Here is a 72,089-nt window from a genome sequence, read left to right on the forward strand (position 1 = left end):
GTTTACATACATGATCATCTTTCATTTTATTTTTTAAAGCATCTCTCCTCCCAGGCCTCTCCCCAGGCAAATCTCCACTGAAAACAGACTAGAAGACAACGTTAATAGGACATGCTTTGCTATACTTCAATATTACCTTCTATTATGTTCTCTATGGGCCAAACTTAGTCTCTTCAATTCTCTCTGCCATTAACAGCAAAAGTCATTTTCAAGTGCCTCAGTTTTTCATGCAAATTACATGTCTTCTGTTGTACCTGCAGGTCAGCCCAGGCTTTGTGAGCCTGCAGGGTATCCAAGGTTAGGCTGTCAAATGGAGACCCCTGCTATGCCTGAGTTTGCATTGTTCCAGGAGGGAGTGGCAGGCTTTGCATCCTGGGACAAGACAGAATTTGTGGACCTTGACTCACAAAACACCTTGCTTCCAAATGCTTCCAATTAAAGAGTGACCTGTTGTCACAGAATTTACAGAAGTAAGAAGTTGGAATAATTGGCATTAAAATAAGACTGACATACTTTACATTAAGGCTCAGCCAAAACATTTTTAGTGCCATTTTTGGACTAATTCAATAGGAACTGAAGTGACGTTGGTCTTCATCCGGGATTTTTTTTTCAAGTTCTTTGTAGCTTGAATACCTTTGTGCAGACTATTCAGTTGACTTGGCCTGCCCACCTCCACACCCCATTTTCATATTGCCACACTCCATTTCATCCATTGAGTCTCAGCCTAAATATCACTTCATCAGATAGGTGACAAGGAACCTTGATGAAGAAAAGTTCATTTTGTCCCTGTCATTCCTCTTTAGCACCCTGCTGATTTCCTTCATAGCTATTGTCAGCAATTTGTGTCTTTACATTGTTGTTGTCTTTACATTAGTTGTTCAATGTCTGTCCCTACTCCAAGTTACTAGAGGGCAGGGCCATACTGCTTTAATCGAAGCCTCTTCTGGTACCAAGGAGCCTTGGTAAGAATTAGAAAAGTTGCCCCCACTTCATGTTCCTTTGACTGGGTATATTATGCAGGGTAGAATCTAGTTCTCCAGGTCTTAGACCAGATTTTAACATCTAAGGACTCAAAAGCTTTTAACTGAATGCACTTATAAAATATAATTTTCTCCTTCTCTGAAATATTTACCTCTCTATCAGTCCAGATTTTGCAGTTTTTTCATCCACATCAGTGGTCTTTTTCTTCTTATGGAAATTTTAGAAATGATAGCTGGAAATTTCTTGAATATTAGCTACCTATAGTGTTCTTTTGTTCTATGTTCTTTAACAGATTTTAGTCTCCCCCCGCCCCCAAATTATGTGATTATTTACATGCCTCAAATAAGTTAAGTTGAACTTGAAGTGATCTTGGTGGGAAATGGGAACTTATAACCATATTATTACTAAAAGGATTGAAAAAAATACTAAAAGAATAGCAAAGACCAAAGAAACACTTGAATCTTCATGGAGATTTCTATCCAGCCATTAGCTTAAAAGATAATAGATACTGTGTAAAGAAAAGAGGGATAAGCCCAGATTCATAAACGACCAAGGCCTAATAAATTCTAGTGGTACAATCATTTGATAAAACACATCTATAAACATTGATCTATTTTAAGATAGGAATAAATGTAAGTAAAACAGATACTATAGAAGGCAGCATCATTGAGCTAGTGAAGTTTTTAGATGTATAAAACTGTGTTTTAGGAGAATTATACAATACAGGGTAGCAAAGAGTCAACGTGCTTAAAAACGTATCCAACAGATAATCAAATGAAAGCACAATGGATGCAGTGCCAGAGAATTGTTTGGATTCGATTCTTTTCTTCTGTGGAATTCTCTCTTTTAAGTATTAACCTATTTAACCTTTGGAAGTGAAATATTTGTCTTGTAATGGGAAAGCTGCATTTCATTGTAAAACTAGAGCTTGTCCTTGGCTGCTTTATGCTTCACTAAAGCATTCTCTTTCTAAGTCTCCTGTGTTCAATATTTAACATACAAAAAAACAGCATCAAAAAAGTCTGGAATAGAGGCATATTTATGTTCATGTCCCAGTCATGCTTTTTGGCTCTGGAAAAAAATTTTATGAATGGTCTCAAAGCCAGTGCCCAAATTTTGTTTGTTTGGACTCATTTCGTCTAAGCTTGTCAGTTAGTCCCCTCTCTATCTATCTCGACCTGAATCATTCCAGTTCCCACATCTGATCTCACAAATAATGAAAGAAACTTATAATGTTAATTCTAAAATAATAGCCACCATTGCTGATCTAATAATCATATCAATCAATCATTTTTGTCATAGTTCCACTGAAACTGTGCTTATCGTTGTTATATAAAGGTTAATATACTTTATTAACTTCTATACTTATTTGAAAGTCAGGTCATTCAGTAGAGTTCATTATTTCTCTCAATTACAATCATATGCTTGTGAAAATTATAATTAACACAGTAATTAAATAAAAATTAACTGTATTCTGCTAATGGTAATATTTTCTATATGTGCCCCAGTTTCCTTGTCTATACAATGGAGAGCACATATTTGATTTGTTACCTTATTACCATAATTTGTTAAGGTAATCCCAGTGGCTCTAACTAAACCCGAAATTCTCAATGGTTTGATGACATACAATTTATTCCTTATCCTGTGCAAGTGTTCCTGGTTGGGTATATCTCCTGTAAGAGTGGTTCAAGAACCCAGGTTGCTTCCATATTGTGGATTCACCATAGTCACATATGGTTTCCATGTTTTCAGAAGGGGAAAGAGACTGTGTGGAAGAAAGAACTGATGCATAACAGCTTCACCAGTGAAGACCCTCCTCCTAGATATAAGGGGATAGGAACATGTAGTCCTAGCTGGACAGCTGCTTTCCAGCAGTGACTTTCCATCAGGAAAGGGAAGCAGGGTTTTCTGGAGGTCAGCTAGTCTCTTTGCCAAAGCCTAGTGGTAGTGGTGAGGATTAAATAAGGGAATCCATGTAAAGAGTTCACAGCAGTAGTTATATAGGAATTAAAGATAGTGCAGCCCTTCTCCTCTTCCCTTCCTTCTCCCTCCCCTTCTTCCTCCCCTTCCCCTCCCCTCTTCCCCTCCCTTCCTTCCTCCCCTTTCTCTCCTCCCTTTCCCTCCCCTCCTTCCTCCCCTTCCCCTCCTTCCTTCCCCTTCCTTCCTCCCTTCCCTCATTCCTTCCCTTCCTCTTCTTCTTCCCTTCTTCTTCTTTTCCTCCTCCTTTTCACTCCCTAGTGCTCAAATAATTATCTCTATATTACTGTTGAAACTCAGCAACTTTGCCTTGTATTCATTATTTATCCTTTTCTTAGGATATGTTTTTGACTTGGAAAAATATTGGTATTCTGTGTTTCTTGTATTTCCCTTTGCTTTATCTTTTACATATATTTGGATGCTTAATGTATACTTATGGTCAAATATCATGTGTGTCTAGTTTTTAACATACTTCTGGGAAAATGTTTTGTTATATAATATTTGTCCTTTCTCTTTTTATGGAGAAAACAATTTGAAATTTCATCTGGAGAGAACATGTAAAGTTGTCTGTTTCTCTCAAAAGTCTTGTCCTATAAACTATGAAACTATACAAAAGGTGGCACACTTTCCTTTTTTGGACAACTATTCATTATTCCTCTGATTAACTCTAAGCTCACATAAGCCAGGACAGTGTTCTTATATCTTAAATTGAAATAGAACAAACTTAGCAAAAATAAAACCATGCCTAACAGGCTCAATATACCTACTAATAATTTAATTACCTGCCAGAAGAAATTAAACATCTCTTTCTCTCTCTCTTTTTTTTTTTTTTTGAGACAGAGAGAGAAAGAGTACCTGTGTGCATGTGCATGTGCATGTGGGGCAGAGGCAGAGAGAGAGGGAGACACAGGATCTGAAGCCGGCTCTGTGCTGACAGCAGAGGGCCCAGCTCCGGGCTCGAGCTCATGAACTATGAGATCATGACTGAAGTCCAATGCTTAACTGACTAAGCCACCCAGGCACCCTGAAATTCAACATCTCTTAAAGGAAATGTATGCAATCTAGACTCCTTGCTGCATATCATCCACAATGATGAAACAATTACTAGACATGCAAAGAAACATGAAAGAATGGCTCATAGTCAAAAGAAAAAGCAGTCATTATAAATAAACCTTAAGATGACCTACATGTTTGAATTAGCAGACAAGGACTTTAAAACAGCTATTATAAATATGCTTAAGGACTAAAGGGAAAGTATGCTTATAATGAATGAACAGCAAATAAATATCAGCAGGAAATTGGAAACTATGAAATGTAGCCACAGAAAAATTCTAGAACTGAAAATAGGATATTTGAATTTAAGAAAAATCACTGGATGATCCTAATAGCACATACAAAATGGCAGAAAATGAGTTAATTTCAAAGTAGAATGCTATAAATGATCTAATATGGGGAACAGAGAGAAAAATGACTGAAAAAAAAATAACAGAAAATGAACTGGCAAACATTTTGTAATGATTCAAGGATCAATTTCAATTCATCATTCAACATAAATGTGTATGTTCCTAAGAGCAAAGCATGCAACCATGTGAAACACAAAGTTATAGAACAAAAACAGAAATAGACAAATTCACAAGTATAGTTGAAAATTTAAACATCCTATCCTCAATAACTGATAGTACAGGTAGACAAAAAAATAAAGGATAAAGAAAATCTGAACAACTGTATCAATCATCTAATTCATTGACATTTATATAATACCAAACCTTACAACAATAGAATCACATTCCTTTCTAGTGCAAAACAAACAAACACAACAACAACAACAACAAAAACCCTCCAAAAACAAACAAACAAACAAACCCACAAAACCCATTCAACAAGATAGATTATATATTGGGTCATAAAACAGAAACAATGGGATTAAATAAGATGTCAATAATATTGAGGTATTAAGAAAAGTCCCAAATCCTTGCACATTAAGCAACATACTAGTAAATAGCCTTTAGGTCAAAGAAGAAATCACAAGGGAAATTAGAAAATATTAAAAACTGAAGAATCATGAAAACACAGCGTATCAAAATTTGTGGTATAGAACTAAATCAGTATAAAGGGATATTTATAGTTTTAAACAATTATACTGGAAAATAATAGAGATGTTTTTGTTTTGTTTTGTTTTGTTTTGTTAAAAGATGCTACTCTTTTCTCTCCACTTGTAAAAGTAATACATTACCAAATCAGAGAACTTAGAAAACAGAAAAATTCATCAAGGAAAACAATAGCTTCTCCAACCCACCCTCTAGGGACACCCGCTGTTGGTCTTTGTGGCTGTAGGATCCAGAGGTGAGAGGCAGGCAGTCTGAGGCAGCGCACAAACACGTGAGCATCCCAGGAACGCAGAGGGGGCGGAGATGAGCGACGTGCACAGTGACTGACAGGCCTCCAACAGCATGGTAGGATGAAGTCCAAGTCTGGTCCTTCACCAACTGAAGCCATTTCTCTCTTCCTCAGCACACTTGCGAGGGCAACCAAATGAGAGGGAAGAAAATACAGTAGCCCAGCTCACGCCAGGACCCCAGCCTTGAGTCTCCGGGCAGCCTCTCAGCGTGGGCAACACAGCAGCAATCAAAACTAAGACTCTTGGAACGATTTAAAAACTGGAATGGACTCATGGTTACCCCTTTATTAACCTCATACATTACCTTCAGATACGCTGCCTCTGACAGGAGCAGGTGGAACCTGCCAGCAACCCCGAGGGCGCCCCCCGGCGGGTGTGCACAAGTATGCGCAGTGGGAATCCAAGAACCTCTGTCGGAACCACCTGCTCCACCAATCTGGACCCCACAGTGTATACAAGTGCCTTTTAAGTACGGGCATAAGACAAAAGAATTTGCATCAAAGGAAAAAACGCAATTTCCTCAACATAAGGCTCCAAAACTTTCTGCATGTATAACAGTAGCCTAACATTTACTCTTTAATTTAAAATATTTTCCCCCTTAACCATTTTTAATGCTGCAAAGCCCCACCCCCATTTGGAAACAGTGTGAAGAGCAATGTCCAGGCTCCCTCTGAACCCCCCTCTCAGCCAGGCGCGGGGTCAGAAAATAATGAGTTTTAACCGCAGTGACCTAAGTTGCTAGAATAGGAAGAAAAAGAAAAAGAAAGAAAGAAAGAAAGAAAGAAAGAAAGAAAGAAAGAAAGAAAAGAAAGAAGAAAGGAAGGAAGGAAGAAAGAAAAAGAAAGGAAGAAAGAAAGAAAAAGAAAGGAAGAAAGAAAAGAGAAAAAAAGAAATTGAAGAGCCATATTTGGTTTCTTAAAAGGACTGATAAATATATAGGAAGACAGATCAAGAAAAAGAGAAAAAAGATTCCACAAATTACCAACATTACTAATGAAAAAAGGTATCTCACTGCAGATTTTAAAGGTATTACAAGAAAATATGGGAATATTATAAACTTCCATCAACCAACTTGACTACATAGGTAAAATGGACAGATTCACTGATGAGTTCTATCGAGCATTTAAGGAAGAAATAATGCGAATGTTTTTATTTGGTAAGCTCAGCATAATCTTTGTAACAGAAGCTGATAGATACCATCAGAAGAAAAATCACAGACCAATACTATTCATGCACATAACTGCAAAACTGTTGTCGAAATATAGCAAATAAAATCAAGCAAAGTATAAAGATGATATTACCTCAAGACCAAGTGAGGTTTTATTCCAGCAATGCAAAGTTCAGCATTGGAAAAGCAAAGAATGTAGTTCACCATATTAACTGAATAAACAACAAATTATATAATCACTTTAGTTATTATTGTAAAAATATTTGACAATATTAAACATCTGTTCATAATAAAATATCCAGCAAATGAGAAATAGAACATCCTAAAACTAAAAAAGAGCATCTATGTAAGATCTAGAGCTAACATACTTAATCATGAAAGACTGGATACTTTTCATCTAAGATAAGTGACAATTCAATGATTTCTGCTTTGATGATCATTTCTATTCAGCAATGTACTGGAAGTCATAGCTGGTCCTATAAGGTGAGAGAAGGAAATAATATCATAAGTATTGGAAAAGAAGTAATATTATCCCTGTTTATAGAAGACATAGTAATCTACATAGAAAATCCTAAAGAAGTTACAAAGCAATTACTAAAAATATCAAGTGAATTTCCCACGATTGTAAAATACAAGGTCAATATTGAACATTCAATTCTATTTACTAGATGCAAACAGCAAAAAATATGAATAGGAATTTAAAATTCTTTTCTATTTACCATATTTGATGAGAATTTAATATTTATGAATGTTTAAAGTGCAAGATTTCTATAGTAAAATTTACCAAAATTCCCAATATAAATTAAAAAATAAATAAATGGAGAGTTATACCATGTTCATTAATTGGAATACTTAATACTGTTGTCTATTCTCCCCAAATTAATCTGTAGAATCAACACAATACCAGTAAACTTTTTAATAAAAATTGACAGTATTATTCTAAAATACATATAGAAATTGAAATGTCACAGAAAAGTCAAAACAATCTTGTAAAAAAGCAATAAACTTGGAATACTTATATTACCTGACTTAAAGAATTACTATAAAGTTACATTAATCAAATAGTGTGGCACTTACACAAGGATATTAAAATAGATTTATAGAGTAGAACAGAGAGTCCTGAGAGAGACCCAATTCATTTTTGACAAAGGTGCCAAAGAAATAAAGTGGAGAAGAAAAGTCATTTATGGAAAACTGAAAAATACATAGAAAAAAATTAACTTTAATTCCTATCTTATGATACACAAGAGTTAATTCAAGATGCCTCACAGAACTGTTGAGGGAAAATTTTAAAGATTCTGGAAGAAGACAAAGGGTAATATTTTTTATTTTGACGGTAGGGTTTTCAGTGTTTTTGTCACTGAAAGATAAGTAGCTTTATTAATGGACATTGCTATTTTTTTAAATACTTTATTTTTTTTTAGAGCAGTTTTAGGTTTGCAGCAAAATTTAGGGGAAGGTACCGAGATTTTCCATATACTCCCTGCCCCCACACATGTACAGCCTCCCCTGTTATTAACATTGCCCACCAGACGGGTACATTTATTACAGTTGATGAACCTATATTGACACATCATAATCACCCAAAGTCCATAGTTTACATTACAGTTCATGCTTGGTGTAAATTTTATGGGTTTGGACAAATGTATAATGATGTATCCATCATTGTGGTGTCATACAATTTTCACTGCCATAAAAATCCTCTGTACTCACCTGTTTATCTCTCTTCCAAAAGAATATTTTTAAATATTTATTTATTTTTGTGTGAGAGAGAGAGAGACCGAGAGACAGAATGTGAGTGGGGGAGGGGCAGAGAGAGAGGGAGACACAGAATCTGAAGCAGGCTGCAGGTTCCTAGCTGTCAGCATAAGAGCCCATTGCAGGACTTGAACTCATGAACCACTAGATCATGACCTGAGCCGAAGTTGGATGCCTAACCAACTGAGCCACCCAGGCACCCCCCAAGAAATATTTTTGAGACCCAGCAAAGATTTCTTAGACAAAACACATAAAGCAATCATTATAAACAAAAAATAGAAAATTAGACTTAAAATTAAAGTCTGCTCACCAAAAGTCTCCATTAAAAAGCAAGAGTAAGCAAGCCATAAAATATTCATAAAACATGCATCTGAAAAAAGCCCATATCCAGAACATATAAAGAACTCCTATAATTCACTAATAAAAAGATAAACTACTCTATATAAAATTAGGCAAAGACTTATTCAGATACTTCACAAAAAATATATACAAATAACAATAAGCACATGAGAAACTATTCAGCATGTTTAATCATCAAGGAAATGCAAACTAAAAACTCAATGAGATACCACTAATAACCCATAGAATGGTTAAAATTTAAATAATTGTAACCACCAAAAATTGGCTTATGTAGCAATTAGAATTCACATACATTACTGGAAGTCATGAAAAATGGTACAACCACTTTGGAAGAAATTTTGTCAATTTCTTATAAAGTTAAACATACAGCTACCGTATAACCTAGCATTCCACTTCTGGGCATTAAGCCAAAAGAAATGAACATATACACAGATATGTTCAACTTGTTCAAAATGACTCATAACAACTTTATTCCTAATATCTTCAAACCAGAAATAACCCAAATCAAAGGGAGAATGAATAAAAATATTGTGGCATATTCAGGTAATGGAATAATACTCATCTATAAAAAAAAGGAATAAATGACTGATAAATATAGCAATATGATATATCTCAAAGACATTAGGCTGAGAGAAAGAAGCCAGATACAAAAGAGTATATACTGTGACTCCATTTATACAAGGTTCTTGAACAGGCAAAGCTAACCTATGATGAAAAAAGAAAAAGAAAAAGTAATTGTCCCTGGAGTTGGTGAGACTGGGAAGGGACGTGAAAGAACTTTGTAGGTGATGAAAATGTTCTTTAACTTGATAATGGTATGAATTACACATTTATTTGTCAAGCTCATCTTACTGAGCACTTAAAATTTATGTATTTTTATGAAGGCAAATTTTACCAAAAAAAAATGAACTGTAGAAAATAAATCTTCCTGATATATGCTTAATATTATTAGCTTCCTTTATCAGGATAAAAACAATATGCCTTAGACCATACATTCTATAAACAGAGAAGCTATATTTTTAGATAGATTATGGATGGATGAATTCACGGGTGGATGGATGGTTAGTAGATAGATAGATAGATAGATAGGCAGATAGATAGGTCACTGACCCAATTACAATGTTGCATTAACTTTATATAACTTTCTATTATCGATAGCACTCATTTATACTATCTTGACACACACATCCCCTTTTCTTATCCAGCAGTTATCAAAGACACACATTTATAAGATGGTTCAACAAATTTAAGGGCACTTTTTTTTGTATGTGCATGTGACAATGAATTGGAAATCAATACAGCACAGTAGAAATATCTGTCTTTGAAATCATATACACCTGGTTTCCAATCTTAATTCTGCAATTTATTAGTTAGGTGACCTTGTACAAGTAACTTAACTTCTCCTAGAAGCCATTTCTTTAGCCATAAACGGGGGTGATTTATGCTTTAAAGGGTTTATTCATTCATCTATTCAACAAGGAACATTGACTTCCTATTATTTGCCAGGAACTGGCTGTACGTTTTGAAAAGAACACTAATATCCAGAACATACAAAGAACTCCCAAAACTCAATAATAAAACTACTCTACTTAAAAAAAAAAAAGGCAAAGACTTGGCCAGACATTAGGGTGGAGAGTGGACAAGAAGAGCAGCAGAGAAAATGCAAGAAAACTAGGTAGTAAGCTCTTTCAGTAGTTTGGTTGGAGCTCATTTCAGTTTGAAATAGGAGAATGGCAGTGAAGCCAGAGAGAAGTGGATTGACCCAAGAGATACTTAGAAGGTAAAATTCATAGAACTTGGTGAGAATTGGAAATAACGGTTGTAAGGGCGGAGGCAACGAGTATGTTTCTTGCTTGCCAACCGGCCGGAGGGTGGTGCCTTTCACAGAAAGAGGCAATATAGATAGGGGACCAGATTTGGTACTTTTTGAGATAAATGTAGAGAGGGCATGTCATGATGACTGGCTCAGAGGAGGCACTCAATAAGTGGAAGTTACTGTGGAATGGAACAAAACTAATTAATTCATATGGGATCAGACCTGTAAACTTGATTTCAATTACTATTCTAAAATAAGTTTAAAAAAAGAAGCATGTATTGATGAAGCCCACAAACATATACCCGAAGATATGTGCACAGATTTTGTTCAGATACTGCTGCTGTAGATCTAGGAGTTAATTACCCTAATTATAATATGTCTGTTTTGAGAATACTATGAGACCTGAATTTCCCTCTCCTCTCATCTTTGCACACATGAAGGTTTCAGAATCTCAAAGAAATGTGTAGTAATTTGGCTGAAAAAGAAACATATTTACTAAAAAGTTAGTGAGTTGCTCAACAAAGAAAGAAGCCAATCTTACACTGAAGAAAGAGATATAAAACAACATATATAGTATTTGATATTTCTGTACAAGAAGTTGCTCTTAAAACATTATAACAGGATGCATTTCTAAACTATAACTACCTAGCTTAGAAATGAATTTTGATGCTGTTGTGTAATCAGGTTACATATGAAAGAAACTTGTAAACCTTAATAACAAAACCAGGCTTTGGAAAAAGTGACCAAAGCACACTTATTTTTATTTTATGCTTTGAAACCTGCATTGAGATATTTCATTACTCTTAAACCATGATGAAATCATGGAAGGCATCATAGTAAGAGCTAAAACCCTGGGGAAGCTATTAACAATTTTGCCTTTACACTTCCTACATGATTGGGGAAATGTGGGTTCTACTTCCCCATGAGACTTTTATTGCCAGATTTGGTACAACTGCTGCTATATCAACAGAAAGGATTATGCATTACAGTGGGGCCCTGTGAAGATTTGCCTTAAAAAGTTAAATTCTGTTAGATATGCTAAAGGAGTACCTTAAGTTAGAGAGAAATTAGCTTTCTATAGGGAAGGGGGGACTATAAAACAAACACATAAATGATGGTCCTATAAAATGGATGATAATTTTCATTCATGATTTCATTCATTATTATATATCGTTCATTCATTCATTTTGTTTCATTTTATTATGCCACAATAGAGGCACAGAAAAATAGAGCTTTTATAAATGTAGTGATCAGATTTCCTCAGGAAAAAAAAATATTATTGTTGTGTAAGTAAAACTTTAGTAGGCAGAGATGACAAGAGAAGACGTTTTATTACAAGGAATGGCATGAACATGAGTACAGATTGCCTAGGTGAGAGGTTTGTGCAAGTGGGAGCAAAGAGAATGAGAAGAGAAAACCAACTGTTGAGATATGAAGAAGGTAGAACCTATAGGCTTTGGCACTTTGTACATGTGTGCAGGGAAATGAAGGTGAATAGTGATACTATACCATAACCACTGAAACTATAAAAACAAGTGAGCATAGCGATGACGAATCAGTACCAGCTGAAGTTCAGAAAATTACTTATGTTGGAATTGCATAGTAGCTCAGTTTATTATTGTGGCTTGAGAAGTAGTTTCCGATTATGTTTAGGAGATTGTTTGTTGCCTAACACTGGAGTTAGGGTTGACTCTTACAAGTTTTGAATTACATAAAAGTGCTTGATGTAGAGACAAAAATAGTAGAATGCTGCTTTTCAAGTAAGCTGCAAAGAAATTTTAGATTTTTTTTTGAGTCATGAAAACATAAACAAAACATCAGAACAACTTACTAGCTTAATGAAATGTAGCCAAGTTGGGGCTAATCCAGATTCCAGGACAAATTGTAATGTTTCTAAAGTCAGAGACTCATCTTCTTCTTGCATATGCTCTGACTTAAGTCAGTCTTGTCCATAGGGTAAAGCAAAGACAGAAAATTATATTTTTATAAGCTATTAAACTGTGAGTAGGAGATTGAACTTAATATAGGGCTGTATCCTTACCAGAAGCCATTAAATCAGGGTGGGAAAGATAATTGTATGTTTTTCCAACAGCATAGCAATCGTGAGTAGAAAAGAAGATTTTAGCTTGAACAGTCTCTTAAGTCCCTATGGATTAGGAACTGACCAGTAGGGATGTTGCCTATAACTGTGGCAGCTGGTGACTAATTTGTAGCCTGTAGCCACCTCATTCTAAGTGTGTTTACAGCAAGTCTTTGGCTCAACTGTTTGAGTAAGAGTCATTCTCACTGGACTTATTATCACCAGGCCACTCCATATTCATGGCATGTGACCAAGTGATGCAGATGTTTGGAGACATGTTAGGCTGAAGATATGCTAAATTAGGAATTAAGATTCTAAGAGTATAATAAAGAAGGGCTGTGTGGATATAAGGGGGAGTTTAAGAGATCTTGGTGGTTAATAAATATTTTCCATCCTAGGTGTGCCTTTACTGGAATTGGAGACTTCGAGGTAGAGGCCACATGACTAGGATTGTGTGTTGAAGAGAAATTTTTCACAGTTTTGTTAGGAATACCTGAATGCCCTATATGGACACTCTAAGGGGTCAGAAAAACCATAACCGAGTTATACACACAATTAGCAAGTTGTTCTTCTCGCTCTGGGACTGTCCTACCAGAGAAGAGTAACTTGGGTGAGCCAATCCGTTTCTGTGGATTTCATTTTCTTCCTATATAAAATAAAGAAAATGGAACAATTCCCATTTAGAATCTTAACTGTTAGATTCACATATTCATAGTCTCATGATTTGCAAAAATAGCACAATTCTCTACCTTTTACCTGTACCTATGCCATTTGCATTGTGACTTTGTAGCTCCTCTATCAAGGGGTTGAGTCTATTCTCCCATCCTTTGGATGTGGATTGATCCTGTGACTTACTTTAACCAATAAAATAGGACAGAAGTAAAAATGTGCCAAATGCTGAGTCTAGGCCTCAAAAGGCCTGTGTCTTTTTGTTTATTTTCTTGGAACTCTGCCACCACTATATGAACAAGCCTAGGCTAGTCTGATGGATGATAAGAGACGTGTGTCCCAATCACCCCTGTCACTCCAGCTGGCAGCCAGCAAAACGCCAGCTGTACATGAGACCATCATAGGCCAGCCAGACCCCTACTAACCTGCCAACTGATGACAGGTGCATGAATAAGCCATGTTGAGATCAGCTAAACCTGGCTCAGATCAACAGAAGCACCCCCTGACCTATAGAACTGTGAGCAATAATACGTGCTTATTTTTTTTTTAAGAGAGGTTCACAAATTATGGCCATAGGCCACCTGACAGTTTTTGTAGTTTTATTGGAATGTAGCCAAACCCATTTGTTTATGTATTGTTTATGTATTTGTTATGTATTTGTTTATGTATTGCTTATGTATATGTTATGTATTTGTTTATGTAGTGTTTATGGCTTCTTTCACACTACAATGGCAGTGTGAAATAGTAGGGACAGAGGCTGAACGGTACACAAAGACGAAAATATGTACTAGCTGGCCCTTAGTTTGATGACTCCCTGTTTTAAATCACTCGTTTTGGAGTGATTTGCTATGTGATAATATCTAACTGGTGTGCTGTCACATTAATAAATTGAGCAATCATATTGACTGTTTATTCTTAAATAATAAACTATTTCTAAAAACTCAAAATGTGTTAAACAACAACTGACTTATGATCTCTTATAGTTCTGTGGGTTGACTGGGCTCTGCTAGGCTGTTCTTCTGCTCCACATGGTGTTGGATACGGATGTTATCTAGGAGTAAGACTGGACTGGAATTTCTGAGCTGGCACATTCAGGTAGCTGGCAGCTAATGCTGGCTGCCATCTGGGAGATCAGCAGGGGCTACTGACTGGGGCATTATGCAGATGGCTTGATGGCTGGGTTCTTAGAGAAAGGATCTCAAAGGTGAGAGTTTTGAGAAGCCCAAGCCAAAGCTATTTCTCATGACTTAGCAGTAGAAGCTTACTTCTGCCATGTTCTGCTGGTCAAAAGTGAGTCGCAGGGCCAGTCCGTATTTAAGAAGATGGACTACAGTAAGGAATCACTACTGGGAGTTTAGGTTCATTGGAGCAGAGAAAGATATTATTGAATACTAGCTACCTCAACTACAGTATATAGCCTTTTCCCTCTCTTTTTCCCTCTCCTTCAGTATTTTTCTTTTTGTCCTCATTTACGGTATAGTACCATATAGAAATTGTTAAACTCACCAGCATACTTGATATACATGGATACATAGGTACATATATGTGTGCATACATTGGATTCTAGTCTTAGTTTGGTTTGGTTGGGTAGCCGACTGACATTTATACATGGATCTTTTGCCTTTGGAAAGGGTCACTTCACATCTGCTTCAATTAAAATGTGTGATGACTCTTTAACCTTAGAATTTTAGTTTTTAATCGTATTATGCAATTTTATCCATCTTTGGCAAGCTGATAATTTAGATTGGAAGGTGACCAAAAATGAAACATGTGAAATAATATAACAACTTTCCATGGTACTTCACTCTCCCTTTGGCAGCCATTGCATCCCATACACCTGTGGGCTCAGCATGACCCACTCAACACAAAGTTTAAAAGAAGTCAGAGTTGAGGTTATCTAGGTGTTACAATACTGCTCACTTTGAGCATTCTCTCAGTGATCATCTGAAAATTCCAATACTATGTGCTTTGAACTCTTGGTTCATTTTGTCTCAACTGATAGATCAACTGCTTTGAACCACAAAACCCCTGTCATCTGTTTTATACTCCTGATTTTCAGAACACTGGCTTGCTCTCTAGCAGTTTTGAGATCTTTAACTTTCAAAGTGGCTATCTCTAGACCACATCACCTTCTTTCTCTCTCTTTCAAATTCCATGGCAACCATGCCTATTCAGACACCAATCCCTCACATGCACCCCCAACCCCCACAGACCTGTATAGTAAATACAAAGCAGGAAGACACAAAAGTTATTTCTCTTCATTTTATGCTAGAAGTTAAATTGAGTGGGTTTAAACTGAGGTACAAACTCCTTTCTTTTGCTCACTTCTTTCTTGTAGATTTAGAGGAAAAGTTATATTAACTCCTTCCCAAATATTCTCTTTTCTCTGTTTATGACATTCATACATTAAAATAAAAATACTGCACTTAATTCTGATTTCTCTATAAATATTTCCAAAACTTGCTTTCTTACATGATTATGTCAAGTGTTTCCACCTACTCACCATCCTCTTACACTGTGATCTCTCACAACCTATCCTTTTGTGTTGCTGGCTTCCCCTAGATTAGTCTGATCTCTTGAAGCAAATCTAGTGACCCAGGCTACCTTTGGACCCATTCAAGTGCTCTTGCTCCTTTACTCCCAGCCATTCAGCTGTTTCTTATTCTCTGTGGTCAGTCCTATCTCTGCTCTTCTTATCTACTCCTCTCACCCCTGCCATTGCACACAGTTATCAGATGGTGTCAAGTAAGAGATTACATCTATCTCATCTGGGGCATGTCTTATAGGAGTATGGCAGGCCATGTGGGAGAGGAAACCCCTCACCTATGTTCTGCTGCATAAACACAGAAGGCAAAGACTAGAATCGTGATCAGGAGAAATAGAATCTCTCTATGTCATGGAACAAGGCTAAGGGAGAAAAGTTTAAGGCTAATGTTTGATCCAACTGGATTAAATAGAATAAGAGAATGGGATTAAAAAATCAGAAGAAATGACAACACAGAGTGAGAGACAAGGTGAACCAAATGTATCCAGGAGCAATTCGTTAATGGAGTATGGACCATAGTGCCATCTTTTTTATATGGTCATGTTGGATTCCTTTAAATTTCTGGAGCAAACTCATGTACTTTTGCTTATGTGTTCCTCCTATGTTTTCAGTATTCTTGTTTATACTATTTTGTCATTTCTTCATTTGTTCTTTATTTATGGATGTCTTGTGAAAGTCCGTCAAGGTTCTAAATTCTCTACTCTACACTTACTACTTTAGTCCCTTAACTATTTTTTGGTAAAACTTATTTTTATGGAGTTGTAACTTAAGAATAGTGAAATACACAAATATGAAATATATAGCTTATTTTTTTCTTTTTTTGCATATATACCTATATCATGCTATAGAAAACTATCACATGAAACTATTGCATGCTCCCTTCTGAGGAACTACCTACCCCAAAGATTATTTTTAATTTTTCCAATTTTAAAAAAATCAATAGCTTTTAAATGTGTCATTGGTAGGCAACAAATGAAATATTTCAAAGTGTACAACTTGATGTTTTGACATATATACATCTGTGAAAACATCAATCAAGATTGTAAGCATATCCATCTGTCCCAAAAGTTTCCTCATGCCTCTTTGCATGCCATCCCTCTCATGCTTCCTTATTCTCCAACCCCATAGCTACTATTGATTGCACTTTCCTGAATTTTACATAATTGAATTATACAGCATTTAATATTTTTTGCCTTGCTTTTTCATTGAACATAACTATTTTGTGATGTGTATTTGATTAAGCATGTTTTAATATTTTTGTTCTATTGCTGAGTAAGCATCCACCACATAGATAAACCACACATTTATTTTTAAAATCCATTTTTTTTGAGGTTTGGGCTAATATAAATGAAGTTGCAGTGAATATATTAAAGGCTTTTTATTTCTCTTGTGTAAATATTAAGCATCACAGCTTCATCATATAATACGTTTTTGTTTAACTTAAAAAATTTCGTAATTTCCAAAGTGGTTGTACCATTCCTTTCCCACTAGCAGTAATTTTAAAATTCCAGCTTCTCCATATCCTTAGCACTTAGCATGGTCAGTCGTTTTAATTTTAGTCATACTAATAGGTGTGAAGTTACATCTCATTCTGGTTTCATTTGCTTTGTTTTTCCTTATGAACAATAATATTGAGCATCTTTTCATGTGCTTATTTGTTGTCCATAGATTTTCTTTAGTCCAGTATGTCTTATTTCCTTCGCTTATCTGTTTTTGTGTATTGTGTGTTTTTTAAATTGAATTTTTTTGTTTTCTTATTGTTTGAGAGTTCTTTATATATTCTGGATACAAGTACTTCATCAGATATATGATCTACAAATATTTTCTTCTAATATGTGGCTTGCCTTTTATTCTCAACAATGTTGAAAAGCAAAAAATTTTATGGATGCTTTTGGTATCATAGCTAAGAAATATTTGCATAATGCAAGATAATAGAGTTTCTTCTTTATTTTCTTTTAGTAGTTTTATAGTTTTTAGCTTTACCTTTAAGTCTATAATTTATTTTGAGTTAATTTCAAAACGATATGAGGTATGGATCCAAGTTGTTGTTGTTTTCATTTATTCTAGTACTATTTGTTGAAAGACTACTTGTACTTATTTTGAAGTTTATATAAATGAAACCATGGAATAGTTTTATTTTATCTTATTTCTTTTGCTTAAAATTATGTATTTTGAAATTTATTGATTTTGTTGTGTGTCCATTAATTTATTCTATTCCATTGCTTTTTGTATTCCACTGTATGAGCATACCATCATTTATTAATCCATTCTATAGATGATGGGCATTTCCATCCTAGTTTTAATGATCATTTTGGTTGTTTCCAGTTCCTTCCTCTTATGAATAATGGTGTTATGAACATTCTTATCTTTTGGTGACATAATAATAATTTTAGTTAGGCACGTACTCAGGAGTGAAATTTCTGTGTCATAGGGTATGGAAATGTTTAGCTTTAGTAGACCCTGACAAAAGGTTTTTTTAAGTGAATATATCAATTTTGTCTCTTACCAACAATGTATGAGAGTTCCACTTACTCACCAATGCTTGATATTGTCAGTATTTCTTAATTTTAGTAACTCTAGAAGGCATGCCGTGTCATCTAATTTTGGTTTAATGTACATTTTCCTCAGGAATAACAATGATGAGCACATTGCATGGCACACAGTCCAATTAGATATCCTCTTTTTTGAAGTGTCTATTTAAGTCTTCAAGTCTTTCTCCATTAAAATTTTCTTTTATTTATAGAAATTTCTTTATATGTTTTGGATATGTGTCTTTTGTATATGCCAGTTCTTAATTAGAACTTAATTTTAACATATCAAACTTTTCAATTTTTTCATGTGAGACTTGTGCTCTAGTGCTTCATTTAAGAAATCTTAAATGTAGATATTCAATTAATGCAATATCACTTATTGAAAAGACCATTTTCTCCCTAAACCAAACTGCAGTGGTACTTTTGCCATATAACAGTTGATTGTGTATGAATCTGTTCTCATACCTTCTATTCTGTTCTATTGTTCTAGTTTTGGACATTGTCCTAATTACATTAGATTTATAAAAGTCTTGAGATCTGATAGGAGAAATTTGTTTTCTTCAAGATTACTATGATTTTCTAGGTCCTTTGTATTTCCATGTAATGATAGAAACAGTTTATCAATTTCTGCAAAAACTCCCTTGGATTTGATTGGAGTCACATTAAATACACAGATAATTGGGGAAGAACTATTACATTAACAACATTGATTCCTCCAATCTATGAACATGGTATACTTCCCCATTTTTTTTGTCTTTGATTTATCTCAACGTTGTTTTATAGCTTTCAATACAAATGTCTAGCATGTTTTTTATTATATTTATTCCCAGGTATTTGATGCATTTTGCTGCAATATTAAGTAATATTCTTTTAAAATTTTTATTATTTTTATTGTCCAATTTTTGCTAGATGCATAGAGACATACATGAATTCTGAACATTGGCCTTTAATATAATATCCTTGCTAAATCGACTTATTAATTTTAAAGTTTTATGTGTAGAATCTATTCGTTTTGTCTACATGTAGAATCACCTGTAATTAATGACAGTTTCCTTTTTTCCTGTCAATCTTTATGTCTTCTTTCTTTTACTTGAGCAGAATAGGAGCTTATACTCTACTATTTTTTATTTGATCCTACTAACAGTTATACTTAAACTGTAATCTCTAGATTGTTTTTCCTCCTGACTTGTCCTTTATGTAGGAATCCCCTGCTCCAACTGGTATCCCAAATTTCTTCTCCAAACTCACATAGTCATCTGGGCTTGGGCATTTCCTTTGGCTTATGTTGAATAATGTTGATTAAATATTCTGTAGTTCTGATTACACAATGTTGTTAGCATTACCAATAGCTAAGTAATTTTCTGTCTCTTACAGTAGACAAAATTTCTGGAGTGCAGGGATTATACTTGTTATCTCTTTATTTCTGGTATCAAGAATGGTGCCTGGCACATCAGAGATATTTGATATTTTATAACTGTTTGCTGAATTAAAGAGTGATGCTCCAACTCTGAACTTTCACAAGCTTTTCATATCTAATTATTAACTCAATGTTTCCATTTAGCTGTACTTCCAGGGGTACACTCATGTCCTGAACTCAATGAAATAAACATTCTGTCTTCTTTTGCCCCTCTCCCAATGACTCAACTATCCAATTAATTCTCTGGGACATTCATCTGGTAGTCAATTTTTTACTATTTCATTTTTTAAAGCCTCATTTGGCTTCACATATTAAGTTAGTTCTCATATCCTATTAATTCCTTCTTGCTGGGATTTTTGGATTTGAGCCTTCTTTTCCATTTCCATCGTCATTACTCTAGTCCAGAGTTTTATAACTTCATTCCTTGACTGTGCTCTTTGTTGTAATATTTGTTTCTTTTTTTTTTGTATTATTTGTTTCTAAACCCTTTATTCTGCAGCATACTCACCACACAGCTTAAAAAAAAAATCTTCCTTAGGCATTACTTTAGTCATGCATTTCCCCCAAGAAGCAAAGTAGATTCCCTTTATCTATGCTAATGGTATGGCAGCCCTGGTTTATTTCATACCATATGCATACATACCCCATTTATCTCCAACGTAGTCATCCATTCCACTTCACAAAATTTAATCTCCTTGTTACCCCACTTCTTTGTCATTGCTCCTATACTTCCATGGAAAGGCTGCTTCTTCTCTTTTATGATGCTATGCCTGTAACTTTCTTTAAGACCTGGCTGCAGATTTACCTCTTTCTAAAAGATCTCAATGAATTGTATCATTCCAAATGAAATATTCCTTTCATTTTACAAATTCCTAATATTTTTAGTCTATAAGTATTACTCTAACAACTAACTATCAGGGAAGCACAATTTGATAGTTCAGAAATAACACTTTAATACTAAAGGCTTTATGCTAACACGTGCTTTTATCATGATTACAAACGTTTTCCTGATAAGGAGTTATGATTTGGATTATCTTGTGAGGAATGCAAGAATAGGTGACATTTAGATGTATGAAAGATAAGCAAAGTTGTGGATAAGCAAAGTAGAATATTCTTTTTTTTTTAAATTTTAAACAAAGACTCAAGTAGTGTTTTCAGGCATTAGCTGGAATATAGTCATAAATAATAGCATATGAACTCAGTCAAGAAATTGTATGGTATATGATTTATCAGGATTACTGGATTTGTGAAGACTAAAGGGGATCCAGATGTTATCAAATCTACTGTCTTTACTTCAAACTGAGGGAAATAGAATCCTAGGAAAATTGTGACTTATCCAAGTTTTCACATCTAATTAATAGCATAATTGTGATTGTAACATAGGTTTCCTAATGTGAGGTCCATTGGGTTTTGTTTTGTTTTTTTTATTATATAAGGTTACCCGTGTTGTTTTTAAACTACCACCTAGGGGGTCAGCTGCATTGTGAGCTCCCAGAAGTCTGGACTATGCCTTTGTTTTCTTCTACTTTTCTCCAGAGCTGTCCTCCTTGGGGTAGTTTCATCATTTATGAGACACCCTTTCCCCTGTGTTGTACTTTCTACCTGGAAGACCCTCAGTAACTTTTTTAGAGTCAGAATAGGCAGGAGACTTTCTCCCCTAGATCACTTTTTGGGGGATTTATTTTAAGAATATAGGATTCAAGACTTTGCTGATCAAGGGTTCCTAAAATTTGTCTTAGCTAGAAGATGGAGTTCCTAAGCAGGGTTACCTACTACTTTTCTCTATTTTCTAAATCAATGTTTATTTCCTAATCCATTTTCGGATCTGGTCAGGACTGAAAAAAAGTATCAAGAGGAGAAACTCTATCTCATCATAAGCTGCCTGTTACCTTCGAAACACTCAAGTTTCAGCATCCTTGTTTATCCCTAGGCTACTGATCTAGGGCAAGTTACAGCTCCATGTGTTCTCACAGTAATGTCTCTTCAATGGCGGTTCTCATTGGGAATCAAGCCAGATGTTGAGCCTAAGATAGTTCCTTTATCAGGGCATTGACTGAAGAGCCAGAATATTAAATTCTTCACCTCCAATATGAGCCAACAAGTCTCAGATACAGATTTCAATCAAGAAACAACCATTGTCCTCCAAATGTAGGCAGGCTATTGCTCAGCTCATCAGGTTAGAATCTCTCTGTTAACTTACTACTGATAGGGCACATTATTCCTTTTTTTAATTGTTTCAACCTCTATGTTAGAGTTCTCCAACCTAGAGGAATTTGAAGTAAAGCCATCTGTTTACAAGGGAGGAAACTTTTGCTTATTTCTGTATAGGGGTACAAGTAAACAGCCTGCTTAAGAACAGACAGTTAAAACTATAATCCACTGAGTGGTGTAGGGCAGGCATTGAACTTAAATGTGAGGTCTTAAGATATCCATTTGAATTGAGAAGGAAAGCATGTTTTCATGCAGAGGTATTCATGAAATGCTATGCATAAGCTCAGAAAATGCATTCATCATGGGAGTTTGAACACTGCTAACTTGTTTTAAGCAACTTCTATTATATCACTGAAGTCCTCCTATTACATAACAGCCACACTGAGTCATCTGTTTGCTTAGTTACTTCATTCAATTATGGGCACTATAACTTTCAAACTTTATAGTCTTTCCTCATTTCTCTCTTACTTGAAGAAAATCAACAAAACATGAATTGTTCCTATAGTTGTCCTTTGTAAGGAAGGTCCCATCTGAGCAACATTATTCCAGCCGCTATAGTTCAGTTTTTTCTCCTTAACAAGAGCATAGAAGTGGTCTTTTTCCCCTTGAATGTGCATATTCCTGAGGGAGCTTAAAAACTTCCATAAATCAATAAAGTAATTGCTACATAATGACCTATTGTTAGTGTTCGTGCCCAGAATGATGTCACAAGGGGGTAATGGAGCTACTGAATCAAAAAATGGCAGCTGTTTCCAATTTATTTGAGAGTCAGTTGGACAGAAAATTAAATAAACACATAGACAAGAAGGACAAGGGCAAGTCCTTGTATTATTCTTATGATAGTTTTAATTCAATTGCAGAAGTCAGCAGGCAGCTGATATTGTGGCCCAGAGTTTCATTAATTGCCTGTCTCGCATGTCAGTGAGACAGCACATGCTCACTTCATCATTTTCAGCTTCTGTTATTTGCATTTTAAAATACACACACCAGTGAAGCATGGATCAAACTTTTCTTGTGTGGGTTTTTTTTTTTTCTTGTTACAACAGCCCTCCAACTCTCAGAAATGTATGATTGGGAGAAGTGGCTTTATCCTCTACCTTCAATGATGGTGTCTCTTTCCCTCCTTCAGGGCAGGCAGCCTAGAATTTTTTAAAATTACTCTCTCCTCCTTGGGGGAAGGCCTGAAGACTTGTATTTGTTGTGAATCCTGAAGAAAAAAGCGGTCACCCGGTTTGCAGGCTCTTCTCCACTGTGACTGGGAGCTTTGATGTGCCCTTTTGATGTTCCTGCCTTGAGGCAGCTGGAGAGGATTATCAAAAGTAGCCTTAACAGGCCAGGTTGGAGTTGGGGGTGCAGCACCATGGCAAGCCGGACTTCACATCCCTAATGTAAACACTTTCACTGAGGTGGGGTTGCCACAGTGGGATGAGATTTCAAGGTACTGCCAACCCAGCCTGCATCGCTGGAGCTTTAATTTTCAGAACGTCCTTTTGGCAGGATGCTGTCGTCAGGTAATTGAGTAATTTGCTGTTTGGCCTGGTAACCACTAGTTTATTTATTTATTTTTAATGATGGGATCTAATCGCAACTAGAGGATGACTTCAATTCACCATTTAAATGGATTGCATTTTTCCCCGAAGAACTGTACAGCCCAATTTTAAAAGATTCCCTTATGGCAAAAGGACTTTTAGAAGGTAAACAATCCCCTTTTATATTAGAGACGAGAGAACACAAGTCTGGTGTGCCAGTCAAATATTCTTAGTATAAGCTGGGTTTGTTTAGATTGTAAGTGAATGAAGAAAGGAATTTTCTAGAAGGATATCCTAGGGCTCCCAGAGGCTTGGAAGCCAGCTTTGCAACTAGGCTTTGTATGTGACTGAAGTAAGGGTGCTTTAGAAGACCAAGAAATAGGAAGCAGGAAGGGCAGTGTGAGATGGGAATGGAGGGCTCAAAGAGGCAATAAGCTAATGAACACGTAAATACAATATTTTAGAGAGTGATAAGTACCACGAAAAGCAATGCAGCAAAGTAAGGGAGATAAGAAGTATCAGTATCGAGAATCTTTTTTGATATGATGGGTCAAAAATGCCTCCCTGATAAAACGTCAAAAGCAGACACCTGCTAGAACTGAGGGAGTATGCTAAGCAGGTAGATACCAGGGTGAAGAAAGAGTACTTCAGGTAGAGGGGATAGGAAGGTACAAAGGTCTTGCTTCAGGATGCACTTTCTGTGGTTAGTGAGGAGGCAGTATGGCTGTGGAAGAATAAGAGAGAAGGGTAGTTTGAAACGAGGCCAGAAAGTTGGGTGGGGTGGAAAGGGGCAAACCATATAGGGACTTGTAGGCCATTTAAGAGCTTTGGATTTTACTTTAATTGCACTTAATGGTTCCAAGGGATAACTAGAGACTATGACGAGCATGATGACATGCTGATGTTGGGAGGCTGGCAAGACTCCGTTATGAGTTAGGCAAACCAGCTCACAGTGATTGCGATGCATGCCTCAACAAAATGCACACATGATCACATATCATGAGCCCTTTGGGAGTACTCATGGATACTCACAATCATGAATGGGAAATCTCTACATCCAAGGATCTTCTGCATTTAAAATTTTTACTTTGGGGGGATGCTGATGGAAAGCTAGGCTATAAAAGGACTATGTTTGCTTTCACATATGTTGTTACTGTATGACCTCGATGTCACATTCCTAAAGGCAAAGTTCGCATCTTGGAAACTTACCTTCATGGTAGTTCTTTTGAGAGGAATTAGTAACTTTCACCAGCACTGAATATTCAAGCTATTGAGAGTGTATAGATTCTGTGCCTTTTAAGCGTCTTTTTGAATGGTCTTCAGGAGAAACATTTGAGTTCCACAGATAGGAAACCAGTTCAAAACATGTTGAATTTCAGTTCAAAGTTTTTATCTCATTTCTTTGAAAATGCCTTCAAAGAGAACCCAAGGCACCTCTAAAACAAAATAATGAGAAAGTCATATATATTAGTAATTACAGAGAGAAGCAGATCTCCTTACTTCATTCTGAGAGGGTAAAGGAATAAGCACCCCCCTTCCCCCAAATTGGGCAGATATACTTGAAGGGGATGGTAGCTGTGGTGCAGGAACATTCAAACAGAGTTGGTGCCTTGGGAAGCAAAAGACTCTGACTTCCTTTTCTTTTCCTTCTGTCTTCCTCAACGAAGAGCTGAGTGCCTCTAGCAGGGAGATGGGTGGATAGGCATAACCATTATTACTACAGAGACAAAGCCAGGCAGGTAAACAAACACTTTTCCCTTGATCAGTTCAGAAGCTTTCAGGCACCAGATTATTGCTAAGCAGGCATATGCTTTTGAGAGTTGAGAACAAGCTACTGCAGGCTTCAGACATGAAGTTAAGACTCAGGTTTTGTTAAATCTGTAAGATAAGCAGATAGCCTCGTAGGCAAGTCAAATGCAGGGCTCTTTTTAATTTAGTCATTTCTTCATATGCTTGTCTTTGCTTTTGTTGTAGTAGAGTTTAGTTGTCATAAGTTGTGCTTGCTTTAATAGAAAATTTAATTACCCTTATTTGGAACAGGGGTTAAAAATGTGCATTTAGAATAAAATATATGTGGGCTGAAATCTCAACTCATCCATGATAAAAGATACGACTTTAGTGATTTAACCTCTGTTAGTTTTTGGTTTATCATCTGTACAATGCAGAATGTAGTGGTGCCTAATTTTAAATGCCCAATAAACCTTGGCCATTATTTTTGCTGTTAAGAATAATTTGGATAGGTGTGGATTTCAACAACCCATGACAGTTCAGTGGTGAATCTGCATGACTGGTGGCAGCTTGTATCACCTCTTAAGAGGTAAGCGGCTTCTCAAATGGTGAAATGGAACATTTTTTTTTTTTTTTGGTCATAGATGATCACCGTGAGAATCTATAATGTGTGATATAGGGGAGGGCTTTCTGGTGGGAAAATTGCCCTTGAGTTCTGAGGAAGCCTCCCGGCCCTGCATCATTCTCGCCAGGGATGTTTCCCCTGGGTCGGTCCTGGCCAGAGGCTTGGGTGTGGAATGGGGATAGTGGCACGTCCAGAACAGTGGATGCATGGAAAGGATTGATAAATTCTTACTGACCATTTATTTGTTAGACTGCCCTGTAATCTTGAGCCTTCTAAGTTACAACCATCTGGTTCCCTTACTAACTGAAACAGATCCCCAAATGCCTCTCATTTTGTGATTTCTCACTCTATAAAAAAACGGAATTTTGAAACATTATTTATAAGAAAATGTGTAATGTGTTTCTATTTTATTTGTTCACATTTTACTTATTTAATAGAAAGGAAACACATATGTGAAAGGACCTAACCCCTTTTCTTTCATACCAGGTCCCTTACAGGGTTCTGTTTTAATTATACTACTGCAGTTGTAATACGCATATACACGAAATACAGTGTATTTGGCAGCCTGTCTTTTGGATATAGTTTTAGCATCTGCCACCATTAGTGATCTCAATTACATATCCACGGACTCATGTGGATGACTTTATTACAGTGTATTTTTTAAAGAAAAAGGAAAGACTAGACTAATGAAATAGTAATAAAGAAAAAATAATGGAGGATGTAAAATTCCATATAATCACCAACTTTTCACTCGATATCTCTGCTAAAATAAACTTCCTCTCTAACTCATTTTCTTCCCAGATGCATAAAATACTTATACGTGGAAGGTTTGTTTTTCCCCTATCCCGCCAATGTAGCATCAAAACATAACACAAATTGGTTTGGTGATGTTAAAAAAAAAAAAAAAAGTAACGTTTGTATCTAAGTAACCCTGTTGTCTTTCCATCTGAGATCCTCTTTTAAAGCTGCTTAGTTTTGTATGAGATTTGCTCGTAAGTCAGGTTTTATGAATCAAGAAAACTCTGTATGGTCTTGCTAAAGCAGCATGTGCTGCTAATTTCTTTTTACACTGCCACTCTCTGAGACACATGCACACACTTGTGGGTATAAGCACATACCCTATTAGCTTTTTATACTTAATAGGGCCCTTGGCATTTTTGAGTCTTAGACTAATTTGTTTTATTCTGCCTCCCTTCTGTTGTAGTCAAGAAAAAGTGAGTTGCCTTAAAGTTAAGTGCCCTGTGATCATCCTGCATGAAGGGCACTGCACAAATCCTATCATCTGATTGATTAGATTCTCTCCTCCCTGATCTGTTCTCTTGGCCACTGGAATTTAAAGAGGAATGGGACTTGGGGCACCTGGGTGGCTCAGTTGGTTAAGCTTAAGTGTCTGACTCTTGATTTGGGCTCAGGTCATGAGCTCACCGTTTGTCAGTTCAAGCTCCTATTGAGCTTGGGATTCTCTCTCTCCCCCATCTCTCCGACCACCCCCCTTAAAAATAAATAAATAAACATAAGAAAAAAGAGGAATGGCACTTGGTTTGCCTTTCACAGGATATTTTGTGTCTTTACCCTCCCCAGTTCATTAAGCTCATAGCTCTTATATTCCTCAGCAAATATTTAAAACCAAGGGGGAAGTAATTTATTCATCAAGGGAGTTTTGTCAAAGTGGTCTGTTTTATATTTTGCATAGCATTATCACATAAACAAACGTTAAGGTTCTACCTAAATTAATTCCTTCGTCAAGATTCTTACATCAATGCTAAAGAGAGATGATGTACTACGTCAACTTCCTTGCAACTTAAGATATGATTAGATTGTATTTTCCTCAACAGAATGTGGATCGGGGTCACATTCCAATGACAAGAGTCAATAGTATTTAGTAATCTCCCCACCCATCAGGTGTGATTTGGAAATTCTACCTCAGTTCTCTATGTTATCTTTTAGTGGCTTGAAAAAGGCAATTTAGCTCCTAACATAAGAAGAAGTTATGATTTAATAATTAAAATAAATTAATAATAGTTAAAATAGTACAGGACGTGCCTACATTTTTGTCAATGTAGAGCTTATCAAATTGTTCTTGGTAAAAAATTCAATATACAAATGGATTGGAACATGTGAATATCATTGTGTGTATATTAAGGCTTTATTTTTAAAGCACTTATGATTCATCATTTTATGTATTTATAACATATTGTAATAAAATAATTCATATATGAGTAGGTTTGTAATAGTATATAACATATTTATTATTATTGGGACTCATTATTATATTGCTAAAATATAGTTTTTTTCTGCCTGTACATAATTTTATTATTTTTATGAAAATAATATGCTTTAGCAGCTTAATAATACTATACTTTCAAACCCATAACTAAACACTGAAAACTTCATTTGCACACCAAGGTCATTTTTACAATTTGAAAGTAATGTATGTACATAGTTTGGCTATGAGAATCCCAGATCAAAGTATATTAATTCATTTTTGAAAGCACTTCAGTTTCTGTCTTTACAATATTCTATTTTAAAAACCAACACTGGCTTTCATTGCTCTTTGCCTGAGTTTCATATTCCACATTTTTGACTGTGAGGTTTTCCTCTTTCCCTCCTTTGATTCTAGCCAGCGATAATTTTGTCTGGCCCAGTTCTTGAAGTAAAAGAAGAGATTATACATCAATTATAACAACCAACTCATTTCTTCCTATCTTCCCAAAACACAAATTAGTCATCACATATAAACATGGCACTCTATTAGATATTATAAAAGATAAATTTAAGTAAGAGGTATTATTAATTTCAAGGGATTTAATATGTATCTATTACTGTTTGTTCCCAGGAATTTTTTAGAAATTATAGCTCTGAAATAATCTTTACTTGGCATCGTAACAAGGTAGGGCCATTCTTGGTCATCTCCCTTCTCCTCTAAACTGATTCAGACACTTTCTAAAGAGTAAAACCACACAGGAATGAAGATGCATCTATCTTGAGTCTTTACTTGAAGATTGATCTTCATTGTACAGACTAGATTTGTCATGATTGCTGGGCTACAGAGAGGGAACCAGAGGTAAAGCCAGTGAAATTTTATGAATATGACTTATGAGCGTTTGACTAACTACTGAGATCAGGCCTCACAGAATGCCAGTTCCTAAGTGGAGTCACCAGGCATCTTGAATCCAGACTCAACTTTGCAGGTCCTGAAATGCATAATTATTTGAATACCTGGAGATTATGAGACTCTGAGGGACTGAGCCACATAAATTAACTTTCACAAAGTTGATATTAAATGAAAATAAGAATGTCTAGATTTGTTTAACCTTCTAGGAGGACATTATATTACAGTAATCTTTTTTTTAAAATATGAATTTAAATCTCAACATGCATTCACAAGCAGACTTTGAAACTCTTAATGGCTCTGATTTTGGTGTTCTATTCTTTGGGATATATATAAACTTAATATCTCCCCTGTAGGATTGTGTAAGGATAGTATAGCATATATATATTTTACTATATTTATATACCATATATTTAATATAATATATGACACAGTCTCTATATGGAGAGAGCATATTTCTATATCATATATTTAATATATAATATGATATATATACAATTTCAGATAGTTAAGTAATTAATTAAAAATATTTACTAAGCTTGCATACTATATGTTAGATTTTATTACAGAAGATAAAAATACAACAGTGTACAAGACACAAAGGGGTCTTACTTGTTCAGAGTATATGGTTAAGATAAGGAGATGGAGGGGCGCCTGGGTGGCACAGTCGGTTAAGCGTCCGACTTCAGCCAGGTCACTATCTCGCGGTCTGTGAGTTCCAGCGTCAGGCTCTGGGCTGATGGCTTGGAGCCTGGAGCCTGTTTCCGGCTCTGTGTCTCCCTCTCTCTCTGCCCCTCCCCCGTTCATGCTCTGTCTCTTTCTGTCCCAAAAATAAATAAACGTTGAAAAAAAATTTAAAAAAAGATAAGGAGATGGAGAATAGGAAATTAAATAAATGAATAAGATGATTTCAGACTGTGATATGTATTGTACAGACAACAAAACACGATGATTTGATATGAGAGACCCAGGTGTAGGTTAAGACTACTTCACACTGCATGGTCAGGAAAGCCATCTAAGAAGAAGTGGCATTGGAGAGGAGATCTAAATAATATAGAGAAGTTTGGCATATAAGCTTCTTGGTACAAACTGTTACTGGGAGAGAGGACAGCAAGTGCAAAATCCAGAAATCAAGTCTGAGCTAGGTGTGTCTGAAAGCAGAAAAGGCAAAAGTGACTGGAGTCCAATGAGTGAGGGGGAGAATAATGCAAGATAAAATCTTGGAATTTTTCTGGGGTAAGTGTCCAAAGTACTGGGTTTTCATTCTTACTGCAATGGGAAAGCAGTGAAGAATTAAACAGGGAAGAGATCTATCTGTTAAAGATCTCAGGAAAGAATTAGAGGGATGCAGAAGGGAAGTAGGCATCAATGATGAGGCCAATTCAGTAGTCCAGGTGACTTGGACTAAGGTATTGTTTGAGTAGAGAGAGTGGACAGATTAAGGATATGCTTTGGAGGCAGATTAACACACCGTACCTGGGTGAGACAGGGAGGGAGATTGAGAATATGCTTTAGTTTATGACTTGGTCACCTGGACAAATGAGAATTCCCATTTGTTGAGATAGAGCAGATTGGTCATACTCAATTTGAGATACATATTACCTGTCTAAGTGGAAATGACAAACAGTTGGATATATAAGTCTATCACTCAGGACTAAAAATGTAATAATCGGTGTCACCTGAATATAGGTAGTATTCAAAACCATAGTCTGAATAAGATCACCTCAAAAGAATATGTAGATATAGAATAAAAAAAGGACAAAGTAGTAAGCCTTAGGAAATCATAATATTTAGAGATCAAGCGGTATAGAGGTCAGCAAAGGGAAAAGAAAAGAAACAGCCAGTGAGATAGAAAGAAGCCTGGAGAGGGATGTGTCACAGTATTAGAAAAGAGAATGCCTCAAGAGGGAGGAAGTTGAATACTGCTGACAGTCCAAGTCAGGTTGGGGCATAACATTTATTTGGCAAGACTGAGCTCACTGGTGACTGGAACAAGAGGACTGTCATTGGAGTAGTGGGGATAGAAGTCTACTTGCAACTGTTTTTCTCATGTCTAAAATATTTCTGCCTAAAGAACCAGAGTGGATCAAGTAAATGTCAAGAGAATCTCCTTCCCCTAAAAACAGAAGAAACATTCTTAATATCAAAGTATCCATTTTATTTGTCTTCCAAAGCAGTGTTCATTCACACCAAGGGTGTTATAAATTGTTATACAGATTGTGGCTTTCTTGACTTTAGAATTTAATTATGTCTTTGTGACATGGTCATCTTGATGAGTTATGGATGGTACTCTGGAACCTTAACAATTGGAAATGGGGAATCCCCTGTTCTCATCAACAATATATTCAAGATGAGTTACTTCTGCAGACGGCCAAGCTTATCCTTTTTTATGTTGATTCTTATTTGCCTCAATTTCAGATGGTGACATTTGCTGAATTTATTCCCGAATTCTGATGAGCCTTCTATTTGTAGCATGTAGCCTGATTACAATGAAAATAAAGAATTCTTGATTTTTTGGGGGGCCCTATTTTGGACAGAAAAGACATTGAGTATTTTTTGAAACTTGCTTGGTATCACCTCTACTCCTGTCACCTTTCTCTCACGCTGTCTTTATATATGAAACAACAACCATAAGTTACCTCCCTCTCTGCAGCCCACATGTTCCTCAAAGCTGTTCCAGTGAGCTGTGTGTTCTTTCTCTGCCAAGTTTTCTGTCCCTTCCCGTGCTCCTGACATAATTCCTTTCTTCAGGATATTTTTAAAAAGGCATTAGAGGAAACAATAAATACTAGGTATTATGAAGCAAGTCTTTAGCTATTGATGAAGACAACTTCTGGTTAAATTTTCCAGAAATAGTGACTGTCTTTTCTTTAACAAAGGGATTTTAAAGAACATTCACTTTTTTAATTGACTAATTTGTGCTTCTAACTACTGCATGCCTTAAGTTTAAAGTATAAGCAGTTATCAGAAATTCAGATGTAAATATTCTTTATATACTTAGTTTTCAACTTCTACCAATTTCTCCTAAGAGGGAGTGAGGAACAAGAAAGGTGATAGGTTTAGATGCTAAAGAAAAGAATCTTTAGAAACATCGTATTATAATAATTGAGTTATTTTAGTCTTCATTCAATAATATTTTTAGATGATGCATACACAGTTTTACTCAATGTGCATATTTTAAAAATTTACTTTGCAATACTGTATGGGAGACAATAAAAATATTTAAAGCAAGCAATCCACATTTCTGTTTAAAACATAAATTTTGGAAAGCATTCTATACGCTGTACTCAGTAATGGTAGATTCAATTAAAATCGTTTTGCAGAAATCCAGTGGCAAGATAAAATTGAGCTATGAGTATGCAAACTTGTTCATCTGAATAAGTGTTTTCAATATTTATTTTAAATGAGAGAGGTAGGAGGTATATGACCTAAGTTATGCCACTTTGAAGCTCTTTGAGGCAGGGTCAGTTTATGTCTACATCATTATATACATTCCCTGACATAACAGCATATGTTATAAGCTCTTAATTTATAAGTACAGCAGTGCTGTGTGAGTAGTAGACTGAGTCAGCATGAGATATATCAGAGCATCCTCCAAAGCCTTGCTATGAGCTGTTTCCTTCTGTCCTATGTTTACATTCCTTCTGTGTCAGAATTGTAGTGCCTTACTCACTGTGGAGGTCTCATTAATACATCCTGAATTAAATGATAGAGTGTATGTTTAAAGAAGGCTTGTATAATATTCAGTAAGTCATAGGGTATCTTTTATGCTTAGATAAATTGGGCAACCATTTAATTTTTCTTGTGTTTTTATATGATTAAGTCACACAGAGAGGTGGTGATTTCTTTCCCACTACTCTAAGAGACTAGACATTAGAAACTCTACAGCTCAGAAGCTGAGGGTATGAACTTTGCTGGGTCTAGTCCTACTTTTGTTCCTGTTTCTTCATTGATTAAATGAGGGTAAGAATTCTTTCCACATAGGCATTACAAAATAAATAAAGGCCCCTGTACAGCTGGGGTGAACAGGGCCTATAGGGTTGTTTCTGGTCATACAAGTGACTGTAGGCTCTCCTTCATGCCTAGAAGATTTTTCTCAACTTTAATCTTAGTTCCTCTAATAGATTGATGAAACCCAGCCCAAAGTGTCATGAAACTTTTAGTTTAGCTGGGTTTCAGAGCAGACTCCTGATTCATGGTGGAAACCATAACCTCATTACTGTTCTCACCAAGTTCATCTCTCTTTAAAATTTATTGTCACTGAGAAATAATAGAATCTTGTAGTTAAAATGTCAGCTGCAAGACTCAGGTTCACATCTTGCTCATTTTTCTGGGTGTTTGGCCTCTGACAAATCTCCAGACCTCTTTGAGCCTCTTTGAAATTGAGGGAAAAATTATATCCACTACAAAGACTTACTCTCAGGATTAAATGAGATAATGCACATAGAGCACTTAGTGTGATTTCGAGCACATGAGCAATAGTCAGTGAATATTAGCCATTGGCATTATTGTGGATTTACTTGATAGTATGAAATAAACTCTTAGCAATTTTGGCCACCATATTTAAGTAGAAAAATAATAAGTCAGGTTCTTTCTTTGATACTACCTGCTTCTCAGTCTTTTAACAAGATTTACCACGGAGAATATCTGAGCCATGGTATCGAGGGCAGGAAGGTGGTGAGCTTTTTATAAAAAAAGAAAATAAGAGAGGGACGCCTACGGCAGCAACCATGAAGCTACAGTTTGTCCTGACCCTACAGTCCATGATGAAAGCATGGCAATATAGTTTGGGAAGATGCTGTGGGAAGTGGGATATAAGAGCTTGTAAGAAGTATATGATCTAATTTAAGGTAAAATGGAGATGAAATGCAGAGCCACAGAGAAGATTCAAAATGAAAGAGCATGAAGGGTGTGTGAGAGCCCAGAACCAGGGGCAGAACAACATCAAAATGAGGCAGTATGATCAAAACATATTATTAAGTAAGCTTGACTGTATAGAGGTCACTCAGGAAAAAGCATTAAAAAATAATCCTATTCCCCTTACAGGTCCCATGCTCTGGACTTGTTTTTGTTTTTCCACCTTTTGTCAAAATCTTGGGAAGCCTCAGTAGCCTTTCTATCCTCTTTGAGTTATAAAAACCCATTTCAGTAATTAAAATTTTCCATCCAGTGCACACCTCCATCTTTTATCCAAGTTAAATGTTCTTCCTCTCACAGTTCTTGCCTATCTCAGGCAAGAAGATCTGTAGTAAGGGGACATGGTAGGTTTCTTTCCTTCCTTTTCTTCTCAGTCTCTCCTTTACCCAGTGCTTATTGTTTAATTCCACTCAAAGTTGGAATGAAAAAGAGGTGAAGAAATGTCACACAAGATAGATAGAGTTGTAATCTGGCTGTGTAACCTGAATGTACATAAAGTGGTCCATTCCCTTTATCTCTCCAGACTTGCTCTGGGGAAGGATATCTCTCTCAGAGTTATTTCTGATGGTAGTTTGTGATTTTTTCCCTCTGCTTACTAGCTTTCCAGGGACCACTCCAGGCTGGATTCACCAGTCCCCCCCGCCAAAGATACTTCTAGGAAGAGTTCCTTTCAAGACAGCACAATTCCAGTCTCTTTCCAGAGTCTATATCTGGTCCCTGGGAGATTATCTTCCTTTCCCTGTCTTAAGTGGTAGAGCAGTCCATTCTCCAGGTCATTCTCCTTCTCTTTGATCTGCCACCAAAGAGGGACTGCTTCATCATAGCGTCTCATCTTCAGAATAAGCTGGCATGAGTGAGTCGAGACTACTTCCCAAGCCTTTCCTACTCTATGTGTCACATTTCAAGTGCCTCTCACCTGGCTTGAGGTGGGGGGGGGGGCACCACCTCTCCTCTTCCATGTTGTGGGAGTATGGGGTGGGATGTAACAGAACATTGAACAATTCTACAAAGAAATTCTCACTCTCAATTATTTTACCTCTTCCAGTGAATTATTTTCATTCTCCTATTTAGTTTGAAAATGGGTGGGGGCTAGCTTTGGCAGAACTAATTTCATAATCCCTTACCATAGGCAAAGGTGGTCTAGCACCTTGCTTTGAAATGTAAGGCTATTTGGCTCCTGTTTGTTTGTTTGTTTGTTCTCAGCAGCACCACACACCTCTTATACACCTCACATCCTCTCAGCCTTACCCATTTCTATACCAGTGCATGGCAGCAACCAGGGCTGCAATAGTTCCAAGGACCTTCATGCATTAACAGGTTACCATTACCTCAGCACACACTGAAGCCAGGTTCTGGCTTATTGACGTAGAGGCATGAGAAACCAAGGGACCCCATTACCACTCATGCATGTGCAACCTAGAAGTGTAGGGGATTTGTTGCCCTACAAAGCAGAACTCAGTGGGAAATGGTAGATAAATTCTTTTTTTTTTTTTAAGTTTACTTATTTATTTTGAGACAGAGAAAGAGAGCAGGGGAGAAACAGAGAGAGAAAGCGAGGGAGAAGTGGGGGGGGTGCGCAGAGAGAGAATTCCAAGCAGGCTCCATGCTCTCAGCACAGAGCCCAGTGCAGGGCTAGAACTCATGAAATGCGAGATTGTGACCTGAGCTAAAATTGAGTCTGACATTTAACCGACTGAGCCACCCAGGCGCCCTGATAGGAGATAAATTCTTTCCCCATTCTTCATTTTTTCCCACTTGAGACAGACTGCCCTGAGCTGCAGTTTATCCAACTTAGAGGACAATTTGGAAAGTGAAGCAATCAGTTGCGTTTAGCAATGGCCAGCTCCATCACGCATCCTTGTAAGGGCTCTTTCTCCTTCCCTGCTTCACTTTTCCTCACTTCAGCACCCTAATAAAGAAATACCACCTAAGTCCTAAGTCTGTGGTTCTGCTTTCTGGGGAACCTGGACTTGGGCGTTGGCCTTCAAAACCTCTGCTGAAATCCTGAGAAGCAGAAGAATTGCATTTAACATCCAGTGCACATGCTTTCTGGGTTAGGTGGAGACATGACTATTTCTTAAAGAAGGATAGACACGTACCAATTGTAGGAGAAGATTTAAGTAAAAGTACAGGGGCTTAGGATGAACAAGTTCTTCTCTGGTATTGACTGAAGTGATGGGAAGTCCTGAGAGATGAGGTTGAAGAAATTAAAGGAAGGTAAATGGTATTTTGATGGTAAGTGTCGGTTTGATCTTTGGTCAGGTCTCATTTTCTCTGTAACTGTGATCCAAAAAGGTGCCAGAAACGTAGAGTTAGAAGGGACTTTGGCACTGAAGTTCAGCTCCAGGGAGCCTCAGGATGGGAACGAAAGTTGTTGAGTTCATGCTATTCGTTAGTGACATCACTGCTATGTTCTTACACAGTCCAGGGTCCCTTTCATGGTTTGGTCATTACTGTACACTCTTAAATATTTCAGGAAATATATAATTAAATTATTATTATTTAAATGATTCCCAATATCCAGCCATACCTAGAAAGATTGCAACATTTGCAAAAGGCTTAATTTATGTTTGAAAGTTTTCATATTGTTCTTTCTGCATTCTTTTTTTTTTAAAAGCTCCTGGCTTCTAAGTGACATGGGACAAGTACGAGATAAACATATAAACAAAACAGTGTGTTTAACAAAGTGAATGAAAAATTAAAGCCTAAATGCAGTACTTTAGAGATGACTGGCTCTATCAGGGAACTATATTTTTTTAACATCAACATTTAATTATTTGTATGTCTCAGTAGCAAATCTTAGGTAAACTGTTACCTATTCAGACTATTGAATTATTAGACTGTATTTTGCACTTAAACAATCTGTTTTTTTTTTCTGGTAGATTTAAATATATTCTTACAAACACACACACTCTCACACACACGACTTTCCATTTACTTCTTGGAAATAAGATTGAGGCATATATGTTTTGTAAAGGCTTATGCTATAATTCAGGGTTGAGCCTGTGCTTCCCTTAAAATTAATTTTAGTTCTTTAATTAGATATTTCTGCCCAAACCTACTACTTAAAGTCTTGTTCTCCTTAGATTAGGAAGAATGGAAACACATTTTTACCTCCGTATGGCCTTTAAATATGTGACTTTGATTTTCAAGACTGATGCAGCATTCCCTGAAAGGTGTTCAATTAGAAAATACTGATGTGAAAATAGCTGTTCTTAGGACAGGCAACAATTACAAGGAAGTACTATTGTATATCAGGAACTGTAGAGAATACTTTGCCAATTCAGGCTTCGAGGAAAGCGATTATCACGTTTTACGAACAAAAATGCCTCAATTTACAGTGGGCATAATTTTTTATTTTCTAGAAAACATTCAGAAATTCGGCTGTTTTCAAAGAACCTATTTTCTCACTAAACATTTTTCTAATTTGTGAAAAAGAGTTACTAACTGAGAATTGCCTGACTATATAGTGGTAATCACAGACCACCCAAGTATAGTTTTTACAAGGCCAAATTCACAAAAGAACGCTGTTGCCTGAGGTTATCAGAAGAAAAATAAGTGGCTATTTATTGAGTTATAATGATGACAAATAAAAGTGGCCAGTCGTTCTGGATTTCATTAGAATAACTACACTTATCTATGACTCATGATCTTTTTTTACCGAAATGTTTAACAAAATTCTCAGTGTTATAAATTAAGACCTAGATGGGTGAAAACAAACCAGCTCTGCCTTGACGACAACCCCATGTGCTATAGGCAGACAAAATTGTTCATTTCCACTGAAATGCACATAAGCTCAACTATAAATCTAACACACATTGCATGTCTTTATAGGTGCAAATTGCTAATCGGACATCAAAACAATGAAGTTATCCCATAACAGAGGTGCAAATTAGCAGTCAGATTACAGATGCCAACAAGGGACAAGACAAAGGGAAAGGAGCACATGATAGAAACTTCTATTGTTGCTGTGTGCCAAACAGCCTACATTTCAAAAAAGAGACACTGTAGGAAAAACAGAAGACATTCTAAGGATTGCATTGTCTATGACTGCTCCCTATGGGAAGTATGTTTTTTGGGGTGTGTGTGTGTGTGTGTGTGTGTGTGTGTGTGTGTGTTTTGTCTGCACTGTATGAATTGAAACTATATCTCAACTTTCCATTTTAAATGACTCCAAACAACTACAAAAAATAAAAATGAAAAGGATAGTGTAATGATAATATTGCATAAGCTCTTCTACTAAACCCTTCACAATGAATGAGATTTAAGCATTAGCTTTGATAATTGCTGTGAGAATGGATGCCTGTTTTGGATGTAAGTTTTAAAAGTTGTGATGCCCTCATGCAGTGTTTTTACATTACAAGGATGCATTTAGCAAGAGTGCTTTGGTAGCTGCAGACTGATGTGCTAAAAATTCCACCAGAGGCTTAGAAGACTTGTGGTCCAGTTCATTATGACAGAATTGGTCTTTTTATTAAATTATATATACAAGTAAAACATGAAGATATGGAAAAAAGGAAAAATATATTGGATCCATCTGAAAAAAGAAAAAAGATGACTAACCCTTATACCAACAGGAAGAGTCTGAGCATTACCAGAAAAACAACTATAAAGACACTGTAAATCAAACAGCATAGAGTTTAGAACATCAAAAACTCAGAAATTTTCATCTATTATTAATTATGATAAAAAATTCTATCTCAGAATATTTTACACAGCAACTGTTGCAAAGAAAATCTACATCTTCCTGAGCTGAGGAAAGTTAGAAATAAGAACTAAGGCTCTAAACTTCCAATGAAATTGGATGGCCATTAATAAAATATTTCAATGTCTTTGTACATTTTTCTTTCAATTAAAAAGCCATATTTTAAAGGGAAGACAATTTATTATTTCAATGACATTTAAATATTTAATGCCACTACAATTAGAATAGCCACATATAATGTGGGAATTTCGTGTGAGGTTTTAAAAAATTATTTTTGCAGTTAAATCCTATTTTTCTTACCTATGTTATATGTAAGTGTACCTATGATAGAAATTCTCAACAAACTTTAGAAAAAAATATCATAAGCTTCGTTCTCACTTGAAGATGAAAGACCTTTATTAACTCTCTATTAACCTTTTTATTAACCTTTTAAGTAAGCTTCTTATTAGCCAACATAGGCAAAGGTAGAGTAGGCTTCCTCATGCTACCTTCAATGGTCTTGGAGGAACTAATTAGTAGATGGAGTGCAGCACAGCCAGACTTTTCTTTATCTGTATCCCTTCCACATCAACAGACTTTCTATACACTGAACAGCTGTATTCTAATTAACAGCATGCTTCATCTTTCCTGGATCCATATCTGTAACAGATTTTTCTGGTGATGGAATGATGAGGGAGAGTATATCAGGGCTAATCTCAAAAATCCAGGAAAATCCTTCAATCTTTGCTTTGGCCACAAAGCCCTATGTGGAGTGAAGTTTTCTTATGTGATGTAGATTTGAGATTAGAAGGGGAACATATATACATGTATATGTATGTATATGCGTGTATATATATATATATATATATGTATATGTATATGTATATGTATATGTATATGTATACAACACACACACATAGTGTATGTGTATTCTCTTTTCTCTATAGGAATATAGATCTGTTACAATATAAGTAGTTTTGCCAAGAATTCAATGAATGTGATTCTTTGGGTACAAAATCAGTAGCACCAGGGATTAGTACCCCTACTCAAAGCATAAACAACTTGGAAGTCTATGAAACTAGAACCATCCTGGGCTGAACACACTACGTTGTGAAAATCCCTAAGCTTCCTGAGTTCACAATTTCCTCACCTATAAAGTGTGATACTAATAATATTAATAACTACTTAGCTTGACTTTTCAGTTTCAACAAAACTTACATGTAAAACTGGGATAAGATTTACTTCATAGGGTTGCTGAATGAATTAATGAATAGTGTCTAATATAATGTAGAAAAGTATTAGACATTCAATAGACATTCAATAAATTATAACTTTATTAAAGTTCCTACAAATGGTTAAAAACTACTCTAGTTGTTAACACCACACTTATAATATATATTTCCTATACTTGGCAAAATTGCTATACTTTTAAATATTGCCGTCGACAAATTTTATCTTGGAAGAATAATGATACCCAAGAGACTATTGTCTTCCTAATAAATTAATGGATTTAAATTTAAAACCAAACTTTACTAAGCAAAAAATGATTGTGGAATATAGGTGGTACTGTCTAACCATTTAATAATAACATAAGGAATAATTTAGCAATGTATTATCAGTCCTGATAAAAATCCATATCAGCATGTCGAAATTTCATTATAATGATTTATCCATATTGTGGAAGTTATAACAAAAAGCTAGAGAAACTTGTTTTAACTCTACCATATTGGCTATGTAAACTGTTCAACAGTAAGTTTAATGTTATCAGCAAAATGTGAAAAAATATGATATAAAATAATTTGTTAAAATGGAAAGGAGGGAAATAAAGACAATAGTAAAAATGTACACAAAATGAATGATGTTCTGGAAATATTTTTTTAGTTGTATCACCATTTAATATCTAAGCCTCATAAAAATAAAGGGACATGTACACAGGTGTACTGGATTTAGGTCTTGGCTTCACATGATCTCAATGGGCACAGTAAAAAGGAACACAGATAAATAGGGGCTTTTGTGAAAGTCCTGGTGAATGGTGTTTCATCCTTCTGAATTTGATGAGTAACACATACCCACATACCCACAATATACATACGTGTGTATATTCCACAATAAGAATAGCCACATACAATGTGAGGATTTACGTATATATATAATCGGTGGTTGGAAAAAAATTTAAGTTTACCTCAACACAATTTGCAGATAAAAATCTAGCCTGTTTGGGGGAAATTTATTACTCTCAAGTGTCATCTTAGTTAAGGGCTTAGCAGTGAATAGACTCTCCTCAAAGTTGTTCTAACAACAACTTCTGTTCTAAGGCAACAGAAGTTACTCTCATGGACTGGTTTTAGGTGTTAACTAACTAAGATGTAATGAGCAGCCACTTCTGGAAATCCACCGGCCCATAGCTTGAGGAATTTTACTTTTTTAGATGACTTTTTGAATGATGTTGTGCCCTCATATATAATGATAATGCCTTGTCACATAAAACACTTTCGATGTTCAATATGTACTTATGTCCATTATCTTATTTAGCCCTTGTAACAATCCAGTGTAGGAAACATAAGTATCATCAATTTCACTTTACAGATGAGGAAATCAATGTATCCACAGATTAAGGGACTCATTAAGAATAAGAGACCCAGGGGGCACCTGGGTGGCTCTGTCAGTAAAGCGTTCAACTCAGCTCAGGTCATGATCTCATGGTTTGTGGGTTGGGGCCCATGTCTGACTCTGTGCCAACAGCTCAGAGCCTGGAGCCTGCTTTGGATTCTGTGTCTCCTTCTCTCTCTGCCCCTCCCCTGCTTGCACTCTGTCTCTGTCTCTCTGTCTCTCAAAAATAAATAAATGTTAAAAAAAATTTTTTTAAAGAATAAGAGACCCAGAATTTGAGGTAGAGCTTAGTCTTCTTTCTAGGCAGCTCCTAATTTGATAGACACTGACCAAACTTGCTTTAATCTCAGCATTTGTAGATCTGTTACATGTAGGTTTTTATTTCTGTAAATTGGTGTGATTCAGTTTATTAAATTACTAAAATACAAGATTTGCAATTTATTTCGTTCAGCTTTTCATTTGTCTGTCTTAGGATATAAAATTTCAATACCAACACTTTGCCTCAATTTATTTTTTATTCAATTTACTCCTTAATCATTTTTTCACCCAATTCTTTCTTTTCTTTCATAGCTACAACATTTATTTCACCCTATTGTTAACATATTATCTCTCTGGTGAGATGGCATCCTCCTTAAGGGCAGGGGTTATATTTAGGCCTGTTTGTGCATATTAAACAGATGTGTGGAACAAGCCAGTAGCTAGTCCTTACTATGGGCCAGTCACTATACTTAGAACTTCTAAATATGTTCTTTTACTTGGTCATCAAAACAACCTGTTGAGGTAGCTACAATGGTTAAATCCATTGATAGCTAAGGCAACTGACACATCAAAAACTATCTTCCTTGACTAAGGTCAGTTTTAGACAAAGCTATAACACAAACCGCAGTCTGACTCTGGGTCCTTTTATGGTTGAGCCAAGGGTAATAATCCGAATAGCTAATGCTTTTGTAATGCTATGATGCTGGGTACTCTTCTAAGCACTTTATATATATCAACTCATTTTTTTTTCCAAAAATGTCCATGTTGAAGAGGTCCACATCTTCAAGTGTTATTGAGGCATCATTTTCTCTGATGAGATTAATATGCTTGCAATTTCTGTAGCATCTTTATCCACAATATTGAGTGAGCAGCACTGTCACTGGGCTCTCAGCAGTATTCCTGGACCATTCCCAGATCAGGGTGACTAGCAGTGACTTAGATATACATGAAAGCACTTGGGAATGCCATACAAACATAATCTCCTATGTCCAACTCAACTTCCCCTTAGTCAGATCCTCAAAATTTCTGAAACCGCTCCAAAGCAACTCAAAGGATTAGAAAAATGTGTGAGGGATGTGATTGGAATAGAAAAAGATAGCAGCTTTAACCAATTGCTGCTAAAAAAAATCATAACTGCAAATTTTACATACGATAAAGTGAACACATTTCTAGGGTCCCTCTTTTAAGGTCCTGAAGGGCCTAATGCAAGTGAGAGGTCTTGAAGCTTAAGATTCATCAGATTCATGAATAATTTTACATCCATACTTTTAGTTAGATAGATTTTTCTGTCTTATATTCCTTCCTTACGTTCTCTTATGTATCTCATACAACAAGTAACAATTTTTAAACATATTTTACCTATTTATCTGTGGTTGGAGCTACACCCTGCATTCTGTTTTTATTTTAGAGCATTTAACATATTAATTAATTGAGGTATAATTAATTAATTGATTAATTTGATGATTATTTAATTGAGGTATAATTAGATAATCAGAGTGGGGGTTCTTCATATTCTCCCTGCTTGCTATGTAGACATAAATCTTGGGGATGTCTTAACTTTGATGGTGATAATGGATATTAAAAGGACATGCAGTGTTGTATGGAAACAAATTTGACAACAAGTCATATATATATATACATTTATATATATACACACACACATATATATATATACATATATGTATACATATATATATATATACATATATGTATACATATATATATGTGTGTGTATATATATAAAAGAAGGACGTGAAATTGTCTAATGTAGTATCTCTTGTGCCTGGTGGCAGAATCATACACTACCAGATGAGGGGTTTTGGGTTTTTTTTTTTATAGTTTGGTGCTATAAAACACCAGATACCAAGAGATGCATCAGCACTGTTTCATGAATTGCAGGTTGTTATTGTAATGAGACTGGAACAGACAACTTGGGAGTAGACAGGCACCATAGTGTGGGGAAGGGCTTTACTGCAAATGTCTCCAAAGCTTACCACTTGGAGCTGTGCTGGAGATCCTTAGCTATGGATGAATATCTGGCAGCCAATATTTTACCTTAAAAATTTATAAGCTATATTGATGCAGAGCCTGACATGGGACTGGATCTCATGAACCGTGAGATATGACCTGAGCCAAAATCAATGGTCCGACACTCAACTGACTAACTCACCCAGGCATCCCATATGCTGATCTTTTTAACTCGAGAGGACCAAAACCAATGAAAGGTATCCTAGATTTGGAAAAATTTACTAATTATTCATTTATAGCACTGCCACATTTCTCTGCATCTCAGACTAAGCTGTGAACTCTTTGAGGGTAGGAAAGGTGCCTTGTTGATCTTTGAATTATCCTCCATCCCCGCTATCACCTCTTCATTCTACACTATCCCAGTGCTTAAAACTTTGACTTATATAGTTTATCCATGTTGGAATTTGTGTCTAATGAGTGGACCAATGAATAAGTAAATGCTTGAATAAATATCTCAGTTCTTCTTGAGGTAATTTTTACTTATGGTTAATCTCATCCATTTTGTGCTTATGATTTTAGCTAGGAGATTATATGGAAAAATTATAGCTCCATAATACTCAAAAATTTGTTATCAGTTTCCATATCTCAAAGTTTTAGAACCCCCCCTTGCCTCCTCTCACTTATAATTCCTATAAATTAGGAAACAAAAAGGAAATATCAATGAAGCAAATGAGTCAAATACCAGCTTCTGTTTCCCAAGTAAGGAGATGGTATACTGACTGTTGGCTGAGGACATGCTGTTCTTCAATGGTTTTGTGAGTTGGGGCTAATCTATTTGTTTTCTCAACTTCCTTCTTTTAGTATCTATGGGTGCACAATGTGAATGATTTGGCGGGAGGTATCATCTATGGCCATGGAACAGAGCCAAGTTGTTAAGGGGACCAGGATAAAAATAAGCCCCAAGTATCCAAACCAATGGAGTTTACCAGGAAAAAATTAATAACCAAAGTGCTGTCGGAGGGCTTAAAATAAATTTGATTTTTATTTGCGTAGTGTCTCTTAACTCATCGCGGTTCCATGGAGACAGGGACTTTTTTGTTACGTTCCATGTTGTGCAGTTACAGGTGATGCAAGCACAAAGCCAGCTTTATCAAGCAAACTTAAAGGCAGGTGCCTGGCTGAATGATAGGTGAAAACTCCATGCTCTCAGCATTATACCAAGAAGGGTACAGGGACTAGATCCCCAGCTGGATGCACCACAGGCAGGGTTCTAGGAGACAGATCCCTGACCCTTGCTCCTCTACTTTTAGAGAATATCTGACAATGAGACTTTTGTGAACATGAAAGCAGACTTCCAAAGGGTGAGGGAAGCAGGTGGAGCTTGGGTGCCAGCTACCAGTGAAAGTGCATATCACTGTTGAGATCCCCAAATCCTTCATTCACGTGATGCAGGAGCACCAAGTCATCCAAGTGGTGTGCAGGACGGTCTTAGGATAGTGTCTGCCTTTCAATAAGCACTGATGTTAGCTGAATAATACATAATTGATAATTACTATTGTTAACGTTGGCTACAAAGTTTTCATGAACCCCAAACTGCTGAGATGCTGAAAGGCCAAACGTAAAACACAAAATAGTTGGTAACCAGGAAGAATAATGCTGGAGCAGTGAATAGAAGAAGTGGGAGCTGCAATGAGATGTAAGACCCAAAGCACAGGGGCAAATGGGGAGAAAACAGAAGACTAAAAAGAGAAAGTCAAAGTTAGGCCTGAAGCAGGAGAGTAGCTTATATATATATATAAAGTGAGCTTCAAAGTACCATTTGGATGAAAAAGAAATTACAGCAGACAACATACATATTAATGAAGCTGAAACAATATTGAAAAACAACCCATTATCATTACCTAGATTAAAAGAAAAGATTAACACCTCAGACATCACTAGGAGGGAATAAGAATCAGGTTTATCAACAAGCTCTCACCTTCCTCCTACTTTCTACATCTTTCTGAGAAAGACTGAGGAAAAAGATGTTCAAGAAAATTAGCTCTGAACAACTGTAGCTGTAGTTATAAATTTTGGTAACTGCAGTGAAATGAGTAAGAGCAATAGCTTAGGGTAAGGGATGAAACGTGTGTAAAATCTCAAGAAAATACTTAAACACTTGTAGAAAAACCAGATAGCAGTACCGTAAATGGGTAAATGGTGAGGAGGAGTGAAGGAATTGGAGAGAAAAAGGGCTGTGATCTTGATTTATTCCTGTTCTATAGGAAAGAGAAAAGGGCTAAATATTAAACCTTCTTTTACTGAAATTGGAATGCTTAATCTACATTCCTTTTTCTGCCTTTTCTACAAAATTTTAAAATATTTTGTAGTAAGTCTAAAGAGCAGAGATTATACTTTGTGCAAATAACTATATTCAGGCAACTCTAATTGCTATTTGCTTATACTGCAGTCAAATTTAAATCTTCTCTTACTACAGATCTCACTGGACAAAAATAAGTTCCAGAGGGAAAGACAGTAGCCCTAAAGGAGGAGACTCAGTAGAACCAGTGCCCAGCCAGATGAACTGTCTCAACTAAGCCCCAACCAGGTCAACTGATTCTTAACTCTTCTGCAGACAAGGGATGGAATGGATCCCATAGCACCAACCCAGTAGAGAGAGGCCAGCCTAGATCTGTTGAGCCCAGCCACCATGAAGAGGAATGAGCTACACTGGTGCTTTTTGGTATGTCCTACTGATTTTGTTGTTGTTTGATACATAGTAATGTTATGACTTAACAGTACTAAATTATTTCCAAAGTGTTTATATCAGTTTAAACTCTTACCATGCATTGCTGATGCATGAATGAATGCCCTTATTACTCTAAATTCTTGACCACATGTCACTGTCAGTCTGTTTAATTTGAGGCACTTTGGTTTGTAATATGTTTTATTTTGGTTTTAAGTAGGCTCCATGCACAATATGGGACTTGAACTCATGGCCCTGAGATCAAGAGTCACATGTTGTACCAAATGAGCCAGTGAGGTGCCCCTATTTTGGTTTTAGTTTCAATCTTCCTGACAACAAAAGAACACCTTTTTATACATCTATGGTCATTTTGACATCCTTTTTTGTGAAGCATTGTTCAAGCCTATTGCCCATTTTTCTACTGGATTGCTTGTCTTCTTATTGATTTGTTGAAATTATTCATATATTCTAGACCTAAACCTATTTTATGTTGTATGTGTTATAAATATCTTCCATTCTGTGGCTTGCTTTTTCACTCTTTATTTGCGTCTTTTTGTGGCCAAAAGTTCTGCTCTTACTATAATCTACTTCAATTATATTTTCATTTATCATTAGTATTTTTTAGAATTATTTTACCACAGGGAGGGAAAAATGGCACTTTTCTGTATTATCTTCAAGAAACGGATTTCCTTTTATATTTAAGGCTCTAATGCACCTGGATTGAATTTTTGTATGTAACTTGAGTAGGAGTTGATGCTCAGTATTTTTGTCCATTTTCCATACTATTATCTTAACCACATTTTCTAATTTCTCCCACTGCTCTGCCCTTTTGTACCCTTTTAATAAGTCAATTGTTCCTACATGCGTAGGTCTGTAATCCATTTCATTGATCTGCCTATTCTTGCACTAATATCCTATTGTCTTAATTTAACTTTATATTGATATGGAGCAGAAGTTTGTTGAGAATAAACTTGAGAATTTGAGAATAAACTTGTCAAATCACACACACACACACAAAACCATCTTGAGAATTTTTTTGTTTATTTATTTTTGAGAGAGAGAAAGAGAGAGTGCAAGTGGGGGAGGGGCAGAAAAAGAGAGAGGGGGTGGGGGAAGGACAAAGAATCCCAAGCAGGCCCCTGATGCGGGGCTCCAACCCAAAATCTGCGAGATCACATCTTAACTGACTGAACCACCCAGGTGCCCATCTTGAGATTTTTTACTGGAATTGCATGAAATCTACAGACCAATTGAATCTTCTGGTCCATAAATACTTATTTAGGTTTTCTTAGATTTGTCTCAATAGTATTTTCAAAGTTCCACATAGGAGTTTTATTTTTTTATTTAAAAATTTTTTTTAAATGTTTACTTATTTTTGAGAGAGAGACAGAGTGTGAGTGGGGGAGGAGCAGAGAGAGAGGGAGACACAATATCCAAAGTGGGCTCCAGGCTCTAAGCTGTCAGCACAGAACCTGATGTGGGGCTCGAACTCACCAACAGTGAGATCATGACCTGAGCCAAAGTCGGATACTTACCGACTGAGCCACTCAGGCGCCCCACATAATAGTTTTCTACACCTTTTCTTAGATGCATTCCTAGATATATTTTGCTTTGTGGACATTATTGTAAATGGATTTTTTTAAAAACATTATTTTCTAACTATGGTTAGTTCAGCCACCTTATTAAGCTAACATTATTTAAAACATTTGTAGGTTTTACTGAATTTTCTTTGATCATTCAATCTGAAAAATAATCAAGCAATTTTTTCCCATTATTTCTATATATCTTTTCATGTCTTCCTATATATCTTTTCATGTCATGCATGGCCTATGGATCACCAAAAATACTGAATAAAAAGGGTGGTAAGTAGACACTCTTATCCTGTTCTAATTTCAGAGGGAAATCTTAGCTCTCAAAATGGCAATCATATGAATCACTCAAGCCCAGAGGAAGCTTCTCAGAAAATATCAAGTGTTAACATTTGCTCTAAGCTTTTTGTAGGTATATTTATCCGGTTAAGAAAGATTTCTTTTATTTTGCAAGTTTTTTCCATGAATGAAATTGTATCTCTTTAATTGTTTAATATGGTAAAATATGTTGATTCAATTTCAAATGTTGCACCAAATTCTCCTTTCTGAAATAAATTCTTTGTCAAGTGTTATTTTTCTTTTCTCCCCTTTACATATTGTTACTGCCTTTGTCAAAGATTAATTGACTGTATAATTGTGGTTTTATTTCTGGACTTTCTATTCTGTTCCATTGATCTATGTGTCTATTTTTGTTACAGTACCATACTGTTTTGATTACTACAGTTTTGTAATGTAACTTGAAGTCTGGAATTGTGATGCCTCCAGTTTTGTTTTTCTTTTTCAAAATTGCATTAGCTGTTTAAGGTCTTTTGTGGTTCCATACAAATTTTAAGACTGTTTGCTTTTGTTCTGTGAAAATGCTGTTGGTATTTTGATAGGGATTGCATTAAATCTGTAGATTGCTTTGGGTAGTATAGACATTTTAATAATATCTGTTCTTCCAATCCATGAGCAAGGAATGTCTTTCTATTTCTTTATGTCATCTTCCAGTCCTTTCATCAATGTTTTATAGTTTGCAAAGTACAAGTCTTTCACCTCTTTGTTTAAGTTTATTCCTAGGTATTTTATAATTTTTGGTGCAAGTGTAAATGGGATTGTTTTCTTAATTTCTCTTTTTATGGCTTCACTATTAATGTATAGGAATGCAGTGGATTTCTGTACATTGATTTTGTATCCTGAAACTTTACTGAATTCATGTATCAATTTTTTAGTAGTGTTTTCGTGGTCTTTAGGATTTTCTAACAGAGTATCATGTCATCTGCAAGTGAAAGTTTTACTTCTTCCTTACCAATTTGGATGCCTTTTATTTCTTTTTGTTGTTTGATGGCTGTGGCTAGGATTTCCAGTACTATGTTGAATAAAGGTGGTGAGAGTGGACATCCTTTTCTTGTTCCTGAACTTAGGGGGGAAAAAAACACCTCTCAGTTTTTCTCCATTAAGTATGGTGTTAACTGTGGGTTTTTCAAATAAGGGCTTTATTGTGTTGAGGCATGTCCCCTCTAAAACTACTTTGTTGAGCATTTTTAGATTGAATTGATGTTGTACTTTGTCAAATCCTTTTTCTGCATCTATTGAAATGATTTTATGGTTTTAATCCTTTCTCTTATTGATGTGATGTATCATGTTGATTGATTTGTGAATATTGAATCACCCTTGTATCCCTGGAATGAGTCCCATTTGGCCATGGTGAATGTTTTTAATGTACTGTTGGATTCAGTTTGCTAATATTCTCTTGAGGATTTTTGCATCTATGTTCATCAGAGATATTGGCCTGTAGTACATTTTTGTGTGGTGTCTTTATCTGGTTTTGGTATCAGGCTAATGCTGGCCTCAGAATGAATTTGGAAGTTTTCTTTCCTCTCTTATTATTTTTTTTTTAAGTTTGAGAAGAGTAGGTCTTAACTCTTCTTTAAATATTTGGGAGAATTCAGTTGTGAAGCTCTCTGGTCCTGGACCAGAGAGATCCTGGTTGGTAGTTTCTCGATTACTGGTTCAACTTCATTGCTGGTAATTGGTCTGTGCAAATTTTTTGTTTCTTCTTGTTTCAGTTTTGGTGGGTTATATGTTTCTAGGAACTTATCCATTTCTTCTAGGTTGTCCAGTTTGTTGGTATATAATTTTTCATAATAGTCTCTTGCAATCATTTATATTTTTGTGGTGTTGGCTGTTATTTCTCCTCTTTCATGTTATTTTTGTTTTTATACACTGCTATATTTATTTGCTAGTTATTTTGTTTAGTGTTGCTTCATTTATGTTCATGAATGAGCTTGGACTACAATTTTTCCTTTTTTATATTGTCCTCATTAGATTTTGATATGAACTTTATATTGGTCTCATAAAACAAATTGAGAATAGTTCCACTTTTCGTATCCACTGAAAGATTTTGTGTCTTTGACATTATTTCTACTTTAGACATTTGATAGAATTCACAGGTGATCCTATTATGTCTGGAATTTTTCTTGTGATCAATTTTACATTACAGATTCAGTTTCACTAATAGTTATGAGAATGTTCATGTTTTCTGCTTCCAACTGTATATTTATATTTTGGATATGTTTCTTTCCAACTGCGTTTTAAAATATTCAGTCTGAAAAATTTGCTAAATTTTAATTGAAATATTTAGTTCATTTCCATTGAATTTGAATACCAAGTTTTTTGCTTCATTTGTGTCAACTTTTATTTCTTTTTCCTCACTCTCCTTGCTTTCCTGTTTTTAGAATGATTATAAAATTTATTTCATATCTCCTTCTCTTGGAAGTTATGTGCTCTTTTACCTTTTTTTCATGGTTACCCTGTTGCAAAGTGCATCTCTATTTTTTTCAAAATCTATTGTTGTTTGATACTTTTAACCTCTTCATAGACAACACAGTAATTTAAAATACCTTACTTCAATTTCTTTTTTTCTGACTCATGTGACATTTTTGTCACTTATTTTAATTCTTATGTATTTAAACTGCATAGAAAAGAGTTGTGTTTTTTTTTATAAGGAAAGTGTTGCTATTTTATAGTAAATATTTACTTTATTTAGCCTTCACCCATTGTGTTTCTCTTTAGTTCCAGCTTTACCTTCAGACTTCTTTCTGAGATCATTGTCTTTTTTGTCCAAAGACAACCTCTAGGGCAGTTCCACTGATGCCAAGTTCTCTTAGATTTATTTTTTGAGAACATGTTTATTTTGCCTTTACTCTTAAAGGATATTTTTGTTCAGCATATAATGTTAGGATGGGAGGAATATTTTTTTCTGGATTTTAAAGATATGATTACATTCCTTTCTACCTTTGTTACTATTATAAGAAGGTAGTAGTCAATTTAGTTTTTGAAAAAAAAATCATTTTTAATACTTTTTTTAAAACTTTTTTTTAAATTTACTTTTGAGAGAGAGAAAGATAGAGTGTGAGTGGGGGGAGAGGCAGAGAGCTGGAGACACAGATCCAAAGAAGGCTCCAGGCTCTGAATTGTCAGCACAGAGCCCGATGCGGGGTTCAAACCCACAAACTGTGAGATCGTGACCTGAGCCAAAGTCAGGTGCTTAATCGACTGAGCCACCCAGGCACTGCTCTTTTTACCTACTTTTAAGATTTTCTTCTAACTGTGATGTACCTGGAAGTGATTTTCTTGGAGTATGTCTTGCTTGAGGTTCACCACCATGCTTCTTGAATCTGTGGCTTTAGGTCACTCATCAGTTTTGTATCAGCCACTAAGTGTTCAAATTATCCTTCTGCTGTCTTCCTAACCCTAAACCCTCCTCCTCCACCAGTGTTTCCCTCTGGAGTAGCATCACCATAATTTGTCCAGGTGCAGCTATCCTTGTTTTTTTTTTTTTTTTTTTTTTTTTTTTTTTTTTTTTTTTTCACCCACCATATCCAATCTATCAGAAGTCTTGTTAGTGCTATTTAAAAAATATACTTGGGACCAGATCACCTCTTGTCATTTACACCCCTGCCACCTTAATACAAAATGCAGTTGTTTTCCCCTGGACAACAGCAGTGGCCTCACTAGTCTCTGCTTTCTTGCCCTCCAATATTTCAGTCCTTACACAGCAGCCCGAGTGAGGCTTTTAAAGTCCAAGCCATATTATACCACTCCTGTGTTCTGTCTTCCAATGACATCCTCTCACACTTAGAATGAAATCCAAGGTCCTTATAACAGTGGACCACTAGGCCCTTCATAATCTGCCCTCTGGCTGGCTTGCTTACCGTCCTCCACCCAGTCACATTGCTCGAGACACATAGGACTTCTTGCTTTACCTGGAAAGTATCAAACATGTTCCTGCCTCAGGACTTTGTAGTGTGGTTCCCTCCACTGAAGCACTCTTTCCAAGACTTTGCATATTTTGTTGCTTTCATTCACTCCCATATCTGACCAAATTTCACTTCTTCAGAGATGCCATCACCATCACTTTCTATCCTCTTACCCTCCTCTATATTTCTTCTTTATACTTTCATTATCTGATACCTATGTTTGTCACTGGATTATTTCTTTTCCTAAATATTTCCATTAAAATGTAAGTTCTGTGTAGGCAATGATATTATCTGATTTTGTTTTTCCTATTTGCTTCATCTCTAAGTCTAGAACTATGCCTGGTACATAGAAGGCAAATAAAATACCTGTTAAATAAAACAATTAAGGAATATTGGCATTTTTCCTCAATAAACGCAATAGGAAAAAGGTATTGGAGTGAAAATTTTGTTGCAATGAAGATAGTTCAATAATTTGGATAGGATGGGGAAGGCTGTAATTGTGGAAATATTATTGAGAGATTTTAGTTTAGTTTTAAACACTTTACTTAATTTTTTAAATCCTATACTGACATTGAGGGCTTGAATAAATTGGGAACTTAAACATATTAAAGAGAGAACCTAATTTTATCATGACATAAAGTATTATTAAAATGTTCTGAAATTAAAATTCAATAAGGAATTTCCAATTGCAGAACTTTAATGACTATGTATGCCTTTCCTTCCAAATAATCAACTTATCAACACTTTGTCTTAGTGTGTATATGTACATCACTCATCATTTAAAATAGTTATGCCTGAAATGAAGATATGTGACAGTTGTTTAACAGCCACATTGCAAGTCAATACAATTGATTTAAGATGCTGTTGAAAAAACCAAGAGATCCCAGAGACATGTAAGATATTATTTTTAAGTGGGCATTTTCAAAGCTCTTGTTTTTTGAATTTTGTTCTAATATTTCATCTAGATTTTAATGAAAGAAATATGGGTCAAAATTTGCTTTAAAGTCATTAATCTACATGAGGCAGCCCCTGTTTATGCCTTGTCGCCACAAGAAGTGACAATATGGAAAAAGGCATCTTCTTAAAAATTTTGAAAAGCTATTGGTTATAATTTATTTTGAAATTATTTATTTATAATAAACTTATCTGTAAAATTCATTGTATTTAATGATCATTGTATGACAGGTAGATCCACATTTGTGTACTAAGACAAAAAAGAATTCTCTTTGGGGTTTCTAAGGGGTACTGCTTTCAATACTGAGTGAGAAGTTTTACTTTATAAGACTTTCCATCGGTATATTTTTTTTCAGAATATAAACATGGCTAATATGAAAGTGTTTTTGTTAATTACTGTAAGTCTGTAGACGGCTTCCCTCAATATTGCGTGGAGGAGTTATTTGAGAGACTGTTGCTGTTATTCATTCACTGTTTTATTATCCAACAAACACTGAGTGTCCACTCTTTGAGAAACACTGTATTAGAAATTAAGGGTACCAAGAATATAAAGTAGAGTACTGTCTTCAGTGAGTTTGTTTCTAGTAGAAGGAGAAAAAAAAAGTCAATTTTATCAGCGATATTGGATCATTGATCTGGTAATATGTGCTGATTGGCACTTTTTTGTCTAGATTGGGAGTTCATTCTACTGGTATACCACACAAAGACTGTGAGTTCCTCAACACTGTGATCGTCTCAGGAATCAATATTTATTGTCTACTGTTTACAGATAGTAAAATAAAATATAAATGGAATCTTAAGAGGTTAAGAAATATGTAGACATGTGCAAAGAAACATGAACCTCCACTGAAAAGAAGAATCAAACATGTAAGGAAAATGAAAGAAAATAGAATAGTTTCATACAAAGTGGCATTAGACAGATATAACATTTAGATCTTAACAAAGAAGAAATAGGCAAGCCTGTTGTGTCTCTGCCTAGCTTGGACACTATGCATCCAGTTAGTGTCATTACATGTACATGCTCTAGGACTGGTCAGCAACATTTATCTTCTTTTGCTTTTAATTTTTTTTAATGTTTGAGAGAGAGAGAGAGAGAGAGAGAGAGAGAGAGAGAGAGAAGTGGAGGAGCAGAGAGAGAGGGAGACACAGAATCTGAAGCAGCCTCCAAACTCTGAACTGTCAACAGAGCCTGACATGGGGCTCAAACTCATGAAACACAAGATCATGACCTGAGCTGAAGTTGGATCCCCAACCGACTGAGACACCCAGGTGCCCTGTGACATTTATATTCTTATTGGAGTTTATAAACTGGAGTAGATGGTATCTTGACTGTTCTTCCTGTCATAATTCCAAGGACAAATGAGACCACTTGGAAGAGTGGAGAGAGCCATGTCAACAACTGTATGCTATGTGCTATGTAACTTGCTGGGAATACAAAGGCAAATCAGGCACATGGTCCTTTTATGAACACTAACATCAACTAAGAGAGACAGACACATAAATAAGAAATCATTATAAAGTTTTCTAAATACAAAAATATGTGTTTTCACGGGATATTAAGATACTGCACTAGAACCAAACCTAACCCATACTAGGGAATTTGGCAATACTTCCCAGACTTCCCTGAGATCTATCTAACTAATGAGCTGTGTCCTGAAATGTGACCAGAAGTTACTCAAAGAAAGTAAAAGATGAAAGAATATACTTAGAAAGAAGACATTCAATGGTAAGGGAACAGAGAGAGCAGGAAGGGGTATGACTGTGGGAGTGGAGGAGAATGCCATTGGACATGACATAGTGTAGGAACTGAAAGACCAGGACTTGGGATGTGTTCATAAAAATGCTTAAGTTACCAGACATGGTGATCCAGGAGACAACACCTTCAGTGAGTGAAGAGGAATTATCAGGGAGGCGCTATACATGACAGAAGTAAAGACAAGAAGAGAACATATAGACAAATAACTTTAGAATAAAAGAGAGAGAGTTGGAGCAGCTGGGTGGCTCAGTCGGTTGGGCTTCCGACTTCAGCCCAGGTCATGATCTCGCGGCTTGTGTGTTTGAGCCCTAAATTGGGCTCTGTGCTGACAGCTCAGAGCCTGGAGCCTGCTTCAGATTCTGTGTCTCCTTCTCTCTCTGCTCTTCCCCTGCTCATGCTCATTCTCTGTCTCTCTCAAAAATAAATAAATGTTTAATTAAAAAAAAAAAGAATAAAAGAGAGAGAGAAAAAGCAGCACTATGAACCAGATCATGGAGGTGAAATGCTTTGGAGATGGGTGGCATCAGGAGTTAGAGGGGAACAACATTTCTACTTCCCAATCTTGAGTTTTATAAAGTATGGGAGAATAAACAAACTGAAAGACTAACCAGAGGTGTGTTCTCCTCACAGACTACTTAGGATTCAGATAATTTGGGGAGTTGGAGGGATCCTCAAGGTCAGAATAGATGGAAAACAGATTGAAAACATGAAGGCATCAGTGACTATGTCAATTAATAGGCAGTATGGGTGGGGATAGAGGTGGGATTGATCCATGATAAAAAGAAAGAAAAAGAAATGCCATGAAGGCCAGAAGCTATCAGGAAGCAGCTTCCTGAAAGGTTACTGGAGGACAAACTTTAAGAATAGCAAACTTCATTGCATTCAATTAATATCTGTAGAATAAGTGAGGTAGTGAATCTTCACCTGATTCTATTATGCATTTGAATGACTTTACAACTCCTCGCAAATGACTTAAAGCTTATGGAACAAACATTTGGTTATAATTTGACTTCTTGTGTGAGTTTTTCTATAGGGAGAGCATGTCCTAGTCACACTGATGGGAATAATAGAAATGCATTTTATTGAAATAACCTGGTTTACAAATTTTATACATCAGTTTGATGATAATGAGTCATTGTGAGGCAGCTCCTGATGAAATAAGCCTTCTGAACCTGTAAGACTGAAAGGCAGAGTTTGGGCTTAGGGAAATTTATAAAGCGTTACTTTGCTGCTATCCTTCTCCAGATATCACCACCTCTCTCTTGTTTCTTATTTAATTAAAAAAAATTTAATTAAAAAATTTAAATTTATTTACTTTTTTAGTAATCTCTACACCTAACTCATGACCCTGGGCTCGAACTCATGACCCTGAGATCAAGAATCACACACTCCATGGACTGAGCCAGCCAGGTACTCCTCTCACTTATTTTTTTATTTTTAGTGTTTACAATGTTCACTATAGAGGATGCAGGAAAAAAAGAGTTGGGGATGGTGATGGGTTGAGATTCAGTGATGAAAGATTTGACATTCAGCACAAGAGATGTAACATGCAATTGAAATATGAGTCTAGAAGTTGCTTGGGGCTGGAGACATGGATTTGGAAGTCACCATGGATTTGAAAGTCACCAACACATTGAAGGAAGCAATAAGATCAGGCAGGATACCTCAGAAAGGGTGAGTAAAGTGAGAAGACAAGGGTCAAGCCCCCAGGATAGCCAATATTTAAAAGAAAAGGGTGGGGGGGGGGGAGAAAGAGTGAGCCAAGAGGCAGAAGTGTATCTCAGCAGCATAAAATAGGAAGGAGAATGTTCCAAAAGTGAAGTAGTCCAGAGGATGGAAAAGAAGTTAAGTAACATGAAGTTAAAAGAGTTCATTGGATTTAACCAAATAGGTTGTTGATCTTGGAAAGGATGATTTCAGTAAAGTTGTGGAGGAGAAGTCAAAGTTTAGGGATTGAGTGGTGAATAAAATTTGAATAAATGGAAGGATGAACGTGTGGAAGTGGATGAAGAAAGTATTAACACCGTGTGAATCTAGAAAGTTCCAGTCCAGTAAATTAATTAGTGGAAGTTTCAAGAATAGAAATGACTAAGATGTGCTGTCAAGGTGTGAAAGGTATTGAGTGATTTTTATACTTCAGTTTCAACTCAGACAAAGCAGCCTTTCTCAACTTAGATTTTGTAAGAATTCTGCCTAATGTGCTAAGGATTCCATTGTATGTGTCGAACTTCTCTCCTATGCATTTAGAATGGTCCTAGTTGTATACTAGCCTTGGAAGAATGTAGACAACATTCATTCAAATAACTTCCTGTTTCTAATTCTGATGCATTCATATCACCTGGCAGTGTGATAGAAATGCAAAATCTCAGGGGCCATCCAGACCTATTGGATCAGAATCTGCATTTTTACTATAGCCTCTTTTGATTTCTACCCACATTACAGTTGGAAAGACACTGGTTCTGAACCTTGGCTGCACTTTAGGATCACCTAAGGAGCTGAGAAAGAATACTGATGTTCAGCCCCCGCCCATCAGAGATTGGGATTCAATTGGTCTGAGACGTGGTGTGGGCATGGCTATTTTTCAGTTCACCAGGTGATTCTTGAGTGAGGCCAGGGTTGAGAACAGCTGGACCTGGTAAATAAGAGCCCAAGGAACATGGAGCATTTGAGACAAGTAGATTGACCACTGATCAGTAAAATGAGGGCGATGGTGCTTTCTGATTCCTTGATTCAGTGGGGTGGGAGGAAGATGATAAATTACACAAAACCCATTAACTGCTTTGAGTTCCATACAGGAAAGTAAAACTTATAAATATTACATAATATAATTATATGGTAATGAAGACAAATATGCAAACACCTAATTGAAACATAGAGAATAAGACACAAAATGAAACAGACCTTGAGAAAGCTTCTTAGGAATTGAAGAGCAATAAAAAATAATAAAGTGCTTGTCTGGGAAAATACTTTTAAACTATAACTTCCAGGGGCGCCTGGGTGGCGCAGTAGGTTAAGCGTCTGACTTCAGCTCAGGTCACGATCTCGCGGTCTGTGAGTTCGAGCCCCGCGTCGGGCTCTGGGCTGATGGCTCGGAGCCTGGAGCCTGTTTCCCATTCTGTGCCTCCCTCTCTCTCTGCCCCTCCCCTGTTCATGCTCTGTCTCTCTCTGTCTCAAAAATAAATAAATGTTAAAAAAAAATTAAAAAAAAAATAAACTATAACTTCCAGATGAGTTTTAGCAATATATTTAATAACTATCCTCCCAATATTTCCTCAAGAGCATAGATACTAAAACTTCCACTGTACAAATTTTTAAATCTTATAATGGTTATGGTAATTGGTGGTGGCTGTTATTCCTCATTTTGTTTGGAGTTAGTCTGTAGTCCCCATTCCTTGGAGTTTGCTGGTTCAGTCCTTTCCCTGGTCCAGTCAATGTTCCATTGGAATTGTTGGTGGTGCACACAGGGTCTTCTCTTGGCCAGAACACAGTACCATCTGTTGGTTACTGCTAATATTTTAAGGTGCACAGTTTTCTTTGCCTTGTTTTCTCTAGATAATAGTTATTGCTAATAGGGATCTTGGAGGCCAAAAAGCTAAAAAAAATCAGTGGGCATGGGATGAGTACTTAAGTGTTTGTGTTTGTTACTTAACCCAAAGACTCTTGTGTTATGATAAAGTTGGCTATGGAATGGGTTAGTCTGATACGAGGTCACTTGCCAATTTCAAGGAAATTTTGTGCAAAAAGGTACACAGTAAAAACACACAATCTTCTACCCCATGGTACATTCTTCTTAGGTATTAGTTTGGCTCTGAGACCTCCAGAGGCTTATTTAAATAAATAAATAGATAGGTAGATAGATACAATCCTTAAAAATCCAGAGAATGAAGCCCACCACTTTCTAGTACACCTGCTTGTTTTATGTCTAAAAATTATGGTCCCAGAAGCTTTAATATCAACCAAAGTGGCAAAATCTTACTAAGACAATCTAAAATTACAGTGGCCAGTACGGCAAACAAACATTCCAGTTACATAAGGCCATTGATTTAAGAAGTGCACTTGAAAGTAAGGGTTTCTGAATTAAACAAACAATGTGATACCTATTTTAATTGGTATGCAAAAGCTTACAAAAGACTTTAAGATTCCAAAATAGTTTCATTAAAAGACTCCTTACAGGGGAGCCTGGGTGGCCCAGTCAGTTGAACCTCGACTTCGGCTCAGGTCATGATCTCGCGGTGTGTGAGTTCAATCCCTGTGTGGGGCTCTGTGCTGACAGCTCAGAGCCTGGAGCCTGCTTCAGATTCTGTGTCTCCCTCTCTCTCTGCCCCTCCCTCGCTCATGCTCTGTCTCTCTCTCTCTGTCAAAAATAGGTAAACATTAAAAAAAAATTAAAAACAAAAAGACTCCTTATAAAACATTAATGAAAAATTAGAGACTGGGGGTCCTAGGTGGCTCAGTCAGTTAAACCTCCAACTTCAGCTCAGGTCATGATCTCGCAGTTCGTGGGTTCCAGACCCGTGTCAGGCTTTGTGCTGACAGCTTGGAGCCTGGAGCCTGCTTTGTATTCTGTCTGTCTGTCTCTCTCTCTATCTCTTACTTGCTCACTCTCTCTCTCTCTCTCTCTCTCTCTCTCAAAAATAAACATAAAAAATTAAAGAGACAAGAGGTACCTAAACAAAAAGTTGTACAGACATAACTTACTTCTCTCCTCTATCCTTCTTTACCTGAGTACCTATGTTTTACTAATTCTATGTCTCTGAATAGCCTCTCCATTCTGAAGGTAACTATTTATCCTTTAAAATAAAACCACCAGAGATTGTAGCAATCTTCTTCAGATAGTTTTTACTCCTTGGTCAAAGATAGAAGTAAGGGTATAATTAAAATTTTTTCTAATCTCAGTGAGGATCCTCAAAAATTTTTGAACAGTTTAGACACCTTATTGGGGCCTATGACCCCAGGCTACCAGATATTTATCAGTTTGTTCATACGTTTGTAGGACCTGGGGAAGCCCAAAATAGATTCAGGAAGCAGAATGGCATAATCCCAAGGACAATATTTGAGATCTTTAATCTCCAACACACTCCTTTAATGGGCCAGAAAAAAGTTTGCAATATAGCAAGTTACCTCTTAAAAGCCATTCCTAGAGTCTTTCCTGCCTGCACTACTCGTCTATTATTCAAACATGCAAACAAAAGAAAGATCAATCTGTGGCCGACTTCAAACCTTGTTTGGAAGCTCTCTTCCTATGGTATATTCCAGAAGCCAAACAGTAAACAAGGCCACCGAATCTGCTTTAGCTCCCCTATTTGTAAATAGATTGTCTCCTGAGATTAGTGGGTGAATAAAAAGACAAACACATGGAGAGGAAGTCACCAGTCCTCCTGAACTCATGACCATAGCTAAGCATTTTGAAAGAACTTTAGAACAAGATCTTAAACAAAGGTCCACTAAAATACAATGTCTCTAAGGCTAAAGACCTAAAAGAAAATAACACCTGGATCTCCCAAATAACATCTTCTTAGGGGTCCAACACCAAAATGATGGCCCAAAGATCAATATTTCACTTGTAATCAACTGGGACATTGGGAAAAAATGGTCCTCAAAAATCCTATGCAGAGTCCTCCAGGGATGACCCTTATACTGGCCCTTCCCCATACTAATGGGACTCCCAGGGACCCTCCTTTAAGCTGCTACCAGAAATAACCTTAAATAGCCAAGGAGAAACTAAAATTAAAATTAATGGAAAAAATCTTGTCATTCTGGTAGATACTGGGGCTACCCTTTCTACTTTAAACCCTACCTTCATAGAACAACAAATTCTTCAGTGGTATCTAATAAGGTTTAGAGAGAATTTCTGTCTCACCCAATACAAATGACTCTGGGAACTGTTACTGAAAAACGTTCCTGGGGCACCTGGGTGGCTCAGTTGGTTAAGTGGCCGACTTTGGCTCAGGTCATGATCTCGCAGTTCATGAGTCTGAGCCCGGCTTCAGGTTCAGAGCCTGAAGCTGCTTCGGTTTCTGTGTTTCCCACTCTCTGCCCCTCCCCCTCCTCTCAAAAATAAACAAACATTAAAAAAACAGAAAAAAACATTCCTTTTTGCTATGTGGTATAGCTCCAGTCAATCTATTAGGTAGATAATTCCTTTCTAGAAAAATTTTAAAAAGCTAATGTGTTTCGCTCCAATGGAAACCTCACCTTAAGGTTTTCAGACCATCTCAAACCTGACCTTTTATGTTCTTTAAAATCTGTCCTTGACATAGAAGCAGAAGAAAGTCCAACAAAAATCCCCTACTTTAACTGAGGTGCCCCCAAATCTTGAGCTACTTCTAATACTGACATTGGGAGAATAACAAGTGCAGATCCCATAAAAATTCAAATAGATATAACTAAATCTGTTCCTAAATTGCCTCAATATCCAATAAAGCCTGAGGACATACAAGGCCTCACACCAATAATAAAAGACCTAATTGCCCAGGGGTTAATCATTCCCTGCACCAGCCCCTGTAACACACTGATCTTACAGGTCCAAAAGCCTAATTGATGGGGATGAGGATATGTCCAGGACTTAAGAGCTGTTACCAAGATATTATTCCCCACTTCCCAGTCTTTCCAAATCCAAATATCCTTCTGTTACACATTCCACAAGACTCAAAATGGTCCACTGCTGTAGACCTCGGCTCAGCCTTTTTCAGCAATCTACAGACCCCAACAACCAATATCTATTTGTTTTTACTTGGAACAATCAATAATGTACTAGGGCAGTTGTGCCTCCAGGGTTCACTGAGGCCCCTTCCTGTTTTTTTCCAACTACTCCACCAAGATTTAAACACCTCCAGTTCCCCTGGAAATTGACCCTTTTACAATACCCTCTTGCTATGTTCAGTTTCCAAAGAGATGCCCATAAAAGATTCCATTTATTTACAGCAACAATTAACTGGAAAAGGACGTAGAGTCTCTAAGGAAAAATTACAATTATATCTGGATACTCTTCATTACCTGGGTCATAATTTAAGTGCTGAAGGAATCCAGTTGTCTCCAAAAAGAATTAAGTTAGTCCAAGAATTTCCCAGGCCCGTAACTAAGCTACGGGCTTAGATCCTAGTCCTGGCTGGTTATTATAGTCTGTGGGTTCCTAACTTTTCACTCTTGGCTTCCCCACTCTATGAACTTAACTAAAATCTCAGTCCTTGAACCCCTTTCTTGGGAACTTAAACATGAGAAGGCCTTTGTAAGACTAAAGCAAAAGCTGTAAGAACCACATTCCCTAGGCTGCCTAGCTATTCAAAACCTTTTATCTTATTTGTGCATAAAAGAGATAATGAAGCCCTGGGAATGCTGATGCAAGAACACAGTAATAAACACAGGTCTACTGCCTATTACAGCATCCATCTTGACTCAGTTGCTCCTGCCTGTCCCAGCTGTCTTCAGGCTATAGCTGCAGCTGCAAAGTTAGTAGAAGCCTCCGAGGGTTTAATCTTAGGAAATGGCATTTATTTACAAACTCCACACACTATTCAAAGTCTTCTTACCCCAGATTGACTCAACATTTCTCTGCAAGCATACTAACTTCCTATGATACACTTTTGCTTTCACCACCTAGTCTGCACCTTAAATGTTACAATGTTCTTAATCCTGTACATTACTACCACTGCCTGATGAAGGCAAGCCCCATTACTGTAAAGTAATAACATCCTATGTCATGATACCACATCCTGACTTATGAGACACTCTTTTGACTAATTCTGTTCTAATTTTGTTTGTTGATGGGTCATATTGTAAAAATGAGAAAGGGAATTTTCAAGCTGGCTATGCCATTACCACCCAATATGAACTACTTGAGAGGGGAAATCTCCTGCAAGCTAAATCAGACCAACAAGCAGAGTCCCATGCCTTTACTAAAGCATGCCAGTTATCAAAAGGACAAATTGTTCATGTTTATACTGATAGCTGATATGCTTTTGTGGTTGTCCCTGATTTTAGGATATTATGGAAACAAAGAGGTTTTCTTAAGTCCACTGGGATCCCAGTAACAAATGGGCCAGAAGTAAATGAATTTCTTACTGCTATTCTCCTTCTGAACTTGCTGTTGCCAAAATTGAGACTCACTCTAAACAGACTGAACCTGAGTATCAAGTAAATGTTCTAGCTGACTTCCATGCAAAAGCAGCAAAACAGAATCTATAACGATTATGACACATGTAGATGCAGTTCATCCTGCTTCTATAAAAAATGACCTCTTGTAGTCAGACTTTTGCCATCCTGATGTTCTGACTTTTGCCATGCCTTCTGACATGGCAATGGTGTTGAGTCAGAAAAATTAAGATGGTCAAACAAAGGTTGTAAACTCATGAACAGTTGGAGCTATGAGAAAATCAAGATGGCCATTTTGGCTCTTCCTTGGCTCCCTGGAAAACCACATTTTCAGTTTTTGCATTCCTTCACCCACCATGGTACATTTAAGATGACTCAAATTAAGAGCACCTGGCTGATTTCAGTTGGAAGAGCATGTGACTCTTGATCTTGGGGTTGTGAGTTCAAGCCCCACACTAGATGTAGAGATTACTACAAACAAACAAATAAAAACAAACAAACTTAAAAATAAGATGACTCGGGGCGCCTGGGTGGCTTAGTCGGTTAAGCGGCCGGCTTCGGCTCAGGTCATGATCTCGCGGTCAGTGAGTTCAAGCCCCGCGTCGGGCTCTGTGCTGACAGCTCAGAGCCCAGAGCCTGTTTCAGATTCTGTGTCTCCCTCTCTCTGACCCTCCCCCGTTCATTCTCTGTCTCTCTCTGTCTCAAAAATAAATAAACGTTAAAAAAAATTAAAAAAAAAATAAGATGACTCAAATTACAAACAAGCATCGGTGAGGAGACTTCTACAAAACTGCAAAAATAGTGTATCTTCAATGTCTGACTTGTCAGATCCATAATCCTGGAAAATTTATTGTTGTTCCCAGAGGCCTCAGACCTTCTCTCTCTGGACCCTTGAACACATGCAGCTCAACTTCACTCAATTGCCACCTAGCTTGGGTTATCAATATGTTCTTGTTATTGTATGTATGTTTTCTGTGTGGGTTGAAGCCTTCCCCTGCTGCAAAGCTGATGTACTACAACAGCAAAGAAACTGTTAGAGAACATGTTTTCACTTGGGGTATACATTCCATAATCTCCAGAGGTGAAGGCACCCACTTCACTGGGAAAATCATACAGCCTTAATGAAAGATTTACAAATTTCTTGGAATTATAACTTTACTTATCACCCTCAAGCATCAGGCAAACTTGAAAAAAAAAAACTAATGGGATCCTCAAATTTAACATCTCTACACTTGTTGAAACTATGGACTTTCTTGGCCTAAGGTGTTGTTTCTGGGCTTAATGATTCACAGTTCCCACTGAGGGAAACATAAACCCACTTCACACAAGATAGTCACTGGTAGGCCAGTGTCCCCTGGTATATAACTCTGTGCTAATCCCTTGTTATCCCACACTAATGTGACCAGTTACTATACATCTTTAATGTCTTATGCTGAAGCAGAGTATCAACAGCTTAAAGAAGCTTTTCAGGACCCCAGTTCAAAGGATCCTATTAGTCACAACCTGGAGCCTGATGAGTGGGTACTCTGGAAATGTTAACAGGGGAAAACAACCCTTGAACATTGTTGCAAAGGATCCCACCAGGTGCTTCTGACCACTGACACTGCTGTGAAAGTAAAAGGCATTGACCCTTGGGTACACATCTCAGAGCTGAAGAAAACTCCACCTGACAGCTTATCCTGTGCAGATGGAAACCTCCAGATCAAATTGATGAAGAAAAATCACTGAAATGGAGGTAGACCGCTTCCACCCAAGATGCCAGATCAAGACTTCATACTTTACACATGAAACACTTTATTATTCTCTTTTTTTTCTTTACTCTGGCACTGGCCTGAAATGATAACACTCTCATCTGTATCTTTCAGACCATTACTGAGGAGGGTAACATTTTAGGGTGCTAGATTTCTCATCAATGATTCTGATCTGTCCATAATGCTAGAGAGCCCCTTTCTGCCTGTGATCAATACCTCTTTTATTCCCAATGTCACTATAAGTCACAATTCACCCCTCCTTACAAGTTTCTTACTGAGTTCAACGCTTATGGCCCATACATCCTACACCTTATCTTTCCCTAATTATATCTGTGCATAACTAGTTTGACACAAATACCTATGTAAATCTTAGTACATTTGTACTCCTATGTTTCCATCATTATTTATATTAGGTCTGCCCCCACTCACTATGAGATCTCAACAGCAGCACCCATCTCTGTAAGACATTTAGAACAACTTTTTATTTTAAGCTAGGAGATTTTCTTCTGGTATGTGCCAAACACCTAAGTGACTTGTGTCTTGAACAGGTAAATGCAGCAATCCCTGTGAATGAGTCTATTAATGGCACCACCTTAACAGGAATGGTTTGTGCCCCAACAGGGTTTGTCTTTGTCTGTGGTGGTTATCATTACCTTTGGGCCTATGAATATCTTGATACTAGTGCACAGACAGATAATGTATGTTAGGTTATATCTTTGTGTCCCTAACTTTCTACAAGCAACCTAAGACACTTCACTGGTCAACTGACTTGGATTTACACTGTCGAGTTAGGAAGGAATTATGAAGGGGCATTAATGACTCAGGATTTACCTCCTTTGTCAAGGCCATACATCCCTGGTTAGGAGTAAATGTAAATGAGACTATCATCAGAAATTTCTTCTTAATTCTTGAAGATATTGTAGAACCCGTTGCTAAGACAATAACTGCCTTAGTTAGGCAGTTGCTAACCCGTTGCTAAGACAATAACTGCCTCTTAGACGTTCTGACCAAAGTTATTCTTGATAGTAGAAAGACCCTTGATTATCTTTGAGCTGAACAAGGAGATGTCTGTGTTATGGCCAACACCACTTGCTGCACCTCAACTAACTCTTCTGGGGAAGTTGAAACTCAAGTACATAAGATCACTTGGCTTAAAAAGATGACTCCCTCAGTAGGGTCTTTCTTTGACTTATTTTATTTTGATCGGTTTGGATCTTAGGGACCATGGCTCCAAAGTGCATTCCAAAAAAATGGAAATTATTCTGCTTGTAACTATAATATCATAATAATCTCCTTGGCACATCGTATTCTCTCAAAAGCTTTAAGTACATTTTCATAGCTGCTAACCCCCAAGCAAATCATCTCCCTAAGACTGAAATGTTGGAAGAGGAATGGAAAGGATGACTGACTTAAAATCGTGAACCTGAAGTTTGTCTGTGACTATGGCAGAAATTAAAATGAAAAACATCATGACCTGTGAATACCACACAAAGGATCAATAAAATTTTGCAAAAACTATGGGAACTACAGAGTGGTATCTGAGAGTGGTACTAATGTCTTACATTTTTATCACGTCTCTCAATTAAGCTGAGAGTCTAACCAAAAGATGAAGGGTTGTTAAAAAGGAGCCACCCAGCCCCAAATAGAGTCACTTATGCTAAGCCCCACATCAGCAAACCTTAAACCTTATAAGCAAGACTTAATACCTAACATAACTGCAGTCTTAGCCCTCTTAGGAATGTGACCTTTAAGTAGCCAACCTGGAATTACCTGGTCAGCACTAGGAAGTATTCTGCTGATAGGCCCCTTCTTTTCCCCTTAGGTGCCTGACCTTGCCTGAAACAATGTAGTCCTTACTGATTAGGTCCTTTTCTCTGTCTCCTCTCTGCCTCTCAAAATCGTCCATTTTGTACATATCCTTGGAGCTCCTTCCTCTTTGCTAGATGGAATGCTGCTCGATTCATGAACTGTTAATAAAGCCAATTAAAGCTTCAAATTTATTCAATTAATTTTTTGTTATTTAACATATCTTACTAAACATAACTACTCTGTGCTCTTTGAGTTCTGGTTTCTTTCCCCAGTAGAAGTGAAAATCAGGTATTTTATCACAGTGACAGTGTGGTATTCATTTTTCATATTTCTAGTTCTTGGAAGGGTTCCTTCAAAAGCCACAAAGTTCTTTAATTGTCCAGAGCACCTGCTTCAAAATACCTCAGTGTTAAACTATTTGTTTTTTCCCTTTAGAAGACCATAGTACAAGTTCTGTTAACACTTTGACATCATGCCAAAATATACAACATTCATTTAAGATTGAGTATTAAAGGCCCTATTCACCATTTTTTTAAGAGGAAGGGAAAAAAGGAATAAGGGTCTTTCACACGTTCCTCTGTAATTATAAATGTAAAACTATTCTGGATTCATCTACCTAGCAGATGGAAATATTGTGAGAGTTTACTGTATAGTTCACTCGTATTTTCCAGCAAAAAATATTGATTTTATTCATTTATTTTGGATTTCTTTTGCCCTTTTTTTTTCTCCTGCTACTCAAGGTGCAAAAATAAGAACTTTTTATGTTAGTTAAATCAGTCATGCATATAGGAAGGTGCCTCCATGCCCAGAATAAATGCCACTGGGCATCTAACCACAGCTCTGGCCAACTACACATAGCTGCCCTTGTTCTATCAGGCCTTACCCCTCTTCTCCTCAATGCTCTCACAGTTCCTGGAGCCTGGACACATTTGAAAGGTGTGCTTGCTTTGTGTACTTGCTGACTGGTAATTCCTATGCCTTGCAGCTTCAGAGTCCCCTGCCACTCTTTCCCCTGGCTTTTCCAGTGGAAAGATATTGGTGAGCAGTTTTGGCAAGAAGTTAAAAGGTATTTTCAATGAATTTTACTTTGTTGAATTAAGGTAGATATACATGAGTGTACATGGAGAAATGGCATGAGATATAATCTCTCTCTCTCTCTCTCACACACACACACACACACACACACACACACACACTGTTAGAAGGTGGAGGAGGGAGAGTGAAGTATCCTTCAGCCTGTGAAGGCACTTTGAGACCAAAAAAACGAAGCAAGCCACTTCATATTGTTTACACAGAGTTTTATTCAGGGTAACTGTGAAAGGAGATTGGGCAGACAAATGATCCCAGCACTAAGCAGCTATTCTCCACCTCCATCCTGACCATAATCCACAGCTTTTGTAGAGCAAGGGACATTATGGTGAGGCCAAAGGGTAGTTTTCTAAAGCAGCACCATCTGTGAGCCAGAGGATCACTACTATTTAGCTAAATTGGTACCTTGTGTGTGCCACTTTAGGGGCTATCCCAACATGTTCTGGTCAGGGCATGTATTAACTTCCATAGGGTCTGGAACACATAGCTCTGAGGTAGGTCATTATGTGGGCATGAACAAGATGGAAGGCCAAAGATGGAGTCAGCATCATCAGCACTCTTATACATGCACGATGCTTATTGTTTTTGCTCCTTGCACAACTTCCTTCTGAGGACCTCATACAGTTCACATTTTCTATAGTCTAGAATGGACAAACCAGGCAAGGCTAACTCAAAGACCACCTCTGTAGACTAGCCAGTGACCTAAGTGATGAATGACTCAGAATCCCAAGAGGGAACCTCAAACTGAATAACTGACTGAACCAGATTCTCTTAAAAAATATGAAACTCAGAAAATGTGTTGAACTAGAAACTGAGATGTAAGGAAGGGACATGTAATCTCCACAGTAAGAAAATAATGAAGCCCTGTCTTTGACTAATATGATTGAATGGCCCCTGTGATCCAGTAGCCCTGGAAACCTCTGAACTTCAATCTCCATGAGTTTTTGTTCTACCATACTTTAGTTATTCCTTCATTTGGCCCATATCACTAATTCATGTCATTGCATAACATTGTATGGCATCGTATGATATATAGATTCCCTTATACATCATTAAGAAAGAATATTCCCTACAGCTCTTTCTTGCCCCTCTGTCTTTTTGTCACATGCATCCAGAAAATCCTTAAAAAAAGGATAGCCTCCCTTTCTTTGAGTCTGCACCCTCCTGTAGGAATTCACACAATAGGACAGATTGTTTTCTCTAGAAATTCATGATCATCAAGAAGGAAACCCCTTTGCTTGGCAGCTTTTTGATATTTCTTTAGTAATCTCACACTTACTCCCTGAAATTATTTTTTCAAACATTTGCTATTGTCTTCAAACTAACTTTCCTTATTTCTGGCCACTTCTTGAATGCAGGAATTCCCTCATCATTCTAAAATCAAATAAATATCCTACCCAAATATGCCTGATCAGTGTTTCTCCCTTCTTCTAAGATGAAGAATTCTACTTTTTTTTTTCTGGATCATGCCTTTTTTGCTTTTGAGAAAAATCTGCATTTAGTTTTTCTCACTTCGGTTGATCAGTGTCTCACTCTTTCAACTGGGTTCTTCCCACTGACTTTTTTTGTCTCTTTGTGTACTTAAAAAATCTAAAGTATTCAAGAGAATAACATTACAAATGCTTATTTACCCACTTCCCAGAAATAATAAATGGTTTATGTTTTACAATGTATGCCTTAAACTTACACTTTATGCGACAAAATAGACAGAAATTATAAAACAAATACACTTTGCTGTCTTTCTCAATCCCAATTCCTCTCTTTCTTTTCTTAACCAAAAGCAACCACTCTCACAAAAGCCTTTCTCACCCATCTTTATATGTTTGCAATAAATCTGAGTATTAATAAACAATACGTGGGACTACTTTGAGTTTAAAATATCATCTTAAATAATATCATGTTAAATAAAATATCTGATATTTTATTTAATATTATATAGTGAAATCTATTCATGTTGATACATATACTTTTAGTCCATTCTAGTTTTCTTCTACATATTATTTCATCATATGTACTTATACTTATGTAACCCTGCATTTTTTTTCTCTTACAAATGATGCTGCAATGAGCATCATTTCACTTGTTTCCTACATTGGCTTCTTAAACCGAGTCTGGCCTTATTCCTCACCAGATACCACTTTATTTCTCTGATTTCAGAATCTGTTTGTCAGAGTTACCTAGACATGATGCCATTTTTTTTCTCATCCCTCACTTACTCATCAAATTGCTTCATTTTCTGGTTGCTCCATAATTCCATCAAAACAGCTCTTGCTTAATAAGCAAGCAATGAGGAAGCTGAACACAATAAATGTGATTCACAGCACATAAACTCTATTGTTACTATCTCTTGTTCTAAAACACTAGATCCAACATTCATTTGCACTGAGGTCACAAAGTCAAGTGCAAGGTGACAATGGATCTAACAGTGACAATGAGATGTTTCTAGGGTTCTATTTTTAAAGTTTAAAGCATTATGACATCTCACAGAAGGAGAGAGAATAAGCATTCAGAAGCAGCCTAAACCAAAGAGGTGATTTAGTGAATCCCCCAAGTTCCATGTAATAGCCAATGTGCAGGAAGAATCGTCTAGTTCTCATTCATATATTTAATTATTCCCCGAATAAAAAATATTGAACCATGTACTCAGTAAAGTTGTACGAAGTTCAATTAATGACAGGAAGAAGAAAGCATCATTGTTGCTCTCCTGGAATTCACAGATGAGGACATTAGATATGATAAACTTTGTACTAAGAGGAGGGTGGAGGTCTGACTGCCTAAAAAAGAGTTTGGAAAGCCATTACAAAGGGGGACCGTTAGGTGATACTTAAAGTCTGAGGATAAATTCACTTGAGAAAGAAGAATGTGGAAGGATTATTTCAGACAGAGAGGAACAATACAAGCCTAACAGCACATGGAGTTTGACACAGCAGGCACTCCATAGATATTTGGTAATGGGGTAATAAATGAATGAAAGGAGGAAATGGATCCTTGCTGCCGAGGGGGGCGATAAGAAAGCCAAGGAATTTTTCTCTCATGGTTGCACTGTTCTGATCCATACTGAAAGAAGTAAAAAAGAGGAATAAAGGGTTATTTCTGTGTCTTCCATGTCCCTTTACATAACATGATCTAAAAGCTGTTACAATAATTCATTTACTGTTAAGACTCCTCATAAATGCTTTTCGATGGGTGAGTTTGATAGTGATTGAGCATATGTCTGATTTTTTTGGCAACCCCATAGATGGTTGTCAAAGTATGGTGGTGAGGTGATTGATACAAAAGGCACTGACAAAGCAAAGGATAAGCTTGTTTTATTTATTTATTTTTTAAATTTAAATCCAAGTTAGTTAACATATAGTGTAACAATGGTTTCAGGAATAGAATTTAGTGATTCATCACTTACATATAACACTCAGTGCTCATCCCAACAAGTGTCCTCCTTAATACCCCTTGCCCATTTAGCCCATCCCCCCACCTGAAACAGCTCCAGCAACCCTCAGTTTGTTCTCTGTATTTAAGAGTCTTTTATGGTTTGTCTTCCTCTCTGTTTTTATATTATTTTTGCTATGCTTCACTTATGTTCATCTGTTTTGATTCTTAAATTCCACATATGAGAGAAATCATATGATATTTGTTTTTCTCTGACTGACTTACTTTGCTTAGAAGAATACACTCTAGTTCCATCCACTTGTTGTAAATGGCAAGATTTCATTCTTTTCATTGCTGAGTAATACTCCATTGTATATATATACCACATCTTCTTTCTCCATTCATCAGTCGATGGGTATTTGGGCTCTTTCCATACTTTGGCGATTGTCGATAGTGCTGCTATAAACATTGGGGTGCATGTGCTCCTTGAAACAGCATTTCTGTAGGATGAACTTGTCTAAAGTAGGTAACAACTTTCTCACAAGGATGGCTACACAGCACAAGGTCTCCAGGTCAGACGGGCAACCTTCTATAGTCTTAAGATTCCCCCAGAGGTGTTCACCTGTCAATGATGCCACCTGATTTGAAGAGTATACTTCCACGTTCTGTAAGAAGCTCTTATTTTATGATCTCTTTAAATTATTTATAATTGTCTGGCCCTCCCAAATGTTCTGAAGACTCAGATTATATTCATGTGTGATCATCAAGCAGAAGAAGCTAAAAAGAGTCTCAATAACTTCTCAGGTACTTTCTATAAATTTGGGTAAATTGGAAGTATACCACCACCCAACATGTGTAGATCCAAACCTTCAGTCTGCTTCAGTTTTATACTGGAATTCCCTAAAATAAATTTACTCTTCAAGACATAATGGTTTTTCAACATGAATACATCAAGTAGAACAAGTTTCCTGAAATGTTCTTTAATGCAACCCACTGTTTTTCTGTCCATTAGTTTAAATAAGACAAACTAAAATTGGTGAGAACCTTTTTGACATAGTCATAGAAAAACTTCCAAGAAGTTAATGTTATTGCAGTTATTTCAATTAACAAATATTTGGACCATACGTAATAATATTTTGGGCTAGATTCTGACTTCTTGAATGTATGTCCATTGTGACACAGTCTGTGTTAAGTATGTTTTACTGTAAAATGCTTTCTGCCTACAAATATAATAGTATTTATTTTATTATTATTAACCAGTATCTATTTCTACATTATTTGAAGAAGACTAATATGGGATAGAGAAAGAATGGGGAAAGTATACAGAATGGAAATGTTCCTGTAGTTTGAAGCCTAGAGATTATCCTTATTATTTA

Source organism: Prionailurus viverrinus, chromosome B4, assembly GCF_022837055.1.
Source record: "Prionailurus viverrinus isolate Anna chromosome B4, UM_Priviv_1.0, whole genome shotgun sequence".
Lineage (NCBI taxonomy): Eukaryota > Metazoa > Chordata > Mammalia > Carnivora > Felidae > Prionailurus > Prionailurus viverrinus.